General features: G+C 37.8%; 1 protein-coding gene across 2 annotated transcripts; it reads left to right on the top strand.

Moving 5' to 3' along the window:
- Nucleotides 1–48,258: 48,258 nt before the first annotated feature.
- On the top strand, nucleotides 48,259–57,323 carry LOC310739351 (transcription factor SOX-30-like). 2 transcript variants are annotated; one of them, XM_083565267.1, is made up of 5 exons: nucleotides 48,259–48,373; nucleotides 55,434–55,673; nucleotides 55,795–55,866; nucleotides 56,622–56,868; nucleotides 57,007–57,323. In XM_083565267.1, the coding sequence occupies exons 1-5, from the start codon at nucleotides 48,292–48,294 to the stop codon at nucleotides 57,296–57,298; spliced, it is 933 nt and encodes a 310-aa protein (XP_083421393.1). In that variant the 5' UTR covers nucleotides 48,259–48,291; the 3' UTR covers nucleotides 57,299–57,323. The 2 variants fall into 2 exon arrangements, with proteins under 2 accessions (XP_083421393.1, XP_083421394.1); XM_083565268.1 differs by lacking the exon at nucleotides 56,622–56,868 and having other exon boundaries at nucleotides 57,007–57,224.
- Nucleotides 57,324–72,089: the final 14,766 nt, after the last annotated feature.

The raw sequence follows: 72,089 nt of genomic DNA, 5'->3' as shown, positions 1-72,089 counted from the left end.
TACTTGACGACGAATCTGTAATGCGTCAGTACTTTGAGAATGCTACTGTGAAACCATCATTTGGCTTTATTGCTACATCAAGAGGAACCCTATCTGTCACAATTGATACCTCAACAATGGCTCCGACCTTGCATTAATCATTTGGTAAGTGCTATTCTTTGTGGAGTTTTGTGTGACTTTTACAATTAAAGATGCCTTTTACCATTTTCACAATTAGATTACTTCAAATGGGAGCACTGATTTCTGGTATTTTCATAAGTGCTTCTCTTTGAGGCAGTTTCATCTGTGTATTTAACTTGACTGCCCTCTGTGAATATTAGCAAGATTACTAACCATTACTTACATATTAGTAATTATTGCCTGTGAAGATTCAGCTGAGAACACAAGCAGCAATATTGTCACAATCGATACCCCAACAATGGTCCTGACCTGTCTGAATTATTTGGTAAGTGCTATATGTTGGGGTGTTTTGTGTGATTTAAACAACTAAGGATGCCTTTTACCAATTTCTCAATTAGATAACTTCAAATGGGAGCACTGATTTCTTGTATTTTATTTATTTTTTTATTTTTTTAAGTGCTTCTCTTTGGGGCAGTTTCATCTGTGTATTTAACTGCCGTCTGTGAATATTTCGATGTAGCGCTTATTAGTCTCAGACGGAGACCCTATTGACTTTGTTACATTTTCTATGCAAATGTTCTACATATTCATTATGATATTAGTACTTATTGCAGGTAAAGATTCAGCTGAGAAAAGAAGAAGCATTATTGTCACAATCGATACCCCAACAATGGTCCTGACCTGTCTGAATTATTTGGTAAGTGCTATTAGTTGGGGTAGTTTTCAGTGATTCAAACACCTGGGTGACAAAGATATTTTATTCGAGTTGTATAACCCTTAATGTAAACTGCTCCTCGTGACCTGTAAGCACAATTAGATTACTTCAAATAGAAGCACTCATATTTATACCATTAATAAGTGCTACTCTTTGGGGCAGTCTCATCTGTGTCTATGACCAGGTAGAACAGATTTTTACCTCTGAATGTTACTCTAACTGTAGCACAGTTACTGTTCTTTTAATGTAAGTGCAAACAAGTTGGGGCAGCTTTCAGTGAATGCAATCAGACTATATGTGAATCAAGTGTATGATCAAATCTAGATTTGAGATTCCAACACAAGCACAGAACATTTTAAAGATTGATTTGATTTCTGCCACATGCATTCAGTGAACTAGTTGAGGGCAAATCTATAATTTTGCACTACTTTAAGAATGCTACTGTGAAACCATCATTTGGCTTTATAGCTACACCCAATCTAAAGTGATAACTGCCCATCAGTGTGTGCATCACCTACTTATTTCACTTGGAGCAATCAAGCATTTTCACTTCCGCTACCACTTTGGAATTTGTGGGTGGAGCTGTGAACTGTTTCAAGTACAGAACAGATTCCGATCATATAAATGATCCACGCTGGATTGAGCCACGTCAGAATGAAAAGGCATCCAACTAGAAACTTGTGACATCAGACTTCTAATTCAGCGGGTATGCAATAATTATTTTATTCTAGTGCTAAATATGCCAGGGGAAGAAGTAAATAAGAAGAACCCTATCAGTCTTATTTTCACAATTGATACCTCAACAATGGCTCTGACCTTCCTGAATCATTTGGTAAGTGCTATTTGTTGGGGAGTTTTGTGTGATTTAAACAATTAAAGATGCCTTTTACAAATTTCTACAAATTTCACAAGAAAGCACAATTAGATTACTTCAAATGGGAGCACTGATTTCTGGTATTTTCATAAGTGCTTCTCTTTGGGGCAGTTTCATCTGTGTGTAACTTGACTGCCCTCTGTGAATGTTAGTAACATTAGTAACCATTACTTACATATTGGTAATTATTGCATGTGAAGATTCAGCTGAGGAAACAAGCAGCATTGTTGTCACAATCGATACCCCAACAATGGTCCTGACCTGTCTGAATTATTTGGTAAGTGCTATTTGTTGGGGTAGTTTTCAGTGATTCAAACACCTGGGTGACAAAGATATTTTATTCGAGTTGTATTACCCTTAATGTAAACTGCTCCTCGTGACCTGTAAGCACAATTAGATTACTTCAAATAGAAGCACTCATATTTATACCATTAATAAGTGCTACTCTTTGGGGCAGTCTCATCTGTGTCTATGACCAGGTAGAACAGATTTTTACCTCTGAATGTTACTCTAACTGTAGCACAGTTACTGTTCTTTTAATGTAAGTGCAAACAAGTTGGGGCAGCTTTCAGTGAATGCAATCAGACTATATGTGAATCAAGTGTATGATCAAATCTAGATTTGAGATTCCAACACAAGCACAGAACATTTTAAAGATTGATTAGATTTTTGCCACATGCATTCAGTGAACTAGTTGAGGGCAAATCTATAATTTTGCACTACTTTAAGAATGCTACTGTGAAACCATCATTTGGCTTTATAGCTACACCCAATCTAAAGTGATAACTGCCCATCAGTGTGTGCATCACCTACTTATTTCACTTGGAGCAATCAAGCATTTTCACTTCCGCTACCACTTTGGAATTTGTGGGTGGAGCTGTGAACTGTTTCAAGTACAGAACAGATTCCGATCATATAAATGATCCACGCTGGATTGAGCCACGTCAGAATGAAAAGGCATCCAACTAGAAACTTGTGACATCAGACTTCTAATTCAGCGGGTATGCAATAATTTTTTTATTCTAGTGCTAAATATGCCATGGGAATTAGTAAATAAGAAGAACCCTATCTGTCTTATTTTCACAATTGATACCTCAACAATGGCTCTGACCTTCCTGAATCATTTGGTAAGTGCTGTTTGTTGGGGAGTTTTGTGTTATTTAAACAATTAAAGATGCCTTTTACAAATTTCTACAAATTTCACAAGAAAGCACAATTAGATTACTTCAAATAGGAGCACTGATTTCTGGTATTTTCATAAGTGCTTCTCTTTGGGGTAGTTTCATCTGTGTGTAACTTGACTGCCCTCTGTGAATATTAGTAACATTAGTAACCATTACTTACATATTGGTAATTATTGCATGTGAAGATTCAGCTGAGAAAACAAGCAGCATTGTTGTCACAATCGATACCCCAACAATGGTCCTGACCTGTCTGAATTATTTGGTAAGTGCTATTTGTTGGGGTAGTTTAAAGTGATTCAAACACCTGGTTGACAAAGATCTTTAATTAGAGTTGTATTAACCTTAATGTAAACTGCTCCTCCTGTAAGCACAATTAGATTACTTCAAATAGAAGCACTCATTTTTATACCATTAATAAGTGCTACTCTTTGGGGCAGTCTCATCTGTGTCTATGACCAGGTAGAACAGATTTTTACCTCTGAATGTTACTCTAACTGTTGCGCATTTAGTGTTCTTTTCATGTAAGTGCAAACAAGTTGGGGCAGCTTTCAGTGAATGCCATCAACCAAAATGTGTATCAAGTCTAGGATGAAATCTAGATTTGAGATTCCAACCCAAACACAGAACATTTTAGAGATTTATTTGAATTCTGCCACATGAATTCAGTGACCTAGTTGAGGGCAAATCGGTAATTTTGCAATACTTTAAGAATGCTACTGTGAAACCATCATTTGGCTTTATAGCTACACCCAATTTAAAGTGATAACTGCCCATCAGTGTGTGCATCACCCACTTATTTCACGTGGAGTAATCATGCATTCTCACTTCTGCTGGATTTTGTGGGTGGAGCCGTGAACTGTTTCAAGTACAGAACAGATTCCGATCATATAAACGAACCACGCTGGATTCAGCCACGTCAGAATGAAAAGGCGTCCAACTACAAAATTGTGAGATCGGACTTCTATGTTAGCGGGTATGCAATGATTAATTTATTCTAGTGCTTAATATGCCAGGGGAAGAAGTAAATAAGAAGAACCCTGTCTGTCTTATTTTGGGGAGCTTTGTGTGATTTAAACAATTAAAGATGCCCTTTACAAATTTCTACAAATTTCACAAGAAAGCACACTTAGATTACTTCAAATGGGAGCACTGATTTCTGGTATTTTTATAAGTGATTCTCCTTGGGGCAGTTTCATCTGTGTCTATGACCAGTTGGAACTGATTTTTACCTCTGAATGTTACTCTAACTCTGGCACATTTACTGTTTTTTTTAATGTAAGTGCTAACAAGTTGGGGCAGCTTTTAGTGAATGCAAACAGTCAAAATGTAAGTCCAGACTATGATAAAATCTAGATTTGAGATTCCAACACATGCACAGAACATTTGAAAGATTTATTTGAATTTTGCCACATGCATTCCGTGGACTACTTGACGACGAATCTGTAATGCGTCAGTACTTTGAGAATGCTACTGTGAAACCATCATTTGGCTTTATTGCTACATCAAGAGGAACCCTATCTGTCACAATTGATACCTCAACAATGGCTCCGACCTTGCATTAATCATTTGGTAAGTGCTATTCTTTGTGGAGTTTTGTGTGACTTTTACAATTAAAGATGCCTTTTACCATTTTCACAATTAGATTACTTCAAATGGGAGCACTGATTTCTGGTATTTTCATAAGTGCTTCTCTTTGAGGCAGTTTCATCTGTGTATTTAACTTGACTGCCCTCTGTGAATATTAGCAAGATTACTAACCATTACTTACATATTAGTAATTATTGCCTGTGAAGATTCAGCTGAGAACACAAGCAGCAATATTGTCACAATCGATACCCCAACAATGGTCCTGACCTGTCTGAATTATTTGGTAAGTGCTATATGTTGGGGTGTTTTGTGTGATTTAAACAACTAAGGATGCCTTTTACCAATTTCTCAATTAGATAACTTCAAATGGGAGCACTGATTTCTTGTATTTTATTTATTTTTTTATTTTTTTAAGTGCTTCTCTTTGGGGCAGTTTCATCTGTGTATTTAACTGCCGTCTGTGAATATTTCGATGTAGCGCTTATTAGTCTCAGACGGAGACCCTATTGACTTTGTTACATTTTCTATGCAAATGTTCTACATATTCATTATGATATTAGTACTTATTGCAGGTAAAGATTCAGCTGAGAAAAGAAGAAGCATTATTGTCACAATCGATACCCCAACAATGGTCCTGACCTGTCTGAATTATTTGGTAAGTGCTATTAGTTGGGGTAGTTTTCAGTGATTCAAACACCTGGGTGACAAAGATATTTTATTCGAGTTGTATAACCCTTAATGTAAACTGCTCCTCGTGACCTGTAAGCACAATTAGATTACTTCAAATAGAAGCACTCATATTTATACCATTAATAAGTGCTACTCTTTGGGGCAGTCTCATCTGTGTCTATGACCAGGTAGAACAGATTTTTACCTCTGAATGTTACTCTAACTGTAGCACAGTTACTGTTCTTTTAATGTAAGTGCAAACAAGTTGGGGCAGCTTTCAGTGAATGCAATCAGACTATATGTGAATCAAGTGTATGATCAAATCTAGATTTGAGATTCCAACACAAGCACAGAACATTTTAAAGATTGATTTGATTTCTGCCACATGCATTCAGTGAACTAGTTGAGGGCAAATCTATAATTTTGCACTACTTTAAGAATGCTACTGTGAAACCATCATTTGGCTTTATAGCTACACCCAATCTAAAGTGATAACTGCCCATCAGTGTGTGCATCACCTACTTATTTCACTTGGAGCAATCAAGCATTTTCACTTCCGCTACCACTTTGGAATTTGTGGGTGGAGCTGTGAACTGTTTCAAGTACAGAACAGATTCCGATCATATAAATGATCCACGCTGGATTGAGCCACGTCAGAATGAAAAGGCATCCAACTAGAAACTTGTGACATCAGACTTCTAATTCAGCGGGTATGCAATAATTATTTTATTCTAGTGCTAAATATGCCAGGGGAAGAAGTAAATAAGAAGAACCCTATCAGTCTTATTTTCACAATTGATACCTCAACAATGGCTCTGACCTTCCTGAATCATTTGGTAAGTGCTATTTGTTGGGGAGTTTTGTGTGATTTAAACAATTAAAGATGCCTTTTACAAATTTCTACAAATTTCACAAGAAAGCACAATTAGATTACTTCAAATGGGAGCACTGATTTCTGGTATTTTCATAAGTGCTTCTCTTTGGGGCAGTTTCATCTGTGTGTAACTTGACTGCCCTCTGTGAATGTTAGTAACATTAGTAACCATTACTTACATATTGGTAATTATTGCATGTGAAGATTCAGCTGAGGAAACAAGCAGCATTGTTGTCACAATCGATACCCCAACAATGGTCCTGACCTGTCTGAATTATTTGGTAAGTGCTATTTGTTGGGGTAGTTTTCAGTGATTCAAACACCTGGGTGACAAAGATATTTTATTCGAGTTGTATTACCCTTAATGTAAACTGCTCCTCGTGACCTGTAAGCACAATTAGATTACTTCAAATAGAAGCACTCATATTTATACCATTAATAAGTGCTACTCTTTGGGGCAGTCTCATCTGTGTCTATGACCAGGTAGAACAGATTTTTACCTCTGAATGTTACTCTAACTGTAGCACAGTTACTGTTCTTTTAATGTAAGTGCAAACAAGTTGGGGCAGCTTTCAGTGAATGCAATCAGACTATATGTGAATCAAGTGTATGATCAAATCTAGATTTGAGATTCCAACACAAGCACAGAACATTTTAAAGATTGATTAGATTTTTGCCACATGAATTCAGTGAACTAGTTGAGGGCAAATCTATAATTTTGCACTACTTTAAGAATGCTACTGTGAAACCATCATTTGGCTTTATAGCTACACCCAATCTAAAGTGATAACTGCCCATCAGTGTGTGCATCACCTACTTATTTCACTTGGAGCAATCAAGCATTTTCACTTCCGCTACCACTTTGGAATTTGTGGGTGGAGCTGTGAACTGTTTCAAGTACAGAACAGATTCCGATCATATAAATGATCCACGCTGGATTGAGCCACGTCAGAATAAAAAGGCATCCAACTAGTAACTTGTGACATCAGACTTCTAATTCAGCGGGTATGCAATAATTATTTTATTCTAGTGCTAAATATGCCAGGGGAAGAAGTAAAAAAGAAGAACCCTGTCTGTCTTATTTTGGGGAGCTTTGTGTGATTTAAACAATTAAAGATGCCCTTTACAAATTTCTACAAATTTCACAAGAAAGCACACTTAGATTACTTCAAATGGGAGCACTGATTTCTGGTATTTTTATAAGTGATTCTCCTTGGGGCAGTTTCATCTGTGTCTATGACCAGTTGGAACTGATTTTTACCTCTGAATGTTACTCTAACTGTAGCACAGTTACTGTTCTTTTCATGTAAGTGCAAACAAGTTGGGGCAGCTTTCAGTGAATGCCATCAACCAAAATGTGAATCAAGTCTAGGATGAAATCTAGATTTGAGATTCCAACCCAAACACAGAACATTTTAAAGATTTATTTGAATTCTGCCACATGAATTCAGTGACCTAGTTGAGGGCAAATCGGTAATTTTGCAATACTTTAAGAATGCTACTGTGAAACCATCATTTGGCTTTATAGCTACACCCAATTTAAAGTGATAACTGCCCATCAGTGTGTGCATCACCCACTTATTTCACGTGGAGTAATCATGCATTCTCACTTCTGCTGGATTTTGTGGGTGGAGCCGTGAACTGTTTCAAGTACAGAACAGATTCCGATCATATAAACGATCCACGCTGGATTCAGCCACGTCAGAATGAAAAGGCGTCCAACTACAAAATTGTGAGATCGGACTTCTATGTTAGCGGGTATGCAATGATTAATTTATTCTAGTGCTAAATATTCCAGGGGAAGAAGTAAATAAGAAGAACCCTGTCTGTCTTATTTTGGGGAGCTTTGTGTGATTTAAACAATTAAAGATGCCCTTTACAAATTTCTACAAATTTCACAAGAAAGCACACTTAGATTACTTCAAATGGGAGCACTGATTTCTGGTATTTTTATAAGTGATTCTCCTTGGGGCAGTTTCATCTGTGTCTATGACCAGTTGGAACTGATTTTTACCTCTGAATGTTACTCTAACTCTGGCACATTTACTGTTTTTTTTAATGTAAGTGCTAACAAGTTGGGGCAGCTTTTAGTGAATGCAAACAGTCAAAATGTAAGTCCAGACTATGATAAAATCTAGATTTGAGATTCCAACACATGCACAGAACATTTGAAAGATTTATTTGAATTTTGCCACATGCATTCCGTGGACTACTTGACGACGAATCTGTAATGCGTCAGTACTTTGAGAATGCTACTGTGAAACCATCATTTGGCTTTATTGCTACATCAAGAGGAACCCTATCTGTCACAATTGATACCTCAACAATGGCTCCGACCTTGCATTAATCATTTGGTAAGTGCTATTCTTTGTGGAGTTTTGTGTGACTTTTACAATTAAAGATGCCTTTTACCATTTTCACAATTAGATTACTTCAAATGGGAGCACTGATTTCTGGTATTTTCATAAGTGCTTCTCTTTGAGGCAGTTTCATCTGTGTATTTAACTTGACTGCCCTCTGTGAATATTAGCAAGATTACTAACCATTACTTACATATTAGTAATTATTGCCTGTGAAGATTCAGCTGAGAACACAAGCAGCAATATTGTCACAATCGATACCCCAACAATGGTCCTGACCTGTCTGAATTATTTGGTAAGTGCTATATGTTGGGGTGTTTTGTGTGATTTAAACAACTAAGGATGCCTTTTACCAATTTCTCAATTAGATAACTTCAAATGGGAGCACTGATTTCTTGTATTTTATTTATTTTTTTATTTTTTTAAGTGCTTCTCTTTGGGGCAGTTTCATCTGTGTATTTAACTGCCGTCTGTGAATATTTCGATGTAGCGCTTATTAGTCTCAGACGGAGACCCTATTGACTTTGTTACATTTTCTATGCAAATGTTCTACATATTCATTATGATATTAGTACTTATTGCAGGTAAAGATTCAGCTGAGAAAAGAAGAAGCATTATTGTCACAATCGATACCCCAACAATGGTCCTGACCTGTCTGAATTATTTGGTAAGTGCTATTAGTTGGGGTAGTTTTCAGTGATTCAAACACCTGGGTGACAAAGATATTTTATTCGAGTTGTATAACCCTTAATGTAAACTGCTCCTCGTGACCTGTAAGCACAATTAGATTACTTCAAATAGAAGCACTCATATTTATACCATTAATAAGTGCTACTCTTTGGGGCAGTCTCATCTGTGTCTATGACCAGGTAGAACAGATTTTTACCTCTGAATGTTACTCTAACTGTAGCACAGTTACTGTTCTTTTAATGTAAGTGCAAACAAGTTGGGGCAGCTTTCAGTGAATGCAATCAGACTATATGTGAATCAAGTGTATGATCAAATCTAGATTTGAGATTCCAACACAAGCACAGAACATTTTAAAGATTGATTTGATTTCTGCCACATGCATTCAGTGAACTAGTTGAGGGCAAATCTATAATTTTGCACTACTTTAAGAATGCTACTGTGAAAGCATCATTTGGCTTTATAGCTACACCCAATCTAAAGTGATAACTGCCCATCAGTGTGTGCATCACCTACTTATTTCACTTGGAGCAATCAAGCATTTTCACTTCCGCTACCACTTTGGAATTTGTGGGTGGAGCTGTGAACTGTTTCAAGTACAGAACAGATTCCGATCATATAAATGATCCACGCTGGATTGAGCCACGTCAGAATGAAAAGGCATCCAACTAGAAACTTGTGACATCAGACTTCTAATTCAGCGGGTATGCAATAATTATTTTATTCTAGTGCTAAATATGCCAGGGGAAGAAGTAAATAAGAAGAACCCTATCAGTCTTATTTTCACAATTGATACCTCAACAATGGCTCTGACCTTCCTGAATCATTTGGTAAGTGCTATTTGTTGGGGAGTTTTGTGTGATTTAAACAATTAAAGATGCCTTTTACAAATTTCTACAAATTTCACAAGAAAGCACAATTAGATTACTTCAAATGGGAGCACTGATTTCTGGTATTTTCATAAGTGCTTCTCTTTGGGGCAGTTTCATCTGTGTGTAACTTGACTGCCCTCTGTGAATGTTAGTAACATTAGTAACCATTACTTACATATTGGTAATTATTGCATGTGAAGAATCAGCTGAGAAAAGAAGAAGCATTATTGTCACAATCGATACCCCAACAATGGTCCTGACCTGTCTGAATTATTTGGTAAGTGCTATTTGTTGGGGTAGTTTTCAGTGATTCAAACACCTGGGTGACAAAGATATTTTATTCGAGTTGTATTACCCTTAATGTAAACTGCTCCTCGTGACCTGTAAGCACAATTAGATTACTTCAAATAGAAGCACTGTGAAAGCATCATTTGGCTTTATAGCTACACCCAATCTAAAGTGATAACTGCCCATCAGTGTGTGCATCACCTACTTATTTCACTTGGAGCAATCAAGCATTTTCACTTCCGCTACCACTTTGGAAATTGTGGGTGGAGCTGTGAACTGTTTCAAGTACAGAACAGATTCCGATCATATAAATGATCCACGCTGGATTGAGCCACGTCAGAATGAAAAGGCATCCAACTAGAAACTTGTGACATCAGACTTCTAATTCAGCGGGTATGCAATAATTATTTTTTTCTAGTGCTAAATATGCCAGAAGTAAATAAGAAGAACCCTATCAGTCTTATTTTCACAATTGATACCTCAACAATGGCTCTGACCTTCCTGAATCATTTGGTAAGTGCTATTTGTTGGGGAGTTTTGTGTGATTTAAACAATTAAAGATGCCTTTTACAAATTTCTACAAATTTCACAAGAAAGCACAATTAGATTACTTCAAATGGGAGCACTGATTTCTGGTATTTTCATAAGTGCTTCTCTTTGGGGCAGTTTCATCTGTGTGTAACTTGACTGCCCTCTGTGAATGTTAGTAACATTAGTAACCATTACTTACATATTGGTAATTATTGCATGTGAAGATTCAGCTGAGGAAACAAGCAGCATTGTTGTCACAATCGATACCCCAACAATGGTCCTGACCTGTCTGAATTATTTGGTAAGTGCTATTTGTTGGGGTAGTTTAAAGTGATTCAAACACCGGGTTGACAAAGATCTTTAATTAGAGTTGTATTAACCTTAATGTAAACTGCTCCTCCTGTAAGCACAATTAGATTACTTCAAATAGAAGCACTCATTTTTATACCATTAATAAGTGCTACTCTTTGGGGCAGTCTCATCTGTGTCTATGACCAGGTAGAACAGATTTTTACCTCTGAATGTTACTCTAACTGTTGCGCATTTAGTGTTCTTTTCATGTAAGTGCAAACAAGTTGGGGCAGCTTTCAGTGAATGCCATCAACCAAAATGTGAATCAAGTCTAGGATGAAATCTAGATTTGAGATTCCAACCCAAACACAGAACATTTTAAAGATTTATTTGAATTCTGCCACATGAATTCAGTGACCTAGTTGAGGGCAAATCGGTAATTTTGCAATACTTTAAGAATGCTACTGTGAAACCATCATTTGGCTTTATAGCTACACCCAATTTAAAGTGATAACTGCCCATCAGTGTGTGCATCACCCACTTATTTCACGTGGAGTAATCATGCATTCTCACTTCTGCTGGATTTTGTGGGTGGAGCCGTGAACTGTTTCAAGTACAGAACAGATTCCGATCATATAAACGATCCACGCTGGATTCAGCCACGTCAGAATGAAAAGGCGTCCAACTACAAAATTGTGAGATCGGACTTCTATGTTAGCGGGTATGCAATGATTAATTTATTCTAGTGCTAAATCTTCCAGGGGAAGAAGTAAATAAGAAGAACCCTGTCTGTCTTATTTTGGGGAGCTTTGTGTGATTTAAACAATTAAAGATGCCCTTTACAAATTTCTACAAATTTCACAAGAAAGCACACTTAGATTACTTCAAATGGGAGCACTGATTTCTGGTATTTTTATAAGTGATTCTCCTTGGGGCAGTTTCATCTGTGTCTATGACCAGTTGGAACTGATTTTTACCTCTGAATGTTACTCTAACTGTAGCACATTTACTGTTCTTTTAATGTAAGTGCTAACAAGTTGGGGCAGCTTTCAGTGAATGCAAACAGTCAAAATGTGAGTCCAGACTATGATCAAATCTAGATTTGAGATTCCAACACATGCACAGAACATTTGAAAGATTTATTTGAATTTTGCCACATGCATTCCGTGGACTACTTGACGACGAATCTGTAATGCGTCAGTACTTTGAGAATGCTACTGTGAAACCATCATTTGGCTTCATTGCTACATCAAGAGGAACCCTATCTGTCACAATTGATACCTCAACAAGGGCTCTGACCTTGCATTAATCATTTGGTAAGTGCTATTCTTTGTGGAGTTTTGTGTGATTTTTACAATTAAAGATGCCTTTTACCATTTTCACAATTAGATTACTTCAAATGGGAGCACTGATTTCTGGTATTTTCATAAGTGCTTCTCTTTGGGGCAGTTTCATCTGTGTATTTAACTTGACTGCCCTCTGTGAATATTAGCAAGATTACTAACCATTACTTACATATTAGTAATTATTGCCTGTGAAGATTCAGCTAAGAACACAAGCAGCAATATTGTCACAATCGATACCCCAACAATGGTCCTGACCTTTCTGAATTATTTGGTAAGTGCTATATGTTGGGGTGTTTTGTGTGATTTAAACAACTATGGATGCCTTTTACCAATTTCTCAATTAGATAACTTCAAATGGGAGCACTGATTTCTTGTATTTTATTTATTTTTTATTTTTTTAAGTGCTTCTCTTTGGGGCAGTTTCATTTGTGTATTTAACTGCCGTCTGTGAATATTTCGATGTAGCGCTTATTAGTCTCAGACAGAGACCCTATTGAGTTACATTTTCTATGCGAATGTTCTACATATTCATTATGATATTAGTATTTATTGCAGGTAAAGATTCAGCTGAGAAAAGAAGAAGCATTATTGTCACAATCGATACCCCAACAATGGTCCTGACCTGTCCGAATTATTTGGTAAGTGCTATTTGTTGGGGTAGTTTTCAGTGATTCAAACACCTGGGTGACAAAGATATTTTATTCGAGTTGTATTACCCTTAATGTAAACTGCTCCTCGTGACCTGTAAGCACAATTAGATTACTTCAAATAGAAGCACTCATATTTATACCATTAATAAGTGCTACTCTTTGGGGCAGTCTCATCTGTGTCTATGACCAGGTAGAACAGATTTTTACCTCTGAATGTTACTCTAACTGTAGCACAGTTACTGTTCTTTTAATGTAAGTGCAAACAAGTTGGGGCAGCTTTCAGTGATTGCAATCAGACTATATGTGAATCAAGTGTATGATCAAATCTAGATTTGAGATTCCAACACAAGCACAAAACATTTTAAAGATTGATTTGATTTTTGCCACATGCATTCAGTGAACTAGTTGAGGGCAAATCTATAATTTTGCACTACTTTAAGAATGCTACTGTGAAACCATCATTTGGCTTTATAGCTACACCCAATCTAAAGTGATAACTGCCCATCAGTGTGTGCATCACCTACTTATTTCACTTGGAGCAATCAAGCATTTTCACTTCCGCTACCACTTTGGAATTTGTGGGTGGAGCTGTGAACTGTTTCAAGTACAGAACAGATTCCGATCATATAAATGATCCACGCTGGATTGAGCCACGTCAGAATAAAAAGGCATCCAACTAGTAACTTGTGACATCAGACTTCTAATTCAGCGGGTATGCAATAATTATTTTATTCTAGTGCTAAATATGCCAGGGGAAGAAGTAAAAAAGAAGAACCCTGTCTGTCTTATTTTGGGGAGCTTTGTGTGATTTAAACAATTAAAGATGCCCTTTACAAATTTCTACAAATTTCACAAGAAAGCACACTTAGATTACTTCAAATGGGAGCACTGATTTCTGGTATTTTTATAAGTGATTCTCCTTGGGGCAGTTTCATCTGTGTCTATGACCAGTTGGAACTGATTTTTACCTCTGAATGTTACTCTAACTGTAGCACAGTTACTGTTCTTTTCATGTAAGTGCAAACAAGTTGGGGCAGCTTTCAGTGAATGCCATCAACCAAAATGTGAATCAAGTCTAGGATGAAATCTAGATTTGAGATTCCAACCCAAACACAGAACATTTTAAAGATTTATTTGAATTCTGCCACATGAATTCAGTGACCTAGTTGAGGGCAAATCGGTAATTTTGCAATACTTTAAGAATGCTACTGTGAAACCATCATTTGGCTTTATAGCTACACCCAATTTAAAGTGATAACTGCCCATCAGTGTGTGCATCACCCACTTATTTCACGTGGAGTAATCATGCATTCTCACTTCTGCTGGATTTTGTGGGTGGAGCCGTGAACTGTTTCAAGTACAGAACAGATTCCGATCATATAAACGATCCACGCTGGATTCAGCCACGTCAGAATGAAAAGGCGTCCAACTACAAAATTGTGAGATCGGACTTCTATGTTAGCGGGTATGCAATGATTAATTTATTCTAGTGCTAAATATTCCAGGGGAAGAAGTAAATAAGAAGAACCCTGTCTGTCTTATTTTGGGGAGCTTTGTGTGATTTAAACAATTAAAGATGCCCTTTACAAATTTCTACAAATTTCACAAGAAAGCACACTTAGATTACTTCAAATGGGAGCACTGATTTCTGGTATTTTTATAAGTGATTCTCCTTGGGGCAGTTTCATCTGTGTCTATGACCAGTTGGAACTGATTTTTACCTCTGAATGTTACTCTAACTCTGGCACATTTACTGTTTTTTTTAATGTAAGTGCTAACAAGTTGGGGCAGCTTTTAGTGAATGCAAACAGTCAAAATGTAAGTCCAGACTATGATAAAATCTAGATTTGAGATTCCAACACATGCACAGAACATTTGAAAGATTTATTTGAATTTTGCCACATGCATTCCGTGGACTACTTGACGACGAATCTGTAATGCGTCAGTACTTTGAGAATGCTACTGTGAAACCATCATTTGGCTTTATTGCTACATCAAGAGGAACCCTATCTGTCACAATTGATACCTCAACAATGGCTCCGACCTTGCATTAATCATTTGGTAAGTGCTATTCTTTGTGGAGTTTTGTGTGACTTTTACAATTAAAGATGCCTTTTACCATTTTCACAATTAGATTACTTCAAATGGGAGCACTGATTTCTGGTATTTTCATAAGTGCTTCTCTTTGAGGCAGTTTCATCTGTGTATTTAACTTGACTGCCCTCTGTGAATATTAGCAAGATTACTAACCATTACTTACATATTAGTAATTATTGCCTGTGAAGATTCAGCTGAGAACACAAGCAGCAATATTGTCACAATCGATACCCCAACAATGGTCCTGACCTGTCTGAATTATTTGGTAAGTGCTATATGTTGGGGTGTTTTGTGTGATTTAAACAACTAAGGATGCCTTTTACCAATTTCTCAATTAGATAACTTCAAATGGGAGCACTGATTTCTTGTATTTTATTTATTTTTTTATTTTTTTAAGTGCTTCTCTTTGGGGCAGTTTCATCTGTGTATTTAACTGCCGTCTGTGAATATTTCGATGTAGCGCTTATTAGTCTCAGACGGAGACCCTATTGACTTTGTTACATTTTCTATGCAAATGTTCTACATATTCATTATGATATTAGTACTTATTGCAGGTAAAGATTCAGCTGAGAAAAGAAGAAGCATTATTGTCACAATCGATACCCCAACAATGGTCCTGACCTGTCTGAATTATTTGGTAAGTGCTATTAGTTGGGGTAGTTTTCAGTGATTCAAACACCTGGGTGACAAAGATATTTTATTCGAGTTGTATAACCCTTAATGTAAACTGCTCCTCGTGACCTGTAAGCACAATTAGATTACTTCAAATAGAAGCACTCATATTTATACCATTAATAAGTGCTACTCTTTGGGGCAGTCTCATCTGTGTCTATGACCAGGTAGAACAGATTTTTACCTCTGAATGTTACTCTAACTGTAGCACAGTTACTGTTCTTTTAATGTAAGTGCAAACAAGTTGGGGCAGCTTTCAGTGAATGCAATCAGACTATATGTGAATCAAGTGTATGATCAAATCTAGATTTGAGATTCCAACACAAGCACAGAACATTTTAAAGATTGATTTGATTTCTGCCACATGCATTCAGTGAACTAGTTGAGGGCAAATCTATAATTTTGCACTACTTTAAGAATGCTACTGTGAAAGCATCATTTGGCTTTATAGCTACACCCAATCTAAAGTGATAACTGCCCATCAGTGTGTGCATCACCTACTTATTTCACTTGGAGCAATCAAGCATTTTCACTTCCGCTACCACTTTGGAATTTGTGGGTGGAGCTGTGAACTGTTTCAAGTACAGAACAGATTCCGATCATATAAATGATCCACGCTGGATTGAGCCACGTCAGAATGAAAAGGCATCCAACTAGAAACTTGTGACATCAGACTTCTAATTCAGCGGGTATGCAATAATTATTTTATTCTAGTGCTAAATATGCCAGGGGAAGAAGTAAATAAGAAGAACCCTATCAGTCTTATTTTCACAATTGATACCTCAACAATGGCTCTGACCTTCCTGAATCATTTGGTAAGTGCTATTTGTTGGGGAGTTTTGTGTGATTTAAACAATTAAAGATGCCTTTTACAAATTTCTACAAATTTCACAAGAAAGCACAATTAGATTACTTCAAATGGGAGCACTGATTTCTGGTATTTTCATAAGTGCTTCTCTTTGGGGCAGTTTCATCTGTGTGTAACTTGACTGCCCTCTGTGAATGTTAGTAACATTAGTAACCATTACTTACATATTGGTAATTATTGCATGTGAAGAATCAGCTGAGAAAAGAAGAAGCATTATTGTCACAATCGATACCCCAACAATGGTCCTGACCTGTCTGAATTATTTGGTAAGTGCTATTTGTTGGGGTAGTTTTCAGTGATTCAAACACCTGGGTGACAAAGATATTTTATTCGAGTTGTATTACCCTTAATGTAAACTGCTCCTCGTGACCTGTAAGCACAATTAGATTACTTCAAATAGAAGCACTGTGAAAGCATCATTTGGCTTTATAGCTACACCCAATCTAAAGTGATAACTGCCCATCAGTGTGTGCATCACCTACTTATTTCACTTGGAGCAATCAAGCATTTTCACTTCCGCTACCACTTTGGAAATTGTGGGTGGAGCTGTGAACTGTTTCAAGTACAGAACAGATTCCGATCATATAAATGATCCACGCTGGATTGAGCCACGTCAGAATGAAAAGGCATCCAACTAGAAACTTGTGACATCAGACTTCTAATTCAGCGGGTATGCAATAATTATTTTTTTCTAGTGCTAAATATGCCAGAAGTAAATAAGAAGAACCCTATCAGTCTTATTTTCACAATTGATACCTCAACAATGGCTCTGACCTTCCTGAATCATTTGGTAAGTGCTATTTGTTGGGGAGTTTTGTGTGATTTAAACAATTAAAGATGCCTTTTACAAATTTCTACAAATTTCACAAGAAAGCACAATTAGATTACTTCAAATGGGAGCACTGATTTCTGGTATTTTCATAAGTGCTTCTCTTTGGGGCAGTTTCATCTGTGTGTAACTTGACTGCCCTCTGTGAATGTTAGTAACATTAGTAACCATTACTTACATATTGGTAATTATTGCATGTGAAGATTCAGCTGAGGAAACAAGCAGCATTGTTGTCACAATCGATACCCCAACAATGGTCCTGACCTGTCTGAATTATTTGGTAAGTGCTATTTGTTGGGGTAGTTTAAAGTGATTCAAACACCGGGTTGACAAAGATCTTTAATTAGAGTTGTATTAACCTTAATGTAAACTGCTCCTCCTGTAAGCACAATTAGATTACTTCAAATAGAAGCACTCATTTTTATACCATTAATAAGTGCTACTCTTTGGGGCAGTCTCATCTGTGTCTATGACCAGGTAGAACAGATTTTTACCTCTGAATGTTACTCTAACTGTTGCGCATTTAGTGTTCTTTTCATGTAAGTGCAAACAAGTTGGGGCAGCTTTCAGTGAATGCCATCAACCAAAATGTGAATCAAGTCTAGGATGAAATCTAGATTTGAGATTCCAACCCAAACACAGAACATTTTAAAGATTTATTTGAATTCTGCCACATGAATTCAGTGACCTAGTTGAGGGCAAATCGGTAATTTTGCAATACTTTAAGAATGCTACTGTGAAACCATCATTTGGCTTTATAGCTACACCCAATTTAAAGTGATAACTGCCCATCAGTGTGTGCATCACCCACTTATTTCACGTGGAGTAATCATGCATTCTCACTTCTGCTGGATTTTGTGGGTGGAGCCGTGAACTGTTTCAAGTACAGAACAGATTCCGATCATATAAACGATCCACGCTGGATTCAGCCACGTCAGAATGAAAAGGCGTCCAACTACAAAATTGTGAGATCGGACTTCTATGTTAGCGGGTATGCAATGATTAATTTATTCTAGTGCTAAATCTTCCAGGGGAAGAAGTAAATAAGAAGAACCCTGTCTGTCTTATTTTGGGGAGCTTTGTGTGATTTAAACAATTAAAGATGCCCTTTACAAATTTCTACAAATTTCACAAGAAAGCACACTTAGATTACTTCAAATGGGAGCACTGATTTCTGGTATTTTTATAAGTGATTCTCCTTGGGGCAGTTTCATCTGTGTCTATGACCAGTTGGAACTGATTTTTACCTCTGAATGTTACTCTAACTGTAGCACATTTACTGTTCTTTTAATGTAAGTGCTAACAAGTTGGGGCAGCTTTCAGTGAATGCAAACAGTCAAAATGTGAGTCCAGACTATGATCAAATCTAGATTTGAGATTCCAACACATGCACAGAACATTTGAAAGATTTATTTGAATTTTGCCACATGCATTCCGTGGACTACTTGACGACGAATCTGTAATGCGTCAGTACTTTGAGAATGCTACTGTGAAACCATCATTTGGCTTCATTGCTACATCAAGAGGAACCCTATCTGTCACAATTGATACCTCAACAAGGGCTCTGACCTTGCATTAATCATTTGGTAAGTGCTATTCTTTGTGGAGTTTTGTGTGATTTTTACAATTAAAGATGCCTTTTACCATTTTCACAATTAGATTACTTCAAATGGGAGCACTGATTTCTGGTATTTTCATAAGTGCTTCTCTTTGGGGCAGTTTCATCTGTGTATTTAACTTGACTGCCCTCTGTGAATATTAGCAAGATTACTAACCATTACTTACATATTAGTAATTATTGCCTGTGAAGATTCAGCTAAGAACACAAGCAGCAATATTGTCACAATCGATACCCCAACAATGGTCCTGACCTTTCTGAATTATTTGGTAAGTGCTATATGTTGGGGTGTTTTGTGTGATTTAAACAACTATGGATGCCTTTTACCAATTTCTCAATTAGATAACTTCAAATGGGAGCACTGATTTCTTGTATTTTATTTATTTTTTATTTTTTTAAGTGCTTCTCTTTGGGGCAGTTTCATTTGTGTATTTAACTGCCGTCTGTGAATATTTCGATGTAGCGCTTATTAGTCTCAGACAGAGACCCTATTGAGTTACATTTTCTATGCGAATGTTCTACATATTCATTATGATATTAGTATTTATTGCAGGTAAAGATTCAGCTGAGAAAAGAAGAAGCATTATTGTCACAATCGATACCCCAACAATGGTCCTGACCTGTCCGAATTATTTGGTAAGTGCTATTTGTTGGGGTAGTTTTCAGTGATTCAAACACCTGGGTGACAAAGATATTTTATTCGAGTTGTATTACCCTTAATGTAAACTGCTCCTCGTGACCTGTAAGCACAATTAGATTACTTCAAATAGAAGCACTCATATTTATACCATTAATAAGTGCTACTCTTTGGGGCAGTCTCATCTGTGTCTATGACCAGGTAGAACAGATTTTTACCTCTGAATGTTACTCTAACTGTAGCACAGTTACTGTTCTTTTAATGTAAGTGCAAACAAGTTGGGGCAGCTTTCAGTGATTGCAATCAGACTATATGTGAATCAAGTGTATGATCAAATCTAGATTTGAGATTCCAACACAAGCACAAAACATTTTAAAGATTGATTTGATTTTTGCCACATGCATTCAGTGAACTAGTTGAGGGCAAATCTATAATTTTGCACTACTTTAAGAATGCTACTGTGAAACCATCATTTGGCTTTATAGCTACACCCAATCTAAAGTGATAACTGCCCATCAGTGTGTGCATCACCTACTTATTTCACTTGGAGCAATCAAGCATTTTCACTTCCGCTACCACTTTGGAATTTGTGGGTGGAGCTGTGAACTGTTTCAAGTACAGAACAGATTCCGATCATATAAATGATCCACGCTGGATTGAGCCACGTCAGAATGAAAAGGCATCCAACTAGAAACTTGTGACATCAGACTTCTAATTCAGCGGGTATGCAATAATTTTTTTATTCTAGTGCTAAATATGCCATGGGAATTAGTAAATAAGAAGAACCCTATCTGTCTTATTTTCACAATTAAAACCTCAACAATGGCTCTGACCTTCCTGAATCATTTGGTAAGTGCTGTTTGTTGGGGAGTTTTGTGTTATTTAAACAATTAAAGATGCCTTTTACAAATTTCTACAAATTTCACAAGAAAGCACAATTAGATTACTTCAAATAGGAGCACTGATTTCTGGTATTTTCATAAGTGCTTCTCTTTGGGGTAGTTTCATCTGTGTGTAACTTGACTGCCCTCTGTGAATATTAGTAACATTAGTAACCATTACTTACATATTGGTAATTATTGCATGTGAAGATTCAGCTGAGAAAACAAGCAGCATTGTTGTCACAATCGATACCCCAACAATGGTCCTGACCTGTCTGAATTATTTGGTAAGTGCTATTTGTTGGGGTAGTTTAAAGTGATTCAAACACCTGGTTGACAAAGATCTTTAATTAGAGTTGTATTAACCTCAATGTAAACTGCTCCTCCTGTAAGCACAATTAGATTACTTCAAATAGAAGCACTCATTTTTATACCATTAATAAGTGCTACTCTTTGGGGCAGTCTCATCTGTGTCTATGACCAGGTAGAACCAAAATCCTTCAAACTGGCAGTTATCCACCCCCTAATTAAGAAACCTGACCTTGACCCATGTCAGCTGTCCAACTACAGACCAATATCAAATCTCCCCTTCATAGCCAAAATTTTGGAAAAGGTTGTAGCACAGCAGTTATGCTCACACCTACTTATGAATAATATTTTTGAAATGTATCAGTCAGGATTTCGGCCTCATCATAGCACAGAGACGGCGCTAGTTAAGGTGGTAAATGACCTGTTATTGGCCTCTGATCAGGGTTTTGTCTCCTTACTTGTTTTGCTCGACCTTAGTGCAGCTTTTGACACCATTGATCACACTATACTACTTGCTAGACTTGAGAACGTTGTTGGAATAAAGGAAACGGCTCTCTCTTGGCTCAGGTCTTATTTGACTGATCGCTATCAGTTTGTTGATGTTAATGGTGAGTTCTCCACACTCTCTGAGGTAAAGTTTGGTGTTCCTCAAGGATCTGTCTTAGGCCCTCTGCTTTTCTCTTTATATATGCTGCCTCTTGGAGAAATTATTCATAAACATGGTATTAGATTCCATTGCTATGCTGATGATACACAGCTATATATTTCAGCAAAGCCAGATGAGAGAGATCAGCTTAACAATGTTAAAAAATGTGTAAAGGACATTAGACAGTGGATGCTCGATAACTTTCTTCTGCTAAACTCAGATAAGACGGAAGTACTTTTACTAGGACCACATGCAGCTAGAAGCAAACTTTCCGATTACCTAACATCTCTGGATGGTGTTTCTGTTTCAGCGTGTACGGCTGTCAAAGACCTTGGTGTGATTATTGACTCGAGTCTTTCCTTTGAGGCTCACGTGAATAATATTACCAGGATCGCCTTCTTTCACCTTAGAAATATTGCTAAAATTAGAAATATGATGTCGTTACAGGATGCAGAAAAACTAGTTCATGCTTTTGTTACTTCTAGATTAGACTACTGTAACGCTTTACTGTCTGGGTGTGCGAGTAGGTGCATAAATAAGCTTCAGTTAGTTCAGAATGCAGCAGCAAGAGTCCTCACTAGATCTAGGAAATATGACCACATCACCCATGTATTAATCAGTCTACACTGGCTCCCAATCAAATCTCGCATTGATTATAAAATTTTACTACTGACATATAAAGCACTTAATGGTCTCGCACCACCGTATCTGAGTGAACTTCTGTACCAGTATGATCCTCCACGCCTACTTAGATCAAAAGGTGCAGGCTATCTGTTGGTTCCTCCAATAATGAAGATTACAGCAGGGGGCAGATCTTTCTCTTATAAAGCCCCGCAGTTATGGAACAGCCTTCCTATCAGTGTTCGGGACTCAGACACAGTCTCAGTGTTCAAGTCGAGTTTGAAAACATATTTATTCAGTCAAGCCTTTAATCAGTAGATTTTTTCTCAGGTAAAGGCTCAGATCTGGAGGGAACATTGATATAGAGTGTTTGGTGAACTGGGATATTTGTACGCTGTCGTCCCCTCACATTCACGTGTTCACTCAGGTTTGTTGATGGTGGTGTGGTGGGCCGTCTCTTATCCCAGAGATCCCTCATGTCTGTGTTGCCTTCTGGTTCTCCCTTTTAGTTATGCTGCCATAGCGAGTCTTGCCGGAGTCCAAACTGCACAGTGACTTTAACTCTCATGCAACAATAGGTACACTTAATAATCCATATCCTTCTCTTCCTGTCACCCTCTTCTCTCTCTCTCTCTCTCTCTCTCTCTCTCTCTCTCGGTCGAGTTAAACATGCTCCTGAGGCTCCAGTGACCACTGTTCCTGCCCCTCTCCCCCCCGTGGATCTTCCCACTTCATCCAGGCCTGCCTGGATTGGATGTCAACAGTCTCCTACACTGATGTCAACAGTCTCCTACACTGACTCAGAAATACACTTCGCTTTTGATCATCATCACTGCACCCCGCAACATTGTATACCCGCCACAAATGGACATTCGGTGTAACCCAGATGAGGATGGGTTCCCTCTTGAGTCTGGTTCCTCTCAAGGTTTCTTCCTTATGCCATCTCAGGGAGTTTTTCCTTGCCACAGTCGCCAGTCGCCACCGGCTTGCTCATCAGGGACAAACTTACTCATAAAGAACATATTCATTTTTAATCACCGCATTATCTGTGTAAAGCTGCTTTGAGACAATGTTCATTGTTAAAAGCGCTATACAAATAAAAATGAATTGAATTGAATTGAATAGAACAGATTTTTACCTCTGAATGTTACTCTAACTGTTGCGCATTTAGTGTTCTTTTCATGTAAGTGCAAACAAGTTGGGGCAGCTTTCAGTGAATGCCATCAACCAAAATGTGAATCAAGTCTAGGATGAAATCTAGATTTGAGATTCCAAATGCATTCTCACTTGCATTCTCACTTCTGCTGGATTTTGTGGGTGGAGCCGTGAACTGTTTCAAGTACAGAACAGATTCCGATCATATAAACGAACCACGCTGGATTCAGCCACGTCAGAATGAAAAGGCGTCCAACTACAAAATTGTGAGATCGGACTTCTATGTTAGCGGGTATGCAATGATTATTTTATTCTAGTGCTTAATATGCCAGGGGAAGAAGTAAATAAGAAGAACCCTGTCTGTCTTATTTTGGGGAGCTTTGTGTGATTTAAACAATTAAAGATGCCCTTTACAAATTTCTACAAATTTCACAAGAAAGCACAATTAGATTACTTCAAATGGGAGCACTGATTTCTGGTATTTTTATAAGTGATTCTCCTTGGGGCAGTTTCATCTGTGTCTATGACCAGTTGGAACTGATTTTTACCTCTGAATGTTACTCTAACTGTAGCACATTTACTGTTCTTTTAATGTAAGTGCTAACAAGTTGGGGCAGCTTTCAGTGAATGCAAACAGTCAAAATGTGAGTCCAGACTATGATCAAATCTAGATTTGAGATTCCAACACATGCACAGAACATTTGAAAGATTTATTTGAATTTTGCCACATGCATTCCGTGGACTACTTGACGACGAATCTGTAATGCGTCAGTACTTTGAGAATGCTACTGTGAAACCATCATTTGGCTTTATTGCTACATCAAGAGGAACCCTATCTGTCACAATTGATACCTCAACAATGGCTCTGACCTTGCATTAATCATTTGGTAAGTGCTATTCTTTGTGGAGTTTTGTGTGATTTTTACAATTAAAGATGCCTTTTACCATTTTCACAATTAGATTACTTCAAATGGGAGCACTGATTTCTGGTATTTTCATAAGTGCTTCTCTTTGAGGCAGTTTCATCTGTGTATTTAACTTGACTGCCCTCTGTGAATATTAGTAACATTTCTAACCATTACTTACATATTAGTAATTATTGCCTGTGAAGATTCAGCTGAGAACACAAGCAGCAATATTGTCACAATCGATACCCCAACAATGGTCCTGACCTGTCTGAATTATTTGGTAAGTGCTATATGTTGGGGTGTTTTGTGTGATTTAAACAACTATGGATGCCTTTTACCAATTTCTCAATTAGATAACTTCAAATGGGAGCACTGATTTCTTGTATTTTATTTATTTTTTATTTTTTTAAGTGCTTCTCTTTGGGGCAGTTTCATTTGTGTATTTAACTGCCGTCTGTGAATATTTCGATGTAGCGCTTATTAGTCTCAGACAGAGACCCTATTGAGTTACATTTTCTATGCGAATGTTCTACATATTCATTATGATATTAGTATTTATTGCAGGTAAAGATTCAGCTGAGAAAAGAAGAAGCATTATTGTCACAATCGATACCCCAACAATGGTCCTGACCTGTCCGAATTATTTGGTAAGTGCTATTTGTTGGGGTAGTTTTCAGTGATTCAAACACCTGGGTGACAAAGATATTTTATTCGAGTTGTATTACCCTTAATGTAAACTGCTCCTCGTGACCTGTAAGCACAATTAGATTACTTCAAATAGAAGCACTCATATTTATACCATTAATAAGTGCTACTCTTTGGGGCAGTCTCATCTGTGTCTATGACCAGGTAGAACAGATTTTTACCTCTGAATGTTACTCTAACTGTAGCACAGTTACTGTTCTTTTAATGTAAGTGCAAACAAGTTGGGGCAGCTTTCAGTGAATGCAATCAGACTATATGTCAAGTCAAGTCAAGTCAAGTTTATTTGTATAGCGCTTTTCACAACAGACATTGTCTCAAAGCAGCTTTACAGAAAACAACAGTGAAGGTGAATGGTGTGCGTTTGTCCCTGATGAGCAGCCGTGGCGACAGTGGCAAGGAAAAACTCCCTTAGATGATATGAGGAAGAAACCTTGAGAGGAACCAGACTCAAAGGGGAACCCATCCTCATATGGGTGACATCAAAAGTTTGGTCATAAATCTTTCAACATATGTGAATCAAGTGTATGATCAAATCTAGATTTGAGATTCCAACACAAGCACAGAACATTTTAAAGATTGATTTGATTTTTGCCACATGCATTCAGTGAACTAGTTGAGGGCAAATCTATAATTTTGCACTACTTTAAGAATGCTACTGTGAAACCATCATTTGGCTTTATAGCTACACCCAATCTAAAGTGATAACTGCCCATCAGTGTGTGCATCACCTACTTATTTCACTTGAAGCAATCAAGCATTTTCACTTCCGCTACCACTTTGGAATTTGTGGGTGGAGCTGTGAACTGTTTCAAGTACAGAACAGATTCCGATCATATAAATGATCCACGCTGGATTGAGCCACGTCAGAATGAAAAGGCATCCAACTAGAAACTTGTGACATCAGACTTCTAATTCAGCGGGTATGCAATAATTTTTTTATTCTAGTGCTAAATATGCCATGGGAATTAGTTAATAAGAAGAACCCTATCTGTCTTATTTTCACAATTGATACCTCAACAATGGCTCTGACCTTCCTGAATCATTTGGTAAGTGCTATTTGTTGGGGAGTTTTGTGTTATTTAAACAATTAAAGATGCCTTTTACAAATTTCTACAAATTTCACAAGAAAGCACAATTAGATTACTTCAAATAGGAGCACTGATTTCTGGTATTTTCATAAGTGCTTCTCTTTGGGGTAGTTTCATCTGTGTGTAACTTGACTGCCCTCTGTGAATATTAGTAACATTAGTAACCATTACTTACATATTGGTAATTATTGCATGTGAAGATTCAGCTGAGAAAACAAGCAGCATTGTTGTCACAATCGATACCCCAACAATGGTCCTGACCTGTCTGAATTATTTGGTAAGTGCTATTTGTTGGGGTAGTTTAAAGTGATTCAAACACCTGGTTGACAAAGATCTTTAATTAGAGTTGTATTAACCTTAATGTAAACTGCTCCTCCTGTAAGCACAATTAGATTACTTCAAATAGAAGCACTCATTTTTATACCATTAATAAGTGCTACTCTTTGGGGCAGTCTCATCTGTGTCTATGACCAGGTAGAACAGATTTTTACCTCTGAATGTTACTCTAACTGTTGCGCATTTAGTGTTCTTTTCATGTAAGTGCAAACAAGTTAGGGCAGCTTTCAGTGAATGCCATCAACCAAAATGTGAATCAAGTCTAGGATGAAATCTAGATTTGAGATTCCAACCCAAACACAGAACATTTTAAAGATTTATTTGAATTCTGCCACATGAATTCAGTGACCTAGTTGAGGGCAAATCGGTAATTTTGCAATACTTTAAGAATGCTACTGTGAAACCATCATTTGGCTTTATAGCTACACCCAATTTAAAGTGATAACTGCCCATCAGTGTGTGCATCACCCACTTATTTCACGTGGAGTAATCATGCATTCTCACTTCTGCTGGATTTTGTGGGTGGAGCCGTGAACTGTTTCAAGTACAGAACAGATTCCGATCATATAAACGATCCACGCTGGATTCAGCCACGTCAGAATGAAAAGGTGTCCAACTACAAAATTGTGAGATCGGACTTCTATGTTAGCGGGTATGCAATGATTAATTTATTCTAGTGCTAAATATTCCAGGGGAAGAAGTAAATAAGAAGAACCCTGTCTGTCTTATTTTGGGGAGCTTTGTGTGATTTAAACAATTAAAGATGCCCTTTACAAATTTCTACAAATTTCACAAGAAAGCACACTTAGATTACTTCAAATGGGAGCACTGATTTCTGGTATTTTTATAAGTGATTCTCCTTGGGGCAGTTTCATCTGTGTCTATGACCAGTTGGAACTGATTTTTACCTCTGAATGTTACTCTAACTCTGGCACATTTACTGTTTTTTTTAATGTAAGTGCTAACAAGTTGGGGCAGCTTTTAGTGAATGCAAACAGTCAAAATGTAAGTCCAGACTATGATAAAATCTAGATTTGAGATTCCAACACATGCACAGAACATTTGAAAGATTTATTTGAATTTTGCCACATGCATTCCTTGGACTACTTGACGACGAATCTGTAATGCGTCAGTACTTTGAGAATGCTACTGTGAAACCATCATTTGGCGTTATTGCTACATCAAGAGGAACCCTATCTGTCACAATTGATACCTCAACAATGGCTCCGACCTTGCATTAATCATTTGGTAAGTGCTATTCTTTGTGGAGTTTTGTGTGATTTTTACAATTAAAGATGCCTTTTACCATTTTCACAATTAGATTACTTCAAATGGGAGCACTGATTTCTGGTATTTTCATAAGTGCTTCTCTTTGGGGCAGTTTCATCTGTGTATTTAACTTGACTGCCCTCTGTGAATATTAGCAAGATTACTAACCATTACTTACATATTAGTAATTATTGCCTGTGAAGATTCAGCTGAGAACACAAGCAGCAATATTGTCACAATCGATACCCCAACAATGGTCCTGACCTGTCTGAATTATTTGGTAAGTGCTATATGTTGGGGTGTTTTGTGTGATTTAAACAACTAAGGATGCCTTTTACCAATTTCTCAATTAGATAACTTCAAATGGGAGCACTGATTTCTTGTATTTTATTTATTTTTTTATTTTTTTAAGTGCTTCTCTTTGGGGCAGTTTCATCTGTGTATTTAACTGCCGTCTGTGAATATTTCGATGTAGCGCTTATTAGTCTCAGACGGAGACCCTATTGACTTTGTTACATTTTCTATGCAAATGTTCTACATATTCATTATGATATTAGTATTTATTGCAGGTAAAGATTCAGCTGAGAAAAGAAGAAGCATTATTGTCACAATCGATACCCCAACAATGGTCCTGACCTGTCCGAATTATTTGGTAAGTGCTATTTGTTGGGGTAGTTTTCAGTGATTCAAACACCTGGTTGACAAAGATATTTTATTCGAGTTGTATTACCCTTAATGTAAACTGCTCCTCGTGACCTGTAAGCACAATTAGATTACTTCAAATAGAAGCACTCATTTTTATACCATTAATAAGTGCTACTCTTTGGGGCAGTCTCATCTGTGTCTATGACCAGGTAGAACCAAAATCCTTCAAACTGGCAGTTATCCACCCCCTAATTAAGAAACCTGACCTTGACCCATGTCAGCTGTCCAACTACAGACCAATATAAAATCTCCCCTTCATAGCCAAAATTTTGGAAAAGGTTGTAGCACAGCAGTTATGCTCACACCTACTTATGAATAATATTTTTGAAATGTATCAGTCAGGATTTCGGCCTCATCATAGCACAGAGACGGCGCTAGTTAAGGTGGTAAATGACCTGTTATTGGCCTCTGATCAGGGTTTTGTCTCCTTACTTGTTTTGCTCGACCTTAGTGCAGCTTTTGACACCATTGATCACACTATACTACTTGCTAGACTTGAGAACGTTGTTGGAATAAAGGAAACGGCTCTCTCTTGGCTCAGGTCTTATTTGACTGATCGCTATCAGTTTGTTGATGTTAATGGTGAGTTCTCCACACTCTCTGAGGTAAAGTTTGGTGTTCCTCAAGGATCTGTCTTAGGCCCTCTGCTTTTCTCTTTATATATGCTGCCTCTTGGAGAAATTATTCATAAACATGGTATTAGATTCCATTGCTATGCTGATGATACACAGCTATATATTTCAGCAAAGCCAGATGAGAGAGATCAGCTTAACAATGTTAAAAAATGTGTAAAGGACATTAGACAGTGGATGCTCGATAACTTTCTTCTGCTAAACTCAGATAAGACGGAAGTACTTTTACTAGGACCACATGCAGCTAGAAGCAAACTTTCCGATTACCTAACATCTCTGGATGGTGTTTCTGTTTCAGCGTGTACGGCTGTCAAAGACCTTGGTGTGATTATTGACTTGAGTCTTTCCTTTGAGGCTCACGTGAATAATATTACCAGGATCGCCTTCTTTCACCTTAGAAATATTGCTAAAATTAGAAATATGATGTCGTTACAGGATGCAGAAAAACTAGTTCATGCTTTTGTTACTTCTAGATTAGACTACTGTAACGCTTTACTGTCTGGGTGTGCGAGTAGGTGCATAAATAAGCTTCAGTTAGTTCAGAATGCAGCAGCAAGGGTCCTCACTAGATCTAGGAAATATGACCACATCACCCCTGTATTAATCAGTCTACACTGGCTCCCAATCAAATCTCGCATTGATTATAAAATTTTACTACTGACATATAAAGCACTTAATGGTCTCGCACCACCGTATCTGAGTGAACTTCTGTACCAGTATGATCCTCCACGCCTACTTAGATCAAAAGGTGCAGGCTATCTGTTGGTTCCTCCAATAATGAAGATTACAGCAGGGGGCAGATCTTTCTCTTATAAAGCCCCGCAGTTATGGAACAGCCTTCCTATCAGTGTTCGGGACTCAGACACAGTCTCAGTGTTCAAGTCGAGTTTGAAAACATATTTATTCAGTCAAGCCTTTAATCAGTAGATTTTTTCTCAGGTAAAGGCTCAGATCTGGAGGGAACATTGATATAGAGTGTTTGGTGAACTGGGATATTTGTACGCTGTCGTCCCCTCACATTCACGTGTTCACTCAGGTTTGTTGATGGTGGTGTGGTGGGCCGTCTCTTATCCCAGAGATCCCTCATGTCTGTGTTGCCTTCTGGTTCTCCCTTTTAGTTATGCTGCCATAGCGAGTCTTGCCGGAGTCCAAACTGCACAGTGACTTTAACTCTCATGCAACAATAGGTACACTTAATAATCCATATCCTTCTCTTCCTGTCACCCTCTTCTCTCTCTCTCTCTCTCTCTCTCTCTCTCTCTCTCTCTCTCTCTCTCTCTCTCGGTCGAGTTAAACATGCTCCTGAGGCTCCAGTGACCACTGTTCCTGCCCCTCTCCCCCCCGTGGATCTTCCCACTTCATCCAGGCCTGCCTGGATTGGATGTCAACAGTCTCCTACACTGATGTCAACAGTCTCCTACACTGACTCAGAAATACACTTCGCTTTTGATCATCATCACTGCACCCCGCAACATTGTATACCCGCCACAAATGGACATTCGGTGTAACCCAGATGAGGATGGGTTCCCTCTTGAGTCTGGTTCCTCTCAAGGTTTCTTCCTTATGCCATCTCGGGGAGTTTTTCCTTGCCACAGTCGCCAGTCGCCACCGGCTTGCTCATCAGGGACAAACTTACTCATAAAGAACATATTCATTTTTAATCACCGCATTATCTGTGTAAAGCTGCTTTGAGACAATGTTCATTGTTAAAAGCGCTATACAAATAAAAATGAATTGAATTGAATTGAATAGAACAGATTTTTACCTCTGAATGTTACTCTAACTGTTGCGCATTTAGTGTTCTTTTCATGTAAGTGCAAACAAGTTGGGGCAGCTTTCAGTGAATGCCATCAACCAAAATGTGAATCAAGTCTAGGATGAAATCTAGATTTGAGATTCCAACCCAAACACAGAACATTTTAGAGATTTATTTGAATTCTGCCACATGAATTCAGTGACCTAGATGAGGGCAAATCGGTAATTTTGCAATACTTTAAGAATGCTACTGTGAAACCATCATTTGGCTTTATAGCTACACCCAATTTAAAGTGATAACTGCCCATCAGTGTGTGCATCACCCACTTATTTCACGTGGAGTAATCATGCATTCTCACTTCTGCTGGATTTTGTGGGTGGAGCCGTGAACTGTTTCAAGTACAGAACAGATTCCGATCATATAAACGAACCACGCTGGATTCAGCCACGTCAGAATGAAAAGGCGTCCAACTACAAAATTGTGAGATCGGACTTCTATGTTAGCGGGTATGCAATGATTATTTTATTCTAGTGCTTAATATGCCAGGGGAAGAAGTAAATAAGAAGAACCCTGTCTGTCTTATTTTGGGGAGCTTTGTGTGATTTAAACAATTAAAGATGCCCTTTACAAATTTCTACAAATTTCACAAGAAAGCACAATTAGATTACTTCAAATGGGAGCACTGATTTCTGGTATTTTTATAAGTGATTCTCCTTGGGGCAGTTTCATCTGTGTCTATGACCAGTTGGAACTGATTTTTACCTCTGAATGTTACTCTAACTGTAGCACATTTACTGTTCTTTTAATGTAAGTGCTAACAAGTTGGGGCAGCTTTCAGTGAATGCAAACAGTCAAAATGTGAGTCCAGACTATGATCAAATCTAGATTTGAGATTCCAACACATGCACAGAACATTTGAAAGATTTATTTGAATTTTGCCACATGCATTCCGTGGACTACTTGACGACGAATCTGTAATGCGTCAGTACTTTGAGAATGCTACTGTGAAACCATCATTTGGCTTTATTGCTACATCAAGAGGAACCCTATCTGTCACAATTGATACCTCAACAATGGCTCCGACCTTGCATTAATGATTTGGTAAGTGCTATTCTTTGTGGAGTTTTGTGTGATTTTTACAATTAAAGATGCCTTTTACCATTTTCACACTTAGATTACTTCAAATGGGAGCACTGATTTCTGGTATTTTCATAAGTGCTTCTCTTTGAGGCAGTTTCATCTGTGTATTTAACTTGACTGCCCTCTGTGAATATTAGTAACATTTCTAACCATTACTTACATATTAGTAATTATTGCCTGTGAAGATTCAGCTGAGAACACAAGCAGCAATATTGTCACAATCGATACCCCAACAATGGTCCTGACCTGTCTGAATTATTTGGTAAGTGCTATATGTTGGGGTGTTTTGTGTGATTTAAACAACTATGGATGCCTTTTACCAATTTCTCAATTAGATAACTTCAAATGGGAGCACTGATTTCTTGTATTTTATTTATTTTTTATTTTTTTAAGTGCTTCTCTTTGGGGCAGTTTCATTTGTGTATTTAACTGCCGTCTGTGAATATTTCGATGTAGCGCTTATTAGTCTCAGACAGAGACCCTATTGAGTTACATTTTCTATGCGAATGTTCTACATATTCATTATGATATTAGTATTTATTGCAGGTAAAGATTCAGCTGAGAAAAGAAGAAGCATTATTGTCACAATCGATACCCCAACAATGGTCCTGACCTGTCCGAATTATTTGGTAAGTGCTATTTGTTGGGGTAGTTTTCAGTGATTCAAACACCTGGGTGACAAAGATATTTTATTCGAGTTGTATTACCCTTAATGTAAACTGCTCCTCGTGACCTGTAAGCACAATTAGATTACTTCAAATAGAAGCACTCATATTTATACCATTAATAAGTGCTACTCTTTGGGGCAGTCTCATCTGTGTCTATGACCAGGTAGAACAGATTTTTACCTCTGAATGTTACTCTAACTGTAGCACAGTTACTGTTCTTTTAATGTAAGTGCAAACAAGTTGGGGCAGCTTTCAGTGAATGCAATCAGACTATATGTGAATCAAGTGTATGATCAAATCTAGATTTGAGATTCCAACACAAGCACAGAACATTTTAAAGATTGATTTGATTTTTGCCACATGCATTCATTGAACTAGTTGAGGGCAAATCTATAATTTTGCACTACTTTAAGAATGCTACTGTGAAACCATCATTTGGCTTTATAGCTACACCCAATCTAAAGTGATAACTGCCCATCAGTGTGTGCATCACCTACTTATTTCACTTGGAGCAATCAAGCATTTTCACTTCCGCTACCACTTTGGAATTTGTGGGTGGAGCTGTGAACTGTTTCAAGTACAGAACAGATTCCGATCATATAAATGATCCACGCTGGATTGAGCCACGTCAGAATGAAAAGGCATCCAACTAGAAACTTGTGACATCAGACTTCTAATTCAGCGGGTATGCAATAATTTTTTTATTCTAGTGCTAAATATGCCATGGGAATTAGTAAATAAGAAGAACCCTATCTGTCTTATTTTCACAATTGATACCTCAACAATGGCTCTGACCTTCCTGAATCATTTGGTAAGTGCTGTTTGTTGGGGAGTTTTGTGTTATTTAAACAATTAAAGATGCCTTTTACAAATTTCTACAAATTTCACAAGAAAGCACAATTAGATTACTTCAAATAGGAGCACTGATTTCTGGTATTTTCATAAGTGCTTCTCTTTGGGGTAGTTTCATCTGTGTGTAACTTGACTGCCCTCTGTGAATATTAGTAACATTAGTAACCATTACTTACATATTGGTAATTATTGCATGTGAAGATTCAGCTGAGAAAACAAGCAGCATTGTTGTCACAATCGATACCCCAACAATGGTCCTGACCTGTCTGAATTATTTGGTAAGTGCTATTTGTTGGGGTAGTTTAAAGTGATTCAAACACCTGGTTGACAAAGATCTTTAATTAGAGTTGTATTAACCTTAATGTAAACTGCTCCTCCTGTAAGCACAATTAGATTACTTCAAATAGAAGCACTCATTTTTATACCATTAATAAGTGCTACTCTTTGGGGCAGTCTCATCTGTGTCTATGACCAGGTAGAACCAAAATCCTCCAAACTGGCAGTTATCCACCCCCTAATTAAGAAACCTGACCTTGACCCATGTCAGCTGTCCAACTACAGACCAATATCAAATCTCCCCTTCATAGCCAAAATTTTGGAAAAGGTTGTAGCACAGCAGTTATGCTCACACCTACTTATGAATAATATTTTTGAAATGTATCAGTCAGGATTTCGGCCTCATCATAGCACAGAGACGGCGCTAGTTAAGGTGGTAAATGACCTGTTATTGGCCTCTGATCAGGGTTTTGTCTCCTTACTTGTTTTGCTCGACCTTAGTGCAGCTTTTGACACCATTGATCACACTATACTACTTGCTAGACTTGAGAACGTTGTTGGAATAAAGGAAACGGCTCTCTCTTGGCTCAGGTCTTATTTGACTGATCGCTATCAGTTTGTTGATGTTAATGGTGAGTTCTCCACACTCTCTGAGGTAAAGTTTGGTGTTCCTCAAGGATCTGTCTTAGGCCCTCTGCTTTTCTCTTTATATATGCTGCCTCTTGGAGAAATTATTCATAAACATGGTATTAGATTCCATTGCTATGCTGATGATACACAGCTATATATTTCAGCAAAGCCAGATGAGAGAGATCAGCTTAACAATGTTAAAAAATGTGTAAAGGACATTAGACAGTGGATGCTCGATAACTTTCTTCTGCTAAACTCAGATAAGACGGAAGTACTTTTACTAGGACCACATGCAGCTAGAAGCAAACTTTCCGATTACCTAACATCTCTGGATGGTGTTTCTGTTTCAGCGTGTACGGCTGTCAAAGACCTTGGTGTGATTATTGACTCGAGTCTTTCCTTTGAGGCTCACGTGAATAATATTACCAGGATCGCCTTCTTTCACCTTAGAAATATTGCTAAAATTAGAAATATGATGTCGTTACAGGATGCAGAAAAACTAGTTCATGCTTTTGTTACTTCTAGATTAGACTACTGTAACGCTTTACTGTCTGGGTGTGCGAGTAGGTGCATAAATAAGCTTCAGTTAGTTCAGAATGCAGCAGCAAGAGTCCTCACTAGATCTAGGAAATATGACCACATCACCCCTGTATTAATCAGTCTACACTGGCTCCCAATCAAATCTCGCATTGATTATAAAATTTTACTACTGACATATAAAGCACTTAATGGTCTCGCACCACCGTATCTGAGTGAACTTCTGTACCAGTATGATCCTCCACGCCTACTTAGATCAAAAGGTGCAGGCTATCTGTTGGTTCCTCCAATAATGAAGATTACAGCAGGGGGCAGATCTTTCTCTTATAAAGCCCCGCAGTTATGGAACAGCCTTCCTATCAGTGTTCGGGACTCAGACACAGTCTCAGTGTTCAAGTCGAGTTTGAAAACATATTTATTCAGTCAAGCCTTTAATCAGTAGATTTTTTCTCAGGTAAAGGCTCAGATCTGGAGGGAACATTGATATAGAGTGTTTGGTGAACTGGGATATTTGTACGCTGTCGTCCCCTCACATTCACGTGTTCACTCAGGTTTGTTGATGGTGGTGTGGTGGGCCGTCTCTTATCCCAGAGATCCCTCATGTCTGTGTTGCCTTCTGGTTCTCCCTTTTAGTTATGCTGCCATAGCGAGTCTTGCCGGAGTCCAAACTGCACAGTGACTTTAACTCTCATGCAACAATAGGTACACTTAATAATCCATATCCTTCTCTTCCTGTCACCCTCTTCTCTCTCTCTCTCTCTCTCTCTCTCTCTCTCTCTCTCTCTCTCTCTCTCGGTCGAGTTAAACATGCTCCTGAGGCTCCAGTGACCACTGTTCCTGCCCCTCTCCCCCCCGTGGATCTTCCCACTTCATCCAGGCCTGCCTGGATTGGATGTCAACAGTCTCCTACACTGATGTCAACAGTCTCCTACACTGACTCAGAAATACACTTCGCTTTTGATCATCATCACTGCACCCCGCAACATTGTATACCCGCCACAAATGGACATTCGGTGTAACCCAGATGAGGATGGGTTCCCTCTTGAGTCTGGTTCCTCTCAAGGTTTCTTCCTTATGCCATCTCGGGGAGTTTTTCCTTGCCACAGTCGCCAGTCGCCACCGGCTTGCTCATCAGGGACAAACTTACTCATAAAGAACATATTCATTTTTAATCACCGCATTATCTGTGTAAAGCTGCTTTGAGACAATGTTCATTGTTAAAAGCGCTATACAAATAAAAATGAATTGAATTGAATTGAATAGAACAGATTTTTACCTCTGAATGTTACTCTAACTGTTGCGCATTTAGTGTTCTTTTCATGTAAGTGCAAACAAGTTGGGGCAGCTTTCAGTGAATGCCATCAACCAAAATGTGAATCAAGTCTAGGATGAAATCTAGATTTGAGATTCCAACACAAACACAGAACATTTTAAAGATTTATTTGAATTCTGCCACATGTATTCAGTGACCTAGATGAGGGCAAATCGGTAATTTTGCAATACTTTAAGAATGCTACTGTGAAACCATCATTTGGCTTTATAGCTACACCCAATTTAAAGTGATAACTGCACATCAGTGTGTGCATCACCCACTTATTTCACGTGGAGTAATCATGCATTCTCACTTCTGCTGGATTTTGTGGGTGGAGCCGTGAACTGTTTCAAGTACAGAACAGATTCCGATCATATAAACGAACCACGCTGGATTCAGCCACGTCAGAATGAAAAGGCGTCCAACTACAAAATTGTGAGATCGGACTTCTATGTTAGCGTGTATGCAATAATTATTTTATTCTAGTGCTAAATATGCCATGGGAATTAGTAAATAAGAAGAACCCTATCTGTCTTATTTTCACAATTGATACCTCAACAATGGCTCTGACCTTCCTGAATCATTTGGTAAGTGCTGTTTGTTGGGGAGTTTTGTGTTATTTAAACAATTAAAGATGCCTTTTACAAATTTTGAGCCAAATTTTGACCCTATTGAGTTACATTTTCTATGCGAATGTTCTACATATTCATTATGATATTAGTATTTATTGCAGGTAAAGATTCAGCTGAGAAAAGAAGAAGCATTATTGTCACAATCGATACCCCAACAATGGTCCTGACCTGTCCGAATTATTTGGTAAGTGCTATTTGTTGGGGTAGTTTTCAGTGATTCAAACACCTGGGTGACAAAGATATTTTATTCGAGTTGTATTACCCTTAATGTAAACTGCTCCTCGTGACCTGTAAGCACAATTAGATTACTTCAAATAGAAGCACTCATATTTATACCATTAATAAGTGCTACTCTTTGGGGCAGTCTCATCTGTGTATATGACCAGGTAGAACAGATTTTTACCTCTGAATGTTACTCTAACTGTAGCACAGTTACTGTTCTTTTAATGTAAGTGCAAACAAGTTGGGGCAGCTTTCAGTGAATGCAATCAGACTATATGTGAATCAAGTGTATGATCAAATCTAGATTTGAGATTCCAACACAAGCACAGAAGAACCCTGTCTGTCTTATTTTGGGGAGCTTTGTGTGATTTAAACAATTAAAGATGCCCTTTACAAATTTCTACAAATTTCACAAGAAAGCACAATTAGATTACTTCAAATGGGAGCACTGATTTCTGGTATTTTTATAAGTGATTCTCCTTGGGGCAGTTTCATCTGTGTCTATGACCAGTTGGAACTGATTTTTACCTCTGAATGTTACTCTAACTGTAGCACATTTACTGTTCTTTTAATGTAAGTGCTAACAAGTTGGGGCAGCTTTCAGTGAATGCAAACAGTCAAAATGTAAGTCCAGACTATGATCAAATCTAGATTTGAGATTCCAACACATGCACAGAACATTTGAAAGATTTATTTGAATTTTGCCACATGCATTCCGTGGACTACTTGACGACGAATCTGTAATGCGTCAGTACTTTGAGAATGCTACTGTGAAACCATCATTTGGCTTTATTGCTACATCAAGAGGAACCCTATCTGTCACAATTGATACCTCAACAATGGCTCCGACCTTGCATTAATGATTTGGTAAGTGCTATTCTTTGTGGAGTTTTGTGTGATTTTTACAATTAAAGATGCCCTTTACCATTTTTACAATTAGATTACATCAAATGGGAGCACTGATTTCTGGTATTTTCATAAGTGCTTCTCTTTGAGGCAGTTTCATCTGTTTATTTAACTTGACTGCCCTCTGTGAATATTAGTAACATTTCTAACCATTACTTACATATTAGTAATTATTGCCTGTGAAGATTCAGCTGAGAACACAAGCAGCAATATTGTCACAATCGATACCCCAACAATGGTCCTGACCTGTCTGAATTATTTGGTAAGTGCTATATGTTGGGGTGTTTTGTGTGATTTAAACAACTATGGATGCCTTTTACCAATTTCTCAATTAGATAACTTCAAATGGGAGCACTGATTTCTTGTATTTTATTTATTTTTTTATTTTTTTAAGTGCTTCTCTTTGGGGCAGTTTCATCTGTGTATTTAACTGCCGTCTGTGAATATTTCGATGTAGCGCTTATTAGTCTCAGACGGAGACCCTATTGACTTTGTTACATTTTCTATGCAAATGTTCTACATATTCATTATGATATTAGTACTTATTGCAGGTAAAGATTCAGCTGAGAAAAGAAGAAGCATTATTGTCACAATCGATACCCCAACAATGGTCCTGACCTGTCCGAATTATTTGGTAAGTGCTATTTGTTGGGGTAGTTTTCAGTGATTCAAACACCTGGGTGACAAAGATATTTTATTCGAGTTGTATTACCCTTAATGTAAACTGCTCCTCGTGACCTGTAAGCACAATTAGATTACTTCAAATAGAAGCACTCATATTTATACCATTAATAAGTGCTACTCTTTGGGGCAGTCTCATCTGTGTCTATGACCAGGTAGAACAGATGTTTACCTCTGAATGTTACTCTAACTGTAGCACAGTTACTGTTCTTTTAATGTAAGTGCAAACAAGTTGGGGCAGCTTTCAGTGAATGCAATCAGACTATATGTGAATCAAGTGTATGATCAAATCTAGATTTGAGATTCCAACACATGCACAGAACATTTGAAAGATTTATTTGAATTTTGCCACATGCATTCCGTGGACTACTTGACGACGAATCTGTAATGCGTCAGTACTTTGAGAATGCTACTGTGAAACCATCATTTGGCTTTATTGCTACATCAAGAGGAACCCTATCTGTCACAATTGATACCTCAACAATGGCCCCGACCTTGCATTAATCATTTGGTAAGTGCTATTCTTTGTGGAGTTTTGTGTGATTTTTACAATTAAAGATGCCTTTTACCATTTTCACAATTAGATTACTTCAAATGGGAGCACTGATTTCTGGTATTTTCATAAGTGCTTCTCTTTGAGGCAGTTTCATCTGTGTATTTAACTTGACTGCCCTCTGTGAATATTAGTAAGATTACTAACCTTTACTTACATATTAGTAATTATTGCCTGTGAAGATTCAGATGAGAACACAAGCAGCAATATTGTCACAATCGATACCCCAACAATGGTCCTGACCTGTCTGAATTATTTGGTAAGTGCTATATGTTGGGGTGTTTTGTGTGATTTAAACAACTAAGGATGCCTTTTACCAATTTCTCAATTAGATAACTTTAAATGGGAGCACTGATTTCTTGTATTTTATTTATTTTTTATTTTTTTAAGTGCTTCTCTTTGGGGCAGTTTCATCTGTGTATTTAACTGCCGTCTGTGAATATTTCGATGTAGCGCTTATTAGTCTCAGACGGAGACCCTATTGACTTTGTTACATTTTCTATGCAAATGTTCTACATATTCATTATGATATTAGTATTTATTGCAGGTAAAGATTCAGCTGAGAAAAGAAGAAGCATTATTGTCACAATCGATACCCCAACAATGGTCCTGACCTGTCCGAATTATTTGCTAAGTGCTATTTGTTTGGGTAGTTTTCAGTGATTCAAACACCTGGGTGACAAAGATATTTTATTCGAGTTGTATTACCCTTAATGTAAACTGCTCCTCGTGACCTGTAAGCACAATTAGATTACTTCAAAAAGAAGCACTCATATTTATACCATTAATAAGTGCTACTCTTTGGGGCAGTCTCATCTGTGTCTATGACCAGGTAGAACAGATTTTTACCTCTGAATGTTACTCTAACTGTAGCACAGTTACTGTTCTTTTAATGTAAGTGCAAACAAGTTGGGGCAGCTTTCAGTGAATGCAATCAGACTATATGTGAATCAAGTGTATGATCAAATCTAGATTTGAGATTCCAACACAAGCACAGAACATTTTAAAGATTGATTTGATTTTTGCCACATGCATTCAGTGAACTAGTTGAGGGCAAATCTATAATTTTGCACTACTTTAAGAATGCTACTGTGAAACCATCATTTGGCTTTATAGCTACACCCAATCTAAAGTGATAACTGCCCATCAGTGTGTGCATCACCTACTTATTTCACTTGGAGCAATCAAGCATTTTCACTTCCGCTACCACTTTGGAATTTGTGGGTGGAGCTGTGAACTGTTTCAAGTACAGAACAGATTCCGATCATATAAATGATCCACGCTGGATTGAGCCACGTCAGAATGAAAAGGCATCCAACTAGAAACTTGTGACATCAGACTTCTAATTCAGCGGGTATGCAATAATTTTTTTATTCTAGTGCTAAATATGCCATGGGAATTAGTAAATAAGAAGAACCCTATCTGTCTTATTTTCACAATTGATACCTCAACAATGGCTCTGACCTTCCTGAATCATTTGGTAAGTGCTGTTTGTTGGGGAGTTTTGTGTTATTTAAACAATTAAAGATGCCTTTTACAAATTTCTACAAATTTCACAAGAAAGCACAATTAGATTACTTCAAATGGGAGCACTGATTTCTGGTATTTTCATAAGTGCTTCTCTTTGGGGTAGTTTCATCTGTGTGTAACTTGACTGCCCTCTGTGAATATTAGTAACATTAGTAACCATTACTTACATATTGGTAATTATTGCATGTGAAGATTCAGCTGAGAAAACAAGCAGCATTGTTGTCACAATCGATACCCCAACAATGGTCCTGACCTGTCTGAATTATTTGGTAAGTGCTATTTGTTGGGGTAGTTTAAAGTGATTCAAACACCTGGTTGACAAAGATCTTTAATTAGAGTTGTATTAACCTTAATGTAAACTGCTCCTCCTGTAAGCACAATTAGATTACTTCAAATAGAAGCACTCATTTTTATACCATTAATAAGTGCTACTCTTTGGGGCAGTCTCATCTGTGTCTATGACCAGGTAGAACAGATTTTTACCTCTGAATGTTACTCTAACTGTTGCGCATTTAGTGTTCTTTTCATGTAAGTGCAAACAAGTTGGGGCAGCTTTCAGTGAATGCCATCAACCAAAATGTGAATCAAGTCTAGGATGAAATCTAGATTTGAGATTCCAACCCAAACACAGAACATTTTAGAGATTTATTTGAATTCTGCCACATGAATTCAGTGACCTAGTTGAGGGCAAATCGGTAATTTTGCAATACTTTAAGAATGCTACTGTGAAACCATCATTTGGCTTTATAGCTACACCCAATTTAAAGTGATAACTGCCCATCAGTGTGTGCATCACCCACTTATTTCACGTGGAGTAATCATGCATTCTCACTTCTGCTGGATTTTGTGGGTGGAGCCGTGAACTGTTTCAAGTACAGAACAGATTCCGATCATATAAACGAACCACGCTGGATTCAGCCACGTCAGAATAAAAAGGCGTCCAACTACAAAATTGTGAGATCGGACTTCTATGTTAGCGGGTATGCAATGATTATTTTATTCTAGTGCTTAATATGCCAGGGGAAGAAGTAAATAAGAAGAACCCTGTCTTTCTTATTTTGGGGAGCTTTGTGTGATTTAAACAATTAAAGATGCCCTTTACAAATTTCTACAAATTTCACAAGAAAGCACAATTAGATTACTTCAAATGGGAGCACTGATTTCTGGTATTTTTATAAGTGATTCTCCTTGGGGCAGTCTCATCTGTGTCTATGACCAGTTGGAACTGATTTTTACCTCTGAATGTTACTCTAACTGTAGCACATTTACTGTTCTTTTAATGTAAGTGCTAACAAGTTGGGGCAGCTTTCAGTGAATGCAAACAGTCAAAATGTGAGTCCAGACTATGATCAAATCTAGATTTGAGATTCCAACACATGCACAGAACATTTGAAAGATTTATTTGAATTTTGCCACATGCATTCCGTGGACTACTTGACGACGAATCTGTAATGCGTCAGTACTTTGAGAATGCTACTGTGAAACCATCATTTGGCTTTATTGCTATTGATACCTCAACAATGGCTCCGACCTTGCATTAATCATTTGGTAAGTGCTATTCTTTGTGGAGTTTTGTGTGATTTTTACAATTAAAGATGCCTTTTACCATTTTCACAATTAGATTACTTCAAATGGGAGCACTGATTTCTGGTATTTTCATAAGTGCTTCTCTTTGGGGTAGTTTCATCTGTGTATTTAACTTGACTGCCCTCTGTGAATATTAGCAACATTACTAACCATTACTTACATATTAGTAATTATTACCTGTGAAGATTCAGCTGAGAACACAAGCAGCAAAATTGTCACAATTAATACCCCAACAATGGTTTTGACCTTCCTGAATCATTTGGTAAGTGCTATTTGTTGGGGAGTTTTATGTGATTTAAACCATAAAAGATTCCTTTTACCAATTTCTAAAACTTTTCAAAAGAAAGCACAATTAGGTTACTTCAAATGCACATATTTCATAAAAGTATTTCTCTTTCATATTCTTTTTTTCCAGTTTGAAACTGCAAATTGATATATAATATAATTATAAGAATTTTAATGCTCTACTATAGCTATACACAGAGGTGGGAAGTAATGGAGTACAAATACTTTGTTACTGTACTTAAACATGCTCCTGAGGCTCCAGTGACCACTGTTTCTGCCCCTCTCCCCCCCGTGGATCTTCCCACTTCATCCAGGCCTGCCTGGATGAAGTGGGAAGATCCACTTCCCACTTCATCCAGGCAGGCCTGGATGAAGTGGGAAGATCCACTTCATCCAGGCCTGCCTGGATTGGACTGTAGTTGATGTCAACAGTCTCCTACACTGACTCAGAAATACACTTCGCTTTTGATCATCATCACTGCACCCCGCAACATTGTATACCCGCCACAAATGGACATTCGGTGTAACCCAGATGAGGATGGGTTCCCTCTTGAGTCTGGTTCCTCTCAAGGTTTCTTCCTTATGCCATCTCGGGGAGTTTTTCCTTGCCACAGTCGCCAGTCGCCACTGGCTTGCTCATCAGGGACAAACTTACTCATAAAGAACATATTCATTTTTAATCACCGCATTATCTGTGTAAAGCTGCTTTGAGACAATGTTCATTGTTAAAAGCGCTATACAAATAAAAATGAATTGAATTGAATTGAATTAAGTAGATTTTTTTGGTATCAGTACTTTACTCCACTTTTTACTTTTACTCATTACATTTCGACACAAATATCTGTACTTTTACTTCTTACATTTTCAAAACAGACTCGTTACTTTTAGTATTATTTCTTCTCATTGAGCGCTGTTTCCAGCCTATCATCCTATCATCGCCCGGCTTTTTCACCATATCACTGGTGTATTATTCCCTGGCTATCAGACATAGACTAAGGATAGCGGAGCTAACAATGAGCAGCACGTCTACAAAAGGAATGGCTGATGTTAATTCAGAGGGAGTCACCAATGTTAATATAACTAACAACGAGAACATTCCTGAACACCTATGGCCATATATGAGGGAGATGTTTGAAATAATCGGCGTCAAAAAGGATACCTGGCGAATTGTGTCAACCCAAAAAACACGAAGTGCTGGCTTTCAAAAATTCGCCATCAAATTTGAGAAAGCACATATAGGTAATTTAACGTTTTATTGTTATTTTTCCTGTCATGAGCCATTTTAATATTTTCAGTAACAATAGTGTTTGCTATGTCTGTAATGTTAACATAAATTTATATGAGTGCACATTTCGGGCATGTGTTTGCTTGATTAGTAAATGTTAGTTAACTTTGCTAACTATACATTTGTAATGTTAGCTAGCTGTTATGTTTATTGAAATATTTCATTCATTTCATCTTTTCCCGCTTATCCGTAATAATGCTGCCCCCGCTTATCCGCGGGGGCAGCAGTCTAAGCAGATTCCCCAGACACTTCTCCGCTGCCCTAGCATGTAAACAACTAAAAGGCACACGTTCTTTTTCTGCACTTGCAGGTACCATGTATGAAATTCACACTGAGTTTAACATCCGTGACAAGATTGTTCGCACAACAACTGACAACGGCTCCAATTTTCTAAAAGCATTTAGAATCTATGGTGAGCTTGAAGAAAATAATATTCCAGAAACTGTGGAAGGGGCCAGGCAAAGTCAGATGGGAAAAATAGTGTGTGATGATGATGACTATGAAGAGAAAGAAAACAATGAGGGTGTTGAGTTTGTTGAAGCGGGAACAATTTTGGAATATCAATTGCCAAAACACCATCGCTGTGCCTGCCACCTCCTGAATCTGGTGTCTACAGATGATGTCTTGGAAGCCAATTTCAATTCAGCTTACAAGCGGCTGTCCCACTCAGCATTTGCAAAGTGCTCAAGTCTGTGGCACAAAAGTGCAAGATTCACCATAGCTGCTGAGATAATCAACTGCAAACTCCAGCTCTTGAGGCCAAATGACACTAGGTGGAATTCCCTTTTCCTAGCTGTGGAGAGGATTGTGAGAATTGTGAGGGAACAAGGAGAAAGAGCCATTTTAGCTGTCTGCAGTGTATTAAAAATTCCCATGTAAGTACCACGTAATTTTCAGAATTTGTTGTAGTATGATTAATACATTATTTATGAATGGATCTTTGACAGTTATGGAAATATTTTAAACAGACTTAGAATAAATACATTTCTAAAATAAGAAATAATGTAAAATAGTGCTATGAAACAATATTTCTACTGTGTATGAATTTTCTTTAATTATATGAAGTAAACTTACATTTTATATAAATGATAATATAAATATTTAATATTTAATATAAATTATATAGCACTACTCCTTAACATTACAAAAGAAAACCTGATATTTACTTTAACTTGCAACAAAACGTGACAGTCTTTTTATTTATTTATTTTTTGACAGATTCACTCCTGCTGAGCTTGCATTTCTGGAAGAATATGCAAAGACAATGAGCCCATTTGCAAAAACACTCAGTGTTCTTCAGGGAGAGACCACTGTGCAAATGGGGTGGTTGGTACCTACAGTAACACTTCTAAAGACAAAGCTTTAGCAAATTCGCATATCCTCCAGGTTCTGTGCGCCTTTGGTTGATGCTCTTCTAGCAGGAATCGAAAAACGTTTGAGAAAGATGCTTGTTGATCCAGAGCTAATCACCGCTGCGATTCTACTCCCAAAATTTAAGACGTGCTAGACAAGTGATGAATGTGTCCTGAAACTTGGTAAGCTTTGAACAGTTTGCTTTATGCTTTACTGCTGAAGATAACAAAATACAATTTGTCATAAAAAAAAAAAAAAAAACATAGTGAACAATTGTTTTTCATAAAGGTTTGGGCAAAATGATTTACCTAACCATCCTTGCTTAAAAAAATCCTTATTGGTCTTGTATTCCATAGGTCTTGACTATATTAAAAGCCACCTGAAACAACAAATGGAAGTGCATAAAAGTGAGACCTCACATTCCTCAGAAGATGATGACTTTATTTCAGCGATGAAAAAAAAGTTCCACTCTCGGGATGACATCAGTCAGCTAGAGACCTACCTCAACTGTCCCTCTGACACTTTGGAGATACTAAAGTCTTTCTCTGCACTCTGCCACTTGTCATTGAGGCTTAACACTCCGCTTCCAGCCTCAGCTGCCTGTGAGCAAATGTTCAGTACTGCAGGACTGATTCTTACACCAAAAAGAGTATGTATGGATTCCAAGAACTTTGAAAATCAACTGCTTCTCAAGCTAAACAAAGACTTTTGTTAATAAGGTTATGGCTTAATGCCAAGTTTATAAAACTTGAGGCTAAAAAGAAGGCTCTCATTGTTTGTTGTGTATGCCTTGCCTTAAAATTCCATGCCCCAGTTTTTGGAGTGGCTAAAGTTTTTTCCTCTACAATGTTGTTTATATAAGGGATGCTGCCACATGGTGCTATTTTGTTTTAATAATATGTTCGTAATATTCTTAATTTCCGTAATATGTAACTGTTATCCGAAATCTGATTCAGTCAGAGATCTATAGTTTCTATATGGTGTAAAACTGCTATAGAGGCAAAGTATAAATTAATTATTTTCTTCTCAAGATTTTCCTGTTTCAATTGCAATAAAATGCACAGTTTAACTCGCCTTAATTTTGTCATTTGTAAAACATCACAATAATTTTGAGTTGTTTTCAAGGACAGAGCTGGAATTTCCCTACAGTTTGGGATATGGCCTCGGTGATACACTTGGTATACACTATATTTCCAAAAGTATTTCCTGCCATATGTGGTTGTTTTCTGATCTCATCCCAGTGAACACCTTTGGGATGAATGTAAACGCTGACTCCACCCTACCTCACCTACATCAGTACCTGCCTTTCGTAACACCCTTGTGGCTGATGAACACAAATAACCATTTGCACACTCCAATATATATATATATATATATATATATATATATATATATATATATATATATATATATATATATATATATATATATATATATATATATATACAGTGTTGTGCTAGTTACTAAAAAATAGTAACTAGTTACAGTTACTCGTTACTTCATTCAAAAAGTAACTTAGTTACTTTGTTGATTACTTACAGCAAAAAGTTAACGTGTTACTGTTAAAAGTAACTTTTTTGTTACTTTTTTAAAGAACCTTCTTTAATGTTCCAATTAATGCCCTTTTATGCGATATGATCTATACAAACACAAAACTGACTTAAACACAAAGTCATTTTTAAACACTTTTATTTAAGTCAGACCAGCACACACTGAATATATCACAAGGATTTCTGAAATAAATAACAAAACAAGCTGAATAATATATTCACAATCAAAAACTAAAGTAGCTTCTGCATCATAAAAGCTGTTGTGTTGAGCCCTTAAAAATGTTCCTTTCACAGCTGAAGTATGAAAACTATCAACAATGTAGAACAGAACACCGGGTTAGCTTCTAGCTTCTAGCTCCTCAGGCATGGAGGTCCTGGAGGAGCTTCAACAGATTGAAGGTGCTGTTTATCTCAGTAGATACGAGCTTCGAACCAGAAAGACACAGCTTACATTTGCCTTAAAAGTTTTTGTCTCTATACTTAACTAAAGTGAAATAATGAGCATATTTCCACTTTGAGAAACTCGTCTTGCTCTCGCCTCGACTCGCCATTACTGCCGCACAGACCTGAATAAACGGAGACACGCCCTCAGTGCGTCTTCTTCGTGTTTACAGTGGTTCATCCACCAATCCTACAATGCGTTTTCTTCCTGTTTACAGTGGTTCAGCCACCAATCCTACAATGCGACGCTGCTGTAAGCAGGTTAGGCTGTAGTCTACACTTCAGCCGAAATTCATTCATTAAAAAAGTAACGGGTAACGCACCATACGGTAACGGTAACAAAGTTACTTTATTTTAAAAAGTAACGCGTTACAGTATTAGTTACTGTAAAAAAAATAATTAGTTACTGTAAAAAGTAACGCGTTACCGGTAACTGGTACTGGTAACGCGTAACTGCCCAACACTGTATATATATATATATATATATATATATATATATATATATATATATATATATATATATATATATATATATATATATATATAGTAGTAACGGCGACTTTTTACTTAAGTACATGTCAGAGCCCATACTTCTTTACTTTAACTTGACTAAATAAGTGTTTAGTACTTCAACTTTTACTGGAGTCTTTTAAAATGAGTATCTGTACTTATAGTATAGTAGTAACAGCGACTTTTTACTTAAGTACATGTCAGAGCCCATACTTCTTTACTTTAACTTGACTACATAAGTGTTCAGTACTTCAACTTTTACTGGAGTCTTTTAAAATGAGTATCTGTACTTCTACTTGAGTAAAGGATGTGTGTACTTTTGCCACCTTTGGCTATACAGAGGAATGCTGCAAGAGCTCATTTAGTCAAGCTGCTTCCGCGATGGCGCTTGAATCATAGAAGCCCCGCCTCCTTCGTGCCGTCATCGTCCCTGATTGGTCGGGTATTCGTTGCAAAAGTGGCGCTGTATCTTGTACGCGCTCGCGCTGCCGTTGTCATGACAACTTTATTTACTGTGTCGCTATTGGTGAATTTCTATCAAACGTCCACTGACCGCCAAAAATGGAGGTACATAGCAAAGAAGCCAGCGAAACTGATCAAATTCAGAAGGAAGATAACAAAATAAGGCCGGATAATAAGACAGGTAACACAGATACAACCGCTTCAAATGCTCTGTGTGTGCGTGTGCGTGCGTGTGTGTTTGTGCGTGTGAGTGTATTTTACCCGTATATAGCATACTGTGTTCTATAAAAAGTGCAGGTATGAGGTAACGAGTAAAGCAGCTCAGAGCAAACGACACTAAAATATAAAGGTGCATTGTGCATAGAACCTCAGTTGATATACAGATATCATGTAGTACTTACACCTTAATTTGCAAAGATTCCAGGGAGAGAATGAGGTATAAGTCAAGTAAGTGGTGGTAACGAAGGATCAATCAGAGTTCAAACAGCATTTATAATGTACAGTGCAGTTATTTTTTTACTTGTTTCTTAAACATGGGTCAGCAGGCAAATGTACAGTTTAGCTCAGGTCATAATGGTCATGTTCATTTCAGCATTGAATGAAGAGTTCAGAAGTCTGACATATGTAATTCGTTACTCTACTTAATTATTTCTGTCTGGAGAGACTTTAACTTCACTACATTTCAATGAGAATGACAAAAACTTATTTTTTACTCAACTACATTTCGCAAAATCAGTCATTCCTTTTGACCTTTTTATTTATGAGTACCGTAATTTCCTAACTATTAAGCGCACACAAATATAAGCCTCACCCACTGAATTTTACAAATATTTTTATTTTGAACATAAATACGCCGCACATGTCTATTAGCTGCAGGTGCCTACATTAAAACTAATGAACTTTAATGAAAGACAGTGTCTGTTACACGGCGTGTATCTAAACAGTAGCCTACCAAGAAAGTCTTTGTTCACTGTCTTCCTCCTTCCTTTCACAACAATTTCTCTCGAGAGTTTTTCTTTTGGCATCGTCATGCATTTAAAAATCACCATCAGTGAATCTTTTCTCCCGATGCCGTGCAGCTCAGAACACAGGTGAAGTGCGTTTTTTCATGCCCGGTTGTTTTCAGCGTGACGAATGATTCACATTTCCTGAGCGGCAGGTCAAACGTCGGAGGAACCTCATCCATATTTATGATGTGGTGTGGCCCGAATCAGGGGGAGCACACCTGATTTGATATAAAGAGTTTCATTGGTTTACCTTAACCCGTTCAGCAATTTCATTGGTCTAATGTTATGGGGATCAGTTTTTTGGCTTGAAGCTTGTGAAACCGGGAAAAACCCAGAAAAAATCCATAAATTAGCCGCTTCATTGTTTAAGCCGCAGGGTTCAAAGCGTGGGAAAAAAGTAGCGTCTTATAGTACGGAAAATACGGTAGATAAAAACTTAACTGGTCAATCACCCAGAAATCCACCAATCAGGGTCGAGCTCGCGCTCCGTTTTAAACTTGTTTGGATGGCGTCGCATCTTGTTTGGGGGTATCATGTCACGGTAAATGAACCTGGTCGGGAATGTGAGTCTGACCCACCGCCCAGAGAAGTTCCCTCATACAATCCGAAAGGAGAGGCGGGGGTTGGGTGACGTCATGTCAACAAGGAGAGCTGATCCCAAATTAAAATTATGGATAACAAAATGGTCTAAACCCATCACTTCGGGGAAAAAAACAGAAACGAAGGGGAAAATGTGCAAAAGATAAAGGTGTTCTTGCAAAAGATAAAGGTGTGCATGCTATGCTTTTATGCTTAGAGAAACAATATTTCTTTTAGCTCGCATAACATTATAATTTATAGCATGTAGTTTATCATAATGTGTGTAGATTGCAACAAAACAATGACCTAACTAGGCTAGTTGGATTGTAGTAAAACTAGCACTTATTGATTTGGTTACCTTTAATCAAGACAGTGGCGGGCGGTGCATTTGGTACCTGGGCCTTCGGTGGGGACGTACCCGACTTAATCCACCTGTTAATACCACCACTATCGCGTCGCAATAATATAAACCATCAATACTGTACAAAAACGCAAAATAACAACACGTGGCATTACAGAGTGAGAGACATTTCACATATGGAGGGTAAATAACATTTTACTAAAGCAAGAAACCCAGTTAAGACTCCAAACCTCTACAGTACCACCGCAACTGTACCACCTACATCATCAGGACCAGTTCAGAATCAATATTCGTCTAATAACATGACAAAAACATTAATAATGTAAATAAAATATAACCTACTCACCAGAGATGCATATTCATAATTTGCACTGCTCCTCAGAAGCTGTAAGCCAAAACCCTTTCCCGGCTGAGACAAGCTAGCTAGCTTCGGGGTTGGCCGACCTCTCCTAGCCGTCTAGCTGTTCTTGAAAATTGATTTTACTAAACCTATTTCTCTTCCTCGGTAGGTGTAAAAAAGTCTAACTCAGATGTATTAATGTGTGCAGATCATGAGAGAAATGTGTTTTGCCAGTCGAACTTGGCTGTAACAGTTTACCTCTGACCAACCAATCAGAGGACGGAAAAATGCTGACGCTAATCTGGGCCAGCTAGCTGTCCTGTGAGGCGAATGTGAAAACTGATTGGTTAAAGGAACCTAATAGAGCTATTTATTAAGGAAACTATGATAAATTAAAAAAAGGCCAGCAAAACAGACTTTGCAGGCCCTGGGCAGATTAGATTGACACGGCAGCACATAAAGGCTGAAATCTGTTTGGACAAAAAAATCTGGAACAAAATGGAACAAATATTAGAATTTAGGTTGTAAATGTAAGTCAGTGCTTCTGATTGTGTTTAGGCCAGCATAGAAGGCTTTGCTGGCTCTGACCGCCTGCCACTGAATCGAGGGGATGTCATACAGGTTCTCTGTGATTGTACGGGTGACGCACACATCACCGGGTGGAGATTGTGAGCTGCAGGCCATCAATTGAAATCGCAGCTTTGTTTTGTGGTTCTGTGTTTCCACCGTAAACATAATATAAGTTGAAATCATGTGGAACTGTGACCTTACTGATGTTTGGAAGTACTGTTGTTTGGTTTATATTCTGTGACGGCATGGATGCATGCCCACATGCTTTGTAGGTTGCAGTTATTGAAGATGTTCTTTATCTAAAAGTACTGAAAGCAGTGTCATGTGCCTTTAGCAGAATTCATTATTCAATTCTTTTTTTGTTTAATAATCTAATTGTAATTTGCTAAAATATTATTTAAGGCCCCTTTAACATCTAAACCAAGCCAAAGTTGGAGGCATGAGGTACATTTGTAAATGTAGTTCATTTAGAGTGCTAAAGTGATCTTGGTGTATGAAGTCAGACTGTTTAAATTGTTTAAAATGTTTTACTTGTCAATAAACTCTTGGCCAGAACAGTCCTCATAGCAGCTTATATGTTGCAGATTCTTAGTGATTCGAGCAACTTATTATATCATCAGTCAGCATATTTCCGTGTATATGTACTTTATCTGAGCACTTTTATTTATTTTTTTAATTCTTTACTACATTTTAATGCATAAAATCATTTGATTCCTGAAATTGCAACATGCAGGAAAATATAAAATGTTTTTGTACTGACTCAGTAATGCAATACTTATAAAAGATTTGTCAAGTCAAGTTTATTTCTATAGCGCTTATCACTGATGAGCAAGCCATGGCGACTGTGGCAAGGAAAAAGGCCCTTAGATGTTAGGAGGAAGAGACCTTGAGAGGAACCAGACTCAAAAGGGGAACCCATCCTTATTTGGGTGATACCAAGTGTATGATTATAAATCCTAAAACAATTAGTGTAGCTGCTGTTCATAATATTAACAAGCACAAGTTGATAATGTGATGTGATCAGATTTACTGGAGCACAAGATTATGATATGTGATATGTGTTGTGTAGGACTTGCTAAAAAGATACGTCTTCAAACTGCGCTTAAACTGGGAGAGTGTGTCTGCGCCCTGAACACCATCAGGAAGTACATGCTTTTAAATGCAGGAATAAATGTTGGAACTTCTGTGTACTGGTTTTTGGGCCGATAAGCAAGATCTCCATCTTATCAGAATTTAATTATCAAGAAGGAGAGGAATGTGGAAGGGCAGATGGTGGTAGATTTTGCTAAAAGGATGAAAATGGCACTGGTGAACACTTATTTTAAGAAGAAGGAGGATCATAGGACGTATAAGAGTGGAGGAAGGTGCATACAGGTGGACTATGTTCCATGTAGGAGATGCAACCTAAAGGAGATTGGAGACTGTAAGATGTTGGCAGGGGACAGTGTAGCTAGACAGCATCGGATGGTGGTCTGTAGGATGGTTTTAGAGGTGGAAAATAAGAGGAGGAGTGTGAGGAGTGGAAAAAGAATAAGATGGTGGAAACTAAAGGAGTAAGACTGTAGTACGAGAGGAAGTTCAGGGAAGCGGTCAGACAGGGGCTCAGTGGTGGTGAAGAGGTGCTGGATGATTGGGCCAGGCAGAGGGACCGAGCTGGAAAGGATGTGCTGCAAGTTAGAACAATAAAGGATGGAGAGGGAAATGTGTTGACTAGTGAGGAGAGTGTGTTGAGAAGAGTGAGAGAGTATTTTAAGCAGCTGATGAATGAGGTAAAATGGGGGGGATAGAAGGTTGGATGGTGTGGAGATGGTGAAGCAGGAAGTGGATAGGATTAGTAAGGAGGAAGTGAGAGGTGCAATTAAGAGGATGAAGAGTGGAAGGTCGGTTAGACCAGAAAACATACCGATAGAAGCATGGAGATGTTTAGGTGAGATGGCAGTGGATTTTTTTTTAAAAGATTGTTTAACATGATTTTGGAAGGTGAGAGGATGCCTGAGGAAGGGAGAAGGAGTGTGTTGGTAGCAATCTTTAAGAAAAAGGGAGATGTGCTGACCTGCAGTAACTGCAGGGGAATTAAGTTGATCAGTCACACCATGAAGTTATGGGAAAGAGTAGTGGAAGCCAGGCTGAGAGAAGAGGTGACCATCAGTGAACAACAGTATGGTTTCATGCCAAGGAGGAGCACCACAGAAGCCTTATTTGCTTTGAGAATGTTGATGGAGAAGAATAGAGAAGGTCAGAAGGAGTTGCATTGTGTGTTTGTGGATTTAGAGAAAGCGTATGACAGGGTGCAGAGAGAGGAATTGTGGTACTGTATGAGGAAGTCAGGTGTGTCAGAGAGGTATGTGAGGGTACAACAGACTGGTTTAAGGTGAAGGTTGGACTGCATCGAAGATTGCAGTGATGATGGACAGGTTGACGGACAACATCAGACAGGAGTCCCCGTGAACTATGATGTCTGCGGATGATATTGTTATTTGTGGTGAGAGGTGGATGTATGCCCTGGAGTGAAGGGGAATGAAAGTCAAGTGTGTGTGAATGAGAGGGAGGGCAGTGGAATGGTGCGGTTGCAGACAGAAGAGGTGGAGAAGGTGGAGGATTTCAGGTACCTGGGGTCAACAGTGCAAAGTAATGTAGAGTGTGTTAGAGAAGTGAAGAAAAGAGTGCAGGCAGGGTGGAGTGGGAGGAGAAGAGTGGCAGGAGTGATTTGTGATAGTAGGGTTTTCTGCAAGAGTGAAAGGGAAAGTTTATAGGACTGTGGTGAGACCTGGGATGTTGTATGGTTTAGACTCTAGAGTGTTAGAGAAGTGAAGAAAAGAGTGGCATTTAGTAAAAAACAGGAGGCGGAGCTGGAGGTAGCAGAGCTGAAGATGTTGAGGTTTTGGTTGGGGGTGACGAGGATGGACAGGATTTAAAATAAGTTTATTAGAGGAACAGCACATCTCGGACATTTCAGAGACAAGGTGAGGGAGGCGAGATTGAGATGGTTTGGACATGTGCAGAGGAGGGACATGGGGTATATTGGTAGAAGAATTCTGAAAATGGAGCCACCAGGAAGGAGGAAAAAAGGAAGGCCATGGAGGCGGTTAATGGATGTGGTGAGGGAAGACATGCAGGTAGTTGGGTTGAAAGAGGCAGATGTAGAGGACAGAGGGGTATGGAGATGGATGGTCTGCTGTGGCGACCCCTAATGGAAGAAGCCGAAAGAAGAAGAAGGCGGTCTGGTGATGTTTTGTTTAACCCCAAAATAGTTTAGTAAGTCCACAAATGATATTCCTAGGGCATCATTTACATCATCTCTGTGAATATTAAAATCTCCTACAAGCAACACTTTATTAAAATTGATCAAGAGGTCTGAAAGAAAACAAGCAAACTGTTGAAGATAATCAACGTAGGGCCCTGGGGGTCTATACACCGTGGCCAGAGCGAGAGATAGTTGCACTATAAATGATTGCTACACCACCCCCAGTCTGAAGGGGCTCATGCTTATAAGCATATACTGACGGTATAGACTCGTTTGGACCCATATAATCATTTGGTTTAATCCAGGTCTCGGTGAGACAGAGTGCATCGAGATTATTATCAGTGATGATCTCATTTGCAATGAGTGCTTTGGTTGCAAGTGATCTAATGTTTAGATGATTTTTTTTTTTTGTGTTATTTATTTATATATGTCTTATCTGACATTTTCCAATTTTAACTGCAATAAGATTATTTCTGGATCTTGTGTATTGGTTTCTTGATCATACTACACGGAGAATAGACACGGTTTCTGTAAAGTGGGCCGTGTGTGTACTTGTAACTAGTTGGTTTGTTGTACAAATGTTGTCATAGTTGTAAATTGCATAATGTCTTTCTAGTCAGATGGAATGCACATCCTGGAGATGTTGTCTGATAGAACTGTAGCTCCAACTCTGCTGGGGTGCAGGCCATCAGGATGGAAAGACCTAGGACGCTCCCAGAAAAGATTCCAATTAGTAGTAGTTTATAATAAAGAGTAGTTTGTGTTCTCAACACCATGACTGTAGCCATTCATTTAGTGCAAAAAATCCACTAAACTTCTTAATTTCTCGATGGTAAGTGGGAAGAGGTCCGGATACTATAATCCTTTTTGGGGGTGATGTGCTACATACCATCTCCACCAGGATCCTGATATCCCTCTGTAAGGTCTCAGTTGCTTCCGCCTGGTGTTATTCCTGCATGGAGAACAACAGCTCCGAAGTTCTCGTTCAGGATTGAGGTGTTTGTACTGACAAAATTATGGGTGCTTAAGCCTGGCACAGTATTGCATGACTCTGTTCTGTTCACTGTTTAAACTAGAAATGTAAGTTTGTAATGATTTGTATTTATTCTAATTTAAAGCTTTTTATATTTTTATTTTTAGATAAATTTAACATAACCAAGTTCAAAGATAAAAAAGGCAACATCAAAAGGCCAATGAATGCCTACATGGTTTGGGCAAGGATACACCGACCCATTTTTTCCAAGGCCAACCCGAGTGCCAGCTCTGCAGAGATCAGCATGCAGCTTGGAGCTGAGTGGAACAAACTGAGTGAGAAAGAAAAGAAGCCCTACTACACAGATTCGTGGAGGCTTAAACAGGAACATGAACAGTTGTTTCCTGGTAAGATGAACATTGTTTTATGACAATTAAAAAAATTCAAGACAAATACATCAACCCTGACACTTTATTTTATGTTTTATGTCCCTCCTTACTATTTAAATTCTTCTTTCCTGTCATGTAGATTGGGTTTATAAGCCACATCCAAAGAAGGGAAGGGGATGCAGCCAAAAAGTGACACCTCAGGACAGCACTGGTATTTCATTGTTTGTATTATATATATATATATATATATATATATATATATATATATATATATATATATATATATATATATATATATATATATTATTATTATTCTAGCAATAGTTAATTACATTTAAACCATTACTACTACACTTTATATGTAATGGCAACACAGACCCTCTATGACAGGGGTCTCCAATCTTTTCCAGAAAGGGCCAGTGTGGGTGCAGGTTTTCATTCCAACCAATCAATGGTCACACCTGATAGTCATTGAAAATGAAGATCATTAGATTTGAACAGGTAGAATTTGGTGTGGACTTGCTTGGTTGGAATAAAAACCTGCACCCACACTGGCCCTTTCTGGAAAAGATTGGAGACCCCTGCTCTATGATAACACCCATGCTCATGTTATGTTGCTTTATTATGGTGCTTACAATTTTTTTTCCAATTGGCTTGCAGTTAAAATCCTTTAACCTTTTAATCCATTCAGTTTTAGTAACCACTTTATCCTAGTCAGTATCCGTCACAGGAAATGTAATTAATAATTAAAAAAATTCTAACAGATTTAATACTTCTTTCCTTTTCAGGAAAATAATAAGCTATATCTTCAGAACATAACTACAAAACTATCATCCGCTTCCATGATAGTTTATATTGCCGCATTAAATTCATGAACTCCATCTTGCCTGTTCTATTACAATAATAAGGTATCTCTTAACATAGGGAGTGAGCCAAAACATTTTGTATGTCTTTGTATCTTTGTAGGCAGCTTGCAGAGTAGTGACTCACATAACAGACCTGATCATGAATCAAATCAGCATTTAGTCATGAACATGCCAGTAAACGTATCAGTCCATGATCAGTCTGTGCATGATTTTACTGATCACCTCCCTGGCCCTAGCCAGCAAAACTCACAAGAACTGCTGTCTTCTGGAGACACCTGCTTAGATCCACCTCTTTTGCATTCTGTTTCACCATTTTGCATGCCTGAGCTGACATTCACCCAAACAAAGTAAGTTCGTAAACTGCATTGAAACAGTTTCAGAAGGATGACATGCAAATTAAGTATTACCCTGCATCTTAAATAATTGCCATCATGAGCATTGATTAACTTTGATATTCAGATAAAATTGTGCAATTCTGTTCACAGCACCTGCCACAGTTCTGACTGCACAGGTAGCGAGGCTCACGTCGTGGGCCAGGATGATATCCCTTGGCTGACCAATGACATCTTTTCTCTCTTAAACGAGGACAATGTCTACTTTAAACAGTCTGGAGCCCAGACTTATACTGAAGACACCCACAACAGCATAGACATTCTAAATTCTGTACCAGTCCTGGACATAGGTGCCTTTGAGGATCTTTTGAACCAACTTCATCAGATGGACAATGTTTCAGGAATAGAGGAAGATGGTGAAATTAGGACATTTCATGTGCTTTAGTGTGAATGCTGTTATACCAAACTTAAGTTTAAGTTTTTAAAGATTTTGTCTATCCCAGAGAGCATTCAATGATGTATTTTTTCTTTTTCTAATATACCCTTTAGGAAACTCAGTAATATATGATGATGTTTAAAGAAAAGGGGTTTGGCAAAAACTGATTTATACAGTAGGTGCATCATTTATAGGTAGCTTCTTTTTGTTACTGAGTAGTAAAATTTTATCACAACTGTTGTTGTGCAACTGTTTGGGCTATTGCTAACACTATTGGCTTGTGCCTGGCAAAAACCCTTGCCAGTCAATGTCATGCCACACTGCATTATGGGATCATGCTGCTATTCCTGCAGGTTTAGTGCTTTGTTAGGAATGATGTTGAGGATTTAATGTAATTCTTTATTTTATTTGATGCAAAAAAAAAATACTAGAGAATGCTCTTCATTGCATATCAAACAAATGTATATGGCTGGCAGTCAATAGGGGCAGAACCTGATTCACATAAACATCTGTACGTCATAATTGAGCCCATGGATTGGCACAAAAAAAAAAGATTTGTTCAGGAGACGATTCTAGGGACATCAGCAAAGTCAACCAGCGTCCAGCAGATATTCTGACATTGTTAAAACTGGGTTCAGCGCACAACACCAGGTGTCATTTATAAACATGGCGTATGCACAAAACAGTGCTGGAAACACTTCCTACGCAAATTATCTATTTAAAACAAACTTGGAAGTAGAACGTGTTTAGGGATGAGCGAATCCGAATTATTCCGCATTAAATCTTATGGGTTATAAAATCTTTAGATCAGGATCCTTCTGATCAGAACCCAGCAGACATATCAGGTGAGTGGCTCTAGATTCAAATCAGTTTTAGCTATTCACTAAGTAATTACCAATAAGCTTAAGAAATGTAAATAATGCATAAACAAACCAACCAAACAAACCATTCAGCCCTGTCCCAGAGAGCTCTTAGGAGAAAACCTCCTAAACCGCAATGACACAAGTCAGCGATTTCATGCAAGTGCTAAGTCAAGTGAAAAATCACCTTTTTTTTTTTTTTTTTTTTTCACACCCTGTGAAATGCACATACAGTGAGGAAAATAAGTATTTGAACACCCTGCTATTTTGCAAGTTCTCCCACTTAGAAATCATGGAGGGGTCTGAAATTGTCATCGTAGGTGCATGTCCACTGTGAGAGACATAATCTAAAAAAAAAATCCAGAAATCACAATATATGATTTTTAAACTATTTATTTGTATGATACAGCTGCAAATAAGTATTTGAACACCTGTCTATCAGCTAGAATTCTGACCCTCAAAGACCTGTTAGTCTGCCTTTAAAATGTCCACCTCCACTACATTTATTATCCTAAATTAGATGCACCTGTTTGAGGTCGTTAGCTGCATAAAGACACCTGTCCACCCCATACAATCAGTAAGAATCCAACTACTAACATGGCCAAGACCAAAGAGCTGTCCAAAGACACTAGAGACAAAATTGTACACCTCCACAAGGCTGGAAAGGGCTACGGAGAAATTGCCAAGCAGCTTGGTGAAAAAAGGTCCACAGTTGGAGCAATCATTAGAAAATGGAAGAAGCTAAACATGACTGTCAATCTCCCTCGGACTGGGGCTCCATGCAAGATCTCACCTCGTGGGGTCTCAATGATCCTAAGGAAGTGAGAAATCAGCCCAGAACTACACGGGAGGAGCTGGTCAATGACCTGAAAAGAGCTGGGACCACCGTTATCAAGGTTACTGTTGGTAATACACTAAGACGTCATGGTTTGAAATCATGCATGCAGCGAAAGGTTCCCCTGCTTAAACCATCACATGTCCAGGCACGTCTTAAGTTGGCCAATGACCATTTGGATGATCCAGAGGAATCATGGGAGAAAGTCATGTGGTCAGATGAGACCAAAATAAAACTTTTGGGTCATAATTCCACTAAACGTGTTTGGGGGAAGAAGAATGATGAGTACCATCCCAAGAACACCATCCCTACTGTGACGCATGGGGGTGGTAGCATCATGTTTTGGGGGTGTTTTTCTGCACATGGGACAGGGCAACTGCACTGTATTAAGGAGAGGATGACCGGGGCCATGTATTGCGAGATTTTGGGGAACAACCTCCTTCCCTCAGTTAGAGCATTGAAGATGGGTCGAGGCTGGGTCTTCCAACATGACAATGACCCGAAGCACACAGCCAGGATAACCAAGGAGTGGCTCTGTAAGAAGCATATCAAGGTTCTGGCGTGGCCTAGCCAGTCTCCAGACCTAAACCCAATAGAGAATCTTTGGAGGGAGCTCAAACTCCGTGTTTCTCAGCGACAGGCCAGAAACCTGACTGATCTAGAGAAGATCTGTGTGGAGGAGTGGGCCAAAATCCCTCCTGCAGTGTGTGCAAACCTGGTGAAAAACTACAGGAAACGTTTGACCTCTGTAATTTGCAAATAAAGGCTACTGTACCAAATATTAACATTGACTTTCTCAGGTGTTCAAATACTTATTTGCAGCTGTATCATACAAATAAATAGTTAAAAAATCATACATTGAGATTTCTGGATTTTTTTTTTTAGACTATGTCTCTCACAGTGGACATGCACCTACGATGACAATTTCAGACCCCTCCATGATTTCTAAGTGGGAGAACTTGCAAAATAGCAGGGTGTTCAAATACTTATTTTCCTCACTGTATTTTCTCTAATATCTCCTTAACAATTTACATTCTCCAATAATTTCGCAAGGACCTTCATGCTCCTATTTGCTTTTGCACATTTTGGTAATTTCATCCCATTTCTTGGAAACCTTGTTTACCTCCATACAATTTAAATTTACATGTAAGAAAAATATCCCCTGATCATGACCCTTTGTTAAAAAAAATCCCCTGATTCTGCTCTGTATGCAAATCGTCCCTTGGACGTTTCACACCTATTTGTAAATCATCTTGGGGTTTTTTTCACCGTTTAGTTTTTTAATTAGTTACCAATTTTAGTTTTGATCCCTTCAGCTCTTTTCCTCAACTGTTTTTCATTAAAATTTATTTTACTTTAATGTTTCTTCTATCTTTAGCTTTTGTTGTTTCTTAGAATTTCCTTTGTTCTCTGGCTGCTTTTTTGAACATTGAGCCTAGCGTAGTGCTTTTTACCTCCTTTATATGGAATTTCCAGTCTTTCTCGCATCTTAATTTTTATTTGTATAGCACTTTTAACAATGAACATTGTCTCAAAGCAGCTTTACACAGATAATGTGGTGATAAAAAATGTATATGTTCTTTATAAGTAAGTTTGTCCCTGATGAGCGAGCCGGTGGCAACTGTGGCAAGGAAAAACTCCCCGAAATGGCATGAGGAAGAAACCTTGAGAGGAACCAGACTCAAGAGAGAACCCATCCTGAGTCGGTGTAGCAGACTGTTGACATTAACTACAGTCCAAATCCATCCTCAAAGCTCCCGTTCTTCATCTGGAATTTCATGGAACCACCCAAGGCGTTGATGAGAAACCGTCCCCAGCTGCACAGAGTGGCCTTTTTCATGATTATTCTTAACAAGCTTGCAACATTTAATGGAAATCTTTCTAAAAAGTTGTTTAGAAAGAATATAAAATCTATTACAGGTAGTCGTCGACCTACGACCTATGCAACTTACGACCATTCGACCACAATCGTTAGCCGCGGTGTACGACAGTGTGTACCAGCTTCCGGCATCATTTCACAGCACTGTACATATAGCCCACTCTACTTACGCCCGGTCTGTCGGTCCCAATCGTGGTCATTTATCTTCTATTATCTGATCTTAAGAATCATCTGCCACATACTCTCACCGAGTTTTGTACAATTTATAATTTTCAAACCAAAGCTATGACCCAACTCTACCCAAAGGATAATTATAATTATTATTTTTGGATAATTATTGATCCACAGAGTTTAAAGAATTGTGGTTAGCAGTGGTTTGATTGAGATTATGTGGAAAACCTAGGACTAGTTCGCAAAAGTACGTTTTAAAAATAATTGAGAATTAATGAACGACAGCAGTGATCCTTGAGGCAAAGTTGCTCAGCATGAGAAGATCTATTGTAAAGTGCCCACCCTAAGGCCCAACGACGGATTCCACTGGTGTGGGTGAAGGTATGCTGCGTGTTAGTCTTTCTTGCGCGGCTGTAAAAGATTAATAAAATGGATATCAATTTGTTGCATGAATCCAATTTTTATCTTCTAAACTGACTCCAATAAAGATTTAACTTGAATATATCTAATTCTACCTGATCACTTTATTAATGGTATTTTATCTTTCATTTTAAAAAATTGTTCTAAACATTCCATTTTTTCTATTAATCATTAATTATGGACCCGGAGTCACTTAGAGCCTTGTGCTTGGCTAACGATACCTGCTCACAGAGGCACATTGGCCAGTCCAAATCTTAGTCAGAAGATATAACGGTAAACTAATATTCTATAAGTAGGCCGCTCAATGCTTGCTCATCCATAAAGAATAATGTATTTAGCCACTTAGTTATAACTTGCCAGTGTCAGTGTCAGTGTCAGAATTCAGAAGGTCCCAGACGTTGTGCTCTATGCTCCATTTGTTCATGAGCCTTCAGTTTGTACTATCCTGGTCATAGATATTCAGTAACACCAGACTACATAATCCACTAGATACAAATGTTTTCAGAGTTAATCAAGAATTTTACATTTATTTGCCAGGCAATAATCAATAAACAAATGTCACATCTAAAACAAAGAATAGAAGGAAGTTATACAATATGATCAGCATAAAACCAAATATTTTAGCAATGCAGTTTAAAATTTGAATTGTTAAAGAGTCACTGTACCTGGCAATAGACACCGAGACTGTGTGGGAAGTTCTGACTACAGAATGCTTCCCTGAGTGTTTCGCCAAATTTCCTTAAATACCCAAACTATCGTAAACACTTGTAAATTCAAAGTGATAAAGTGATAGTCCCATTTCTACTGATATGGGACTAAGATCATATTTCCTTTAAAAATTCTTACACACCTTGAGGGTAATGGGTCAAACATGCCCACAGAGTTTAATTCTGATTGCCCTCCATTAACCTTGTGTAATAGGTGACAGAGTGGACGAATACACTGCATGCCAGTTTTCAGGTTGATTGGACTAACGTTTATTTAGTTATATACGTTTTTTTTGGTTGTTTTTTTTTTCATTTTATAGAACCACGAAGTTGTCAAGCTCTGCATTTTTTTTTATTTGACCAAAGATTAAGCTCATACACATGTACCAAGTTTGGTGAAGATATCTCATTCTGTTCATCAGTTATAGCCATTTTAGTAAAAGTAGCCCTGCCCATTTTGAAAGCTTTGGCGACCCTTCGCAACTGTGAGTCGAAAGTTCAGCTTTTTGATATATATAATCGTTGATAATTAATGTCCAGGTATAATTTTTAGAATTAGAATTTGGTGTGGACTTGCTTGGTTGGAATAAAAACCTGCACCCACACTGGCCCTTTCTGGAAAAGATTGGAGACCCCTGCTCTATGATAACACCCATGCTCATGTTATGTTGCTTTATTATGGTGCTTACAATTTTTTTTCCAATTGGCTTGCAGTTAAAATCCTTTAACCTTTTAATCCATTCAGTTTTAGTAACCACTTTATCCTAGTCAGTATCCGTCACAGGAAATGTAATTAATAATTAAAAAAATTCTAACAGATTTAATACTTCTTTCCTTTTCAGGAAAATAATAAGCTATATCTTCAGAACATAACTACAAAACTATCATCCGCTTCCATGATAGTTTATATTGCCGCATTAAATTCATGAACTCCATCTTGCCTGTTCTATTACAATAATAAGGTATCTCTTCACATAGGGAGTGAGCCAAAACATTTTGTATGTCTTTGTATCTTTGTAGGCAGCTTGCAGAGTAGTGACTCACATAACAGACCTGATCATGAATCAAATCAGCATTTAGTCATGAACATGCCAGTAAACGTATCAGTCCATGATCAGTCTGTGCATGATTTTACTGATCACCTCCCTGGCCCTAGCCAGCAAAACTCACAAGAACTGCTGTCTTCTGGAGACACCTGCTTAGATCCACCTCTTTTGCATTCTGTTTCACCATTTTGCATGCCTGAGCTGACATTCACCCAAACAAAGTAAGTTCGTAAACTGCATTGAAACAGTTTCAGAAGGATGACATGCAAATTAAGTATTACCCTGCATCTTAAATAATTGCCATCATGAGCATTGATTAACTTTGATATTCGTTAGCCGCGGTGTACGACAGTGTGTACCAGCTTCCGGCATCATTTCACAGCACTGTACATATAGCCCACTCTACTTACGCCCGGTCTGTCGGTCCCAATCGTGGTCATTTATCTTCTATTATCTGATCTTAAGAATCATCTGCCACATACTCTCACCGAGTTTTGTACAATTTATAATTTTCAAACCAAAGCTATGACCCAACTCTACCCAAAGGATAATTATAATTATTATTTTTGGATAATTATTGATCCACAGAGTTTAAAGAATTGTGGTTAGCAGTGGTTTGATTGAGATTATGTGGAAAACCTAGGACTAGTTCGCAAAAGTACGTTTTAAAAATAATTGAGAATTAATGAACGACAGCAGTGATCCTTGAGGCAAAGTTGCTCAGCATGAGAAGATCTATTGTAAAGTGCCCACCCTAAGGCCCAACGACGGATTCCACTGGTGTGGGTGAAGGTATGCTGCGTGTTAGTCTTTCTTGCGCGGCTGTAAAAGATTAATAAAATGGATATCAATTTGTTGCATGAATCCAATTTTTATCTTCTAAACTGACTCCAATAAAGATTTAACTTGAATATATCTAATTCTACCTGATCACTTTATTAATGGTATTTTATCTTTCATTTTAAAAAATTGTTCTAAACATTCCATTTTTTCTATTAATCATTAATTATGGACCCGGAGTCACTTAGAGCCTTGTGCTTGGCTAACGATACCTGCTCACAGAGGCACATTGGCCAGTCCAAATCTTAGTCAGAAGATATAACGGTAAACTAATATTCTATAAGTAGGCCGCTCAATGCTTGCTCATCCATAAAGAATAATGTATTTAGCCACTTAGTTATAACTTGCCAGTGTCAGTGTCAGTGTCAGAATTCAGAAGGTCCCAGACGTTGTGCTCTATGCTCCATTTGTTCATGAGCCTTCAGTTTGTACTATCCTGGTCATAGATATTCAGTAACACCAGACTACATAATCCACTAGATACAAATGTTTTCAGAGTTAATCAAGAATTTTACATTTATTTGCCAGGCAATAATCAATAAACAAATGTCACATCTAAAACAAAGAATAGAAGGAAGTTATACAATATGATCAGCATAAAACCAAATATTTTAGCAATGCAGTTTAAAATTTGAATTGTTAAAGAGTCACTGTACCTGGCAATAGACACCGAGACTGTGTGGGAAGTTCTGACTACAGAATGCTTCCCTGAGTGTTTCGCCAAATTTCCTTAAATACCCAAACTATCGTAAACACTTGTAAATTCAAAGTGATAAAGTGATAGTCCCATTTCTACTGATATGGGACTAAGATCATATTTCCTTTAAAAATTCTTACACACCTTGAGGGTAATGGGTCAAACATGCCCACAGAGTTTAATTCTGATTGCCCTCCATTAACCTTGTGTAATAGGTGACAGAGTGGACGAATACACTGCATGCCAGTTTTCAGGTTGATTGGACTAACGTTTATTTAGTTATATACGTTTTTTTTGGTTGTTTTTTTTTTCATTTTATAGAACCACGAAGTTGTCAAGCTCTGCATTTTTTTTTTATTTGACCAAAGATTAAGCTCATACACATGTACCAAGTTTGGTGAAGATATCTCATTCTGTTCATCAGTTATAGCCATTTTAGTAAAAGTAGCCCTGCCCATTTTGAAAGCTTTGGCGACCCTTCGCAACTGTGAGTCGAAAGTTCAGCTTTTTGATATATATAATCGTTGATAATTAATGTCCAGGTATAATTTTTGCACTGGTTTGGTTCCGATCAGGGAAAAAGCCTAGGACTAGTTCACAAAAGTAGGTTTAGGACAGCATTTTCCATACAAACTGTACTTTGTAGACCTTCATTTTGACCCAAGAATTCCACAAATATAAAACATTTGAGTCTATTAAAAACAGTACAAGCTATGACCAAAAACTTTAGTTTTTAGCACTGTAGCACTGATTTTGGACGATGTGGGCGAGTCTTTGAATCTGAGTTCAATCTGACAATCTGAAGTTTCAGCTCTCTGGGACAAACGTTTTGGACTGAACTATTAGTTTTGGAAGGAAAATAATAAAAAAATTATTTTATTATAAACAATTACTATAGGGTTTCAGCACTATGTGCTTGTATAGCAATAATAGAAAAGTTTTATGCTGAGAACAAAGCAGTTATGTTAACAGAAATGAGTTGCACATTCACTGTTTTAATTAACAAATGCTTTAGGCAAAGCTTAAACACAACAAAACAACAAGAAACGGAAGAAAATGCTGTCATAATTCAAATCATAAATCAAATCAAAATCAATCAAAATTGCTTGATAACTTTCTTCTGCTCAGCTCAGATAAGACGGAAGTACTGTTACTTGGACCACATGCAGCTAGAAGCAAACTTTCTGATTACGTAGCATCTCTGGATGGTGTTTCTGTTCTCTTCCCTCCATGGATCTTCCCACTTCGTCCAGGCCTGCCTCTGGATAGTGTTCTCTTTGATTGGAGGCCACTCTGTGTGGCTGGGGACGGTTTCTCATCAACGCCTTGGGTGGTTCCAAGGAATTCCGGAGTAAGAACGGGAGCTTTGAGGATGGATTTGGACTGTAGTTAATGTCAACAGTCTGTTTCACTAACTCAGGACTACAGTTTGTTTCTGATCACCATCACTGTAACCTGCAACATCATATATCCGCAATAAATGGACATTCGGTGCAACCCAGATGAGGATGGGTTCCCTCTTGTGTCTGGTTCCTCTCAAGGTTTCTTCCTCATGCCATCTCGGGGAGTTTTTCCTTGCCACAGTCACCACTGGCTCGCTCATCAGGGACAAACTTACTCATAAAGAACATATAAATTTTTGATCACCACATTATCTGTCTAAAGCTGCTTTGAGACAATGTTCATTGTTAAACGTGCTATACAAATAAAAATGAATTGAATTTAAATCAAATTTTATTTGTCACATACACATACATACAGAGTACAAAATGCAGTGAAATGCTTTGTATGACTGTCCAACATTTAAGCATAAAAAAGGAATAGAATTTTGGGATTTTAAAAAGTAGACAAATAAAAAGTATAAACTATAGAAAATATATATATTTTTTAATTATATATATACGTGAATGAGTATGGCAGATATTGGAAGTACAAATTAAAGTAATTTAGTGATTGTCCTTTAAGTGTCCAATATTAGATCCTGGGTGTTTCCTGGTTTAAGCTCCGAATGGCCTACTGGTAGAAGCTCCTTTTCATTCTCTCTGTGTTTGCTCTCTGTGTTTGTTTTTAATTCTTGTGTTACAGCAGTATATTGGGCAAAATGTTTGTTTTCATGAAACATATTTTAAACAAGATTATGCGAAAACCACTTTGTTTCACCACAAAAGAACATATTGTTGTATTATTATTATTATTATTAGGGCCCGAGCACCGAGGAGCAGGCCAGAATGGCCTGCACCAAAGGTGCGAAGCCCTATTGTTTTCCTTAGAAGTTTTTATTTTTTATTTTTTATTTTTTTACACACATTGGCCATTTGGGGTCCCTTAACATGCTCGAAAACTCTTGAAATTTGGCACACACGTCAGAGTCCTTTGTCACTAGTGCCGGACAAAGGCTGTAACACGGGCGTGGCACGGGGGCTCTGTAGCGCCCCTGTAATGCAAAAACAAATATCAGGGCACAGATCAGGCAAACATGTACGCACATGTAAGAGAGTTGGTGTGCATATAGATCTCATAGACCGGAACAACTTTCACTATCAAACCTATTAGCCATGTTGGGTTGTTTTATAAGTGCATGCAGTGAACTTTTAAATACTCCTCCTAGGGAATTCATGCGATTGACATCAAACGTGGTGAACATGATGCCGAGACATTGCACTTGCTAAAGTGCGAAGGGATTTTTGATATTTTGAACGGTGCTGCCATGGCGAGGGGACAAATTTATGGCGAATTCAGGGAAACAGGTAGTGTCTAATATCTAAAGCACAAAATGTCTTATTCGGATGACACGGCGTGTGTATGTTCGGCCAAGGATTCCAATCGCATCGATGTGCCTATTGTGAATCTCGGACATAGCGCCACCAACAGGCGCTAGGAAGTGTGTCAGTCACAAACGGTGGATTTTTTGACAGTTGCATTTGGTGAACTAGTCCTCACCAGGATATTCATGCGATTGACACCAAACGAGGTCAACATGATGCCGAGACATTGTAGATAATAAATTGCGAATGGATTTTTTATATCTCGAACGCTGTTCCCATGGCAACGCGTCAAACTTTACTTTTATTTCAGGCATATTTAAGCTCTTGGCATGCACTTTGGGTGCCTTAACATGCTCGAAAACACCGGAAATTTGGCACAGACGTCAAAGTCGGCTGCCATTAGGACTGGTCAAAGGCTAGAACATAGGCATGGCAATAGGGCTCTGTAGCGCCCCCTGTAATGCAAAAACAAATATTGGTGCACAGATCGGGCAAACATGTACGCACATGTACGAGTTGGTAGGCATATAGATCTCATCGACCCGAACAACTTTCACAATCAAACCTATTAGCTCCGCCCAACAGGAATTCGGCCATTTTGGGTGGTTTCAAAAGTGCTTGTGGTGAACTTTTAAATACTCCTCCTAGGAAATTCATGTGATTGACACCAAACGTAATCACCATGATGCCAAGACATTGTAGATGATAAATTGCAAAGGGATTTTTGATATCTCGAACGCCGTTCCCATGGCAACGCATCAAACTTTACTTTCATTTCAGGCATATTTCAGGCTTAGATTAACTTTAAATTTGACACATACATCACATTTGTCGGCTGTTAAGTGTGGACAAAAAAGGTCGGACAAAGGTGTGTCTCTTAAGTGGCTCACTAGTGCCCCCATTTGTATAAAATGTGGGGTTACTTTTACCTACAGTCCCCAAATGGGTCAGTAACAACATAAAATAGTCCACTGATATTTACCCACTTCATGCACTTGCCCACCGTGCATTGTTTTCTGGGAGGCACCGTATAGCGATACAAAAATGTGTGAGGGCCCGCCCTCGCTGCTTGCAGCTATATTTATTAATATTATTATTATTATTATTATTATTATTATTATTATTATTATTATTATTAACACTGTTTCTATAGGAGTATATTTCTTTGTAACTGCATGACATTTTAGTACCATTAAATGTTAAAAACAAAAAGGAAAATAAATTGTAGAACATTTTTGACATCACTGTTGTTGTTCTGCATTTATTAAAGCATTAGTTCACCTAAATATAAAGATTCCCTAATGCCCTCATGCTGTTCAACACCTGCAAGATCTCATGTTTGTAACATATGAGAGTTTAATAAAACCTTTTTACTTCTCTCTCCCGTGTTGCCATAAAAGAGGGTAAACCATTGGTATAGTATTTGTGGTAGTGGAGAGTGTGAGGGTAAGAGAAATTCCATGTTTGTCTCTTACTGCGAGTTATTTTAAGGAATACAATTGTCCTTTATTTACATTGGGGATTTAATCTTCCGAAACTGACAAATTTATTCGGCCAGTGGAGTCTGCTGCTTTGCATTTGCAAATTTCCACATCAGTATCTCTGAGTCAGATGACTTCAGATGATGTCTTCATGTCGATTATTTTGACTCTTATCTCGCCGACCTTAAGAAACAGAAGAAAAAAAATAACAATAAAATACAATGAATAATTTACATCAATTGAAGACCAATTTTCTGAATGTCGTAAACATGTGCATTAGCGGTCAAAGTTTTTGTATAGTTAAGATCAGAGCAGCAAAGGATAAGGACAGGTTTAGAATTGTTTAAGATCAAGTCTGTGTAATTTTTTAAAGAAATTTCATGTGTATTTTGCGCTACATCGGCTGCGAAAGTGTTCATGATAAGCCAACTCGATGGAAGAGATTTTGTATTCAGCAACAAGCTGTCTGTGCCATTTTGGCTGAAAATCAGAAGTGGCATCTGATAGGGACTCTGATGTGGCAACATTAGAAATCATTAGAGAGGTCCTAGATTGACTAAGCAGCTTTACAGGTGCATTATGTAAGGAGAAGGACCCCATGTTGTCTTTTGTACCTCTCAAATGAAAAATACTTTCCTTTCTGACAGTAAAGCATGGAGAAAGTCCACTTTCATGTGAAATGAAAGAAAAAAATAAAACTGACCTGAGGATATAAAAGCAGACCTCTCAACACTGTTCTTAACACTGCAACATTCCTCTATCCACAATTTAAGGACAGTTTTGTTACAATGAAGGACAAAACTGCTGAAGCATCACAACAGCAAACAAGTCAATCCAAGCAGCAGAGCAAAGCATCAGAAAGATCGAACAGGAGCAAAAAAAAATTTAAACGCCTGCTGTTCAACATCAAGTTTAAAAAGTCAGTGGTGAAAGCAAAAGGTGATGAGGTAGGTCATTCTACATCCCCTGCTGACAAGCTCACAAGTGACAGAAATAAGTGCTACTGAAGATACACTCACCTGGGAGAAGAACCATTAAACCACAATGCCAACTCTTGCACATTTAGCCAGGCATTACCTGTGCATTTCAGCGTCAAACTACTCTTCAGAACATGTGTTTTAGCACATCAGACTTAATCTGCAGCCCTATATGCATTAGACTGACTGGGGAACACATTGAGACTCTTGTTTTCTTGCTATGAACCTGAAAATGGTCAAAGAACTTCCTAGAAAATAAGTGCAAGTGAGAATAACAGAAGGAAATTAAGAACATGTTATAGTTTCCATGTCAATGTTCTATTTACCAATAACTTTCTATTGTGAACAGATGTTTATTTAAACAAAGCTATAAAGCTCAACAGCTGCAAATATTTAGTTTTTGTTAAAACATAGCTTGACAGCTGATGAAATATATTTTATATAATAATTTTTTTTATTTATATACACTGGCGATCAAAATTAGAGAACAATTTATAAACAATTCTGAAATAATGTCATCTTCACTGCTCAACAGTGGCATTTCCAAAAAAAAAAAAAGCCATTATTTTGCAGAAAACACTGATCAAAATTAGAGAACACTTTCAGATACCTCCCAGTTATTGGTGTGAAAAGGTGTTCTGGTAGCATGGTATAGACAGGACAAAAACTCCCTCAACTGTTGAGCAGTGAAGATGACATTATTTCAGAATTGTTCAATTGTTTATAAATTGTTCTCTAATTTTGATCGCCTGTGTGTGTGTGTGTGTGTGTGTGTGTGTGTGTGTGTGTATATATATATATATATATATATATATATATATATATATATATATATATTTTTTTTTTTTTTTTTTTTTTTTTCTTTCTATCTTTCAGGTTTAAACTGTTCTACACTGTTTCAGCATTGAGCAACCACTGGGTGTTTAATTAATCAGTAAAAACAAAGTTCTTTCATTCAGTGACTTTTCCTGTTGTTTTTTTAACCATAATATAGATTTCGTACTGTTATCATTATATTTAATTTAGGCATCGTATCAAAGTTAACATTTTTGTAACTTGACATTTTTATAAAAGCATAAAGAATATAATAACTGCTTCATCATAGCAGTGGTTAATAGCTCTACTTTGCCTACCACATAGCATGCTGTACCTGTGTGTACCTGCTTCTCTTGTGGTTTAGCTCCCATGTTTTTGTTTTTTTATGTATGTGTTCTTGTGAGTAGGTGAGGGTGTGCTTAGTGCAACGAACTTTATAATAATAATGCATATGTATGCATGTACTGTATGTATTTATTAGAGCTGTTAATTGCAGCTTAATCACACATTTGTATCTGTTCTAAATGTATCAAGTTAATACTTTTCAAGTTTTTAATACTCTAATCAACATGGGCATGGACAAATATGGATGCTTTATGCAAATTTGTGTTTATTATTAGTGAAACCATACTCAACATAGAACATGAAGATGAGTAATTATGGTGTTTAAAATTAAGTAAATCATCAGGACACAAACAGAACTCTTCCTGTGTTTCCACACAGACGGTTTTAATTGCTGGATATGTGCATCATGGTGGATTTTGGTGCTTGATTTGATCAATAAAACAAAGGTATTTGAGAGAAGAACGGATGTCCTGAATAAATGTTTGTTGCGTTAAAGGTTTTAATTTCGCCACTTTTATATTCATTTATTTATATTTTTAACAAAAGCTAATAATAAAATTAGTGCCGTTAAAAAAAATAGATATATACATATATATACACACACACACACACACAGTGGGTACAGAAAGTATTCAGACCCCCTTAAATTTTTCACTCTATGTTATATTGCAGCCATTTGCTAAAATCATTAAGTTCATTCTTCTTCCTCATGAATGTACACACAGCTCCCCATATTGACAGAAAAACACAGAATTGTTGACATAGTTGCAGATTTATTAAAAAAGAAAAACTGAAATATCACATGGTCCTAAGTATTCAGACCCTTTGATGTGACACTCATATATTTAACTCAGGTGCTTTCCATTTCTTCTGGTCATCCTTGAGATGGTTCTACACCTTCATTTGAGTCCAGCTGTGTTTGATTATACTGATTGGACTTGATTAGGAAAGCCACACACCT

The sequence above is a fragment of the Silurus aristotelis genome (assembly GCF_946808225.1).
Source record: "Silurus aristotelis genome assembly, chromosome: 16".
Lineage (NCBI taxonomy): Eukaryota > Metazoa > Chordata > Actinopteri > Siluriformes > Siluridae > Silurus > Silurus aristotelis.
This window is presented reverse-complemented; position numbering and strand designations above follow the sequence as displayed.

Excerpts from the sequence above, each read along its gene's own strand:
- LOC310739351 (XM_083565267.1), top strand. The coding sequence starts at position 48,292 with ATGGAGGTACATAGCAAAGAAGCCAGCGAAACTGATCAAATTCAGAAG. Across the intron at positions 48,374-55,433 it reads AAGGCCGGATAATAAGACAG|ATAAATTTAACATAACCAAG; the intron begins GTAACACAGATA and ends TTTTATTTTTAG. Across the intron at positions 55,674-55,794 it reads ACATGAACAGTTGTTTCCTG|ATTGGGTTTATAAGCCACAT; the intron begins GTAAGATGAACA and ends CCTGTCATGTAG.